Source organism: Lampetra planeri, unplaced genomic scaffold, assembly GCF_965212315.1.
Source record: "Lampetra planeri unplaced genomic scaffold, kcLamPlan1.2.h2 scaffold_231, whole genome shotgun sequence".
Taxonomy (NCBI): Eukaryota; Metazoa; Chordata; class Hyperoartia; order Petromyzontiformes; family Petromyzontidae; genus Lampetra; species Lampetra planeri.
In genome coordinates, this window is record NW_027615063.1 from 46,070 (window position 1) to 110,000 (window position 63,931).

The 63,931-nt window shown below is 51.7% G+C and overlaps 1 long non-coding RNA gene across 1 annotated transcript; it reads left to right on the forward strand.

Annotated features, from left to right (window-relative positions):
- The first annotated feature begins 32,624 nt into the window (after positions 1-32,624).
- On the forward strand, positions 32,625-53,933 carry LOC144740556 (uncharacterized). The gene is made up of 3 exons (XR_013589663.1): positions 32,625-33,754; positions 44,632-44,824; positions 53,641-53,933. It is a non-coding gene; the product is annotated as an uncharacterized LOC144740556 (long non-coding RNA).
- The last annotated feature ends 9,998 nt before the right edge of the window (positions 53,934-63,931 follow it).

Genomic DNA, 63,931 nt, shown 5'->3' on the forward strand with positions numbered 1-63,931 from the left:
TATGGGAGTGAGCCCCAGTGATTAACACGAACCCTATGGGAGTGAGTCCCAGTGATTAACACTGAACCCTATGGGAGTGATCCCCAGTGATTAACACTGAACCCTATGGGAGCGAGCCCCAGTGATTAACACTGAACCCTATGGGAGTGAGCCCCAGTGATTAACACTGAACCCTATGGGAGCGAGCCCCAGTGATTAACACGAACCCTATGGGAGTGAGCCCCAGTGATTAACACTGAACCCTATGGGAGTGAGCCCCAGTGATTAACACTGAACCCTATGGGAGTGAGCCCCAGTGATTAACACTCAACCCTATGGGAGTGAGCCCCAGTGATTAACACTGAACCCTATGGGAGTGAGCCCCAGTGATTAACACGAACCCTATGGGAGTGAGTCCCAGTGATTAACACAGAACCCTATGGGAGTGAGCCCCAGTCATTAACACTGAACCCTATGGGAGTGAGCCTCAGTGATTAACACTGAACCCTATGGGAGAGAGCCACAGTGATTAACCTTGAACCCTATGGGAGTGAATCCCAGTGATTAACACTGAACCCTATGGGAGTGAGCCCCAGTGATTAACACTGAACCCTATGGGAGTGAGCCTCAGTGATTAACAATGAACCCTATGGGAGTGAGCCCCAGTGATTAACACTGAACCCTATGGGAGTGAGCCTCAGTGATTAACACTGAACCCTATTGTAGTGAGCCCCAGTGATTAACACTGAACCCTATGGGAGTGAGCCTCAGTGATTAACACTGAACCCTATTGGAGTGAGCCCCAGTGATTAACACTGAACCCTATTGGAGTGAGCCTCAGTGATTAACACTGAACCCTATGGGAGTGAACCCCAGTGATTAACACTGAACCCTATGGGAGTGAGTCCTAGTGATTAACACTGAACCCTTTGGGAGCGAGACCCAGTGATTAACAATGAACTCTATGGGAGTGAGTCCCAGTGATTAACACTGAAACCTATGGGAGTGAGTCCCAGTGATTAACACTGAACCCTTTGGGAGCGAGACCCAGTGATTAACACTGAACCCTATTGGAGTGAGCCCCAGTGATTAACACTGAACCCTATGGGAGTGAGCCTCAGTGATTAACACTGAACCCTATTGGAGTGAGCCCCAGTGATTAACACTGAACCCTATGGGAGTGAGTCCTAGTGATTAACACTGAACCCTATGGGAGTGAACCCCAGTGATTAACACTGAACCCTTTGGGAGTGAGTCCTAGTGATTAACACTGAACTCTTTGGGAGCGAGACCCAGTGATTAACACTGAACCCTATGGGAGTGAGCCCCAGTGGTTAACACTGAACCCTATGGGAGTGAGTCCCAGTGATTAACACTGAACCCTATGGGAGTGAGAACCAGTGATTAACAATGAACCCTATGGGAGTGAAGCCCAATGATTAACACTGAACCCTATGGGAGTGAGCCCCAGTGATTAACACTGAACCCTATGGGAGTGAGTCACAGTGATTAACATTGAACCCTATGGGAGTTAGCCCCAGTGATTAACATTGAACCCCATGGGAGTGAGTCCCAGTGATTAACACTGAACCCTATGGGAGTGAACCCCAGTGATTAACATTTAACCCTATGGGAGAGAGACCCAGTGATTAACACTGAACCCTATGGGAGTGAGCCCCAGTGATTAACACCGAACCCTATGGGAGTGAACCCCAGTGATTAACACCGAACCCTATGGGAGTGAGCCCCAGTGATTAACACTGAACCCTATGGGAGTGAGTCCCAGTGATTAACACAGAACCCTATGGGAGTGAGTCCCAGTGATTAACACAGAACCCTATGGGAGTGAGCCCCAGTAATTAACACTGAACCCTATGGGAGTGAACCCTATGGGAGTGAGCCCCAGTTATTAACACCGAACCCTATGGGAGTGAGCCCCAGTGATTAACACTGAACCCTATGGGAGTGAACCCTATGGGAGTGAGCCTCAGTGATTAACAATGAACCCTATCGGAGTGAGCCCCAGTGATTAACACTGAACCCTATGGGAGTGAACCCTATGGGAGTGAGCCCCAGTGATTAACACGGACCCTATGGGAGTGAGTCCCAGTGATTAACACTGAACCCTATGGGAGTGAGCCCCAGTGATTAACACTGAACCCTATGGGAGCGAGCCCCAGTGATTAACACTGAACCGTATGGGAGTGAGCCCCAGTGATTAACACTGAACCCTATGGGAGCGAGCCCCAGTGATTAACACGAACCCTATGGGAGTGAGCCCCAGTGATTAACACTGAACCCTATGGGAGTGAGCCCCAGTGATTAACACTGAACCCTATAGGAGTGAGCCCCAGTGATTAACACTCAACCCTATGGGAGTGAGCCCCAGTGATTAACACTGAACCCTATGGGAGTGAGCCCCAGTGATTAACACGAACCCTATGGGAGTGAGTCCCAGTGATTAACACAGAACCCTATGGGAGTGAGCCCCAGTGATTAACACTGAACCCTATGGGAGTGAGCCTCAGTGATTAACACTGAACCCTATGGGAGAGAGCCCCAGTGATTAACCTTGAACCCTATGGGAGTGAGTCCCAGTGATTAACACTGAACCCTATGGGAGTGAGCCCGAGTGATTAACACTGAACCCTATGGGAGTGAGCCTCAGTGATTAACAATGAACCCTATGGGAGTGAGCCCCAGTGATTAACACTGAACCCTATGGGAGTGAGCCTCAGTGATTAACAATGAACCCTATGGGAGTGAGCCTCAGTGATTAACACTGAACCCTATTGGAGTGAGCCCCAGTGATTAACACTGAACCCTATGGGAATAAGCCCCAGTGATTAACACTGAACCCTATGGGAATGAGCCCCAGTGATTAACACTGAACCCTATGGGAATGAGCCCCAGTGATTATAACTGAACCCTATGGGAGTGAGCCTCAGTGATTATAACTGAACCCTATGGGAGTGAGCCCCAGTGATTATAACTGAACCCTATGGGAATGAGCCCCAGTGATTAACACTGAACCCTATGGGAGTTAGCCCCAGTGATTATAACTGAACCCTATGGGAGTGAGCCCCAGTGATTAACACTGAACCCTATGGGAATGAGCCCCAGTGATTATAACTGAACCCTATTGGAGTGAGCCCCAGTGATTAACACTGAACCCTATGGGAGTGAGACCCAGTGATTAACACTGAACCCTATGGGAGTGAGCCCCAGTGATTATAACTGAACCCTATGGGAGTGAGACCCAGTGATTAACACAGAACCCTATGAGAGCGAGCCCCAGTGATTAACACAGAACCCTATGGGAGCGAGCCCCAGTGATTAACACAGAACCCTATGGGAGCGAGCCCCAGTGATTAACACAGAACCCTATGGGAGCGAGCCCCAGTGATTAACACGGAACCCTATGGGAGTGAGACCCAGTGATTAACACTGAACCCTATAGGAGTGAGCACCAGTGATTAACATTGAACCCTATGGGAATTAGCCCCAGTGATTAATATTGAACACTATGGGAGTGAGACCCAGTGATAAACACTGAACCCTATGGGAGTGAGACCCAGTGATTAACTCTGAACCCTATGGGAGTGAGCCCCAGTGATTAACAATGAACCCTTTGGGAACGAACCCTATGGGAGTGAGCCCCAGTGATTAACACTGAACCCTATGGGAGGGAGCCCCAGTGATTAACACTGAACCCTATGGGAGTGAGACCCAGTGATTAACATTGAACCCTATAGGAGTGAGACCAAGTGATTCATATTGAACTCTATGGGAGTGAGTCCCATTGATTAACATTGAACCCTATGGGAGTCAGCCCCAGTGATTAACATTGAACCCTATGGGAGTGAGCCCCATTGATTAACACTGAACCCTATAGGAGCCAGATGCAGTGATTAACACGGAACCCTATGGGAGTGAGCCCCAGTGATTAACACGGAACCCTATGGGAGTGAGCCCCAGTGATTAACACTGAACCCTATGGGAGAGCCCCAGTGATTCACACTGAACCCTATGGGAGTGAGCCCCAGTGGTTAACACCGAACCCTATGGGAGTGAGCCCCAGTGATTAACACTGAATCCTATGGGAGTGAATCCCAGTGATTAACACTGAACCCTATGGGAGTGAGCCTCAGTGATTAACACTGAACCCTATGGGAGTGAACCCCAATGATTAACACATAACCCTATGGGAGTGAGCCCCAGTGATTAACACACGAACGCTATGGGAGTGAGACCCAGTGATTGACACTGTACCCTATGGGAGTGAGTCCCAGTGATTAACACTTAACCCTATTGGAGTGAACCCTATGGGAGTGAACCCTATGGGAGTGAGCCCCAGTGATTAGCATTGAACCCTATGGGAGTTAGCCCCAGTGATTAACACTGTACCCTATGGGAGTGAGTCCCAGTGATTAACAATGAACCCTATGGGAGTGAGCCCCAGTGATTAACACTGAACCCTATGGGAGTGAGCCCCAGTGATTAACACAGAACCCTATGGGAGTGAGCCCCAGTGATTAACACTGAACCCTATGGGAGTGAGCCTCAGTGATTAACAATGAACCCTATGGGAGTGAGCCTCAGTGATTAACAATGAACCCTATGGGAGCGAGCCCCAGTGATTAACACGAACCCTATGGGAGTGAGCCCCAGTGATTAACACTGAACCCTATGGGAGTGAGCCCCAGTGATTAACACTGAACCCTATAGGAGTGAGCCCCAGTGATTAACACTCAACCCTATGGGAGTGAGCCCCAGTGATTAACACTGAACCCTATGGGAGTGAGCCCCAGTGATTAACACGAACCCTATGGGAGTGAGTCCCAGTGATTAACACAGAACCCTATGGGAGTGAGCCCCAGTGATTAACACTGAACCCTATGGGAGTGAGCCTCAGTGATTAACACTGAACCCTATGGGAGAGAGCCCCAGTGATTAACCTTGAACCCTATGGGAGTGAGTCCCAGTGATTAACACTGAACCCTATGGGAGTGAGCCCGAGTGATTAACACTGAACCCTATGGGAGTGAGCCTCAGTGATTAACAATGAACCCTATGGGAGTGAGCCCCAGTGATTAACACTGAACCCTATGGGAGTGAGCCTCAGTGATTAACAATGAACCCTATGGGAGTGAGCCTCAGTGATTAACACTGAACCCTATTGGAGTGAGCCCCAGTGATTAACACTGAACCCTATGGGAATAAGCCCCAGTGATTAACACTGAACCCTATGGGAATGAGCCCCAGTGATTAACACTGAACCCTATGGGAATGAGCCCCAGTGATTATAACTGAACCCTATGGGAGTGAGCCTCAGTGATTATAACTGAACCCTATGGGAGTGAGCCCCAGTGATTATAACTGAACCCTATGGGAATGAGCCCCAGTGATTAACACTGAACCCTATGGGAGTTAGCCCCAGTGATTATAACTGAACCCTATGGGAGTGAGCCCCAGTGATTAACACTGAACCCTATGGGAATGAGCCCCAGTGATTATAACTGAACCCTATTGGAGTGAGCCCCAGTGATTAACACTGAACCCTATGGGAGTGAGACCCAGTGATTAACACTGAACCCTATGGGAGTGAGCCCCAGTGATTATAACTGAACCCTATGGGAGTGAGACCCAGTGATTAACACAGAACCCTATGAGAGCGAGCCCCAGTGATTAACACAGAACCCTATGGGAGCGAGCCCCAGTGATTAACACAGAACCCTATGGGAGCGAGCCCCAGTGATTAACACAGAACCCTATGGGAGCGAGCCCCAGTGATTAACACGGAACCCTATGGGAGTGAGACCCAGTGATTAACACTGAACCCTATAGGAGTGAGCACCAGTGATTAACATTGAACCCTATGGGAATTAGCCCCAGTGATTAATATTGAACCCTATGGGAGTGAGACCCAGTGATAAACACTGAACCCTATGGGAGTGAGACCCAGTGATTAACTCTGAACCCTATGGGAGTGAGCCCCAGTGATTAACAATGAACCCTTTGGGAACGAACCCTATGGGAGTGAGCCCCAGTGATTAACACTGAACCCTATGGGAGGGAGCCCCAGTGATTAACACTGAACCCTATGGGAGTGAGACCCAGTGATTAACATTGAACCCTATAGGAGTGAGACCAAGTGATTCATATTGAACTCTATGGGAGTGAGTCCCATTGATTAACATTGAACCCTATGGGAGTCAGCCCCAGTGATTAACATTGAACCCTATGGGAGTGAGCCCCATTGATTAACACTGAACCCTATGGGAGCCAGATGCAGTGATTAACACGGAACCCTATGGGAGTGAGCCCCAGTGATTAACACGGAACCCTATGGGAGTGAGCCCCAGTGATTAACACTGAACCCTATGGGAGAGCCCCAGTGATTCACACTGAACCCTATGGGAGTGAGCCCCAGTGGTTAACACCGAACCCTATGGGAGTGAGCCCCAGTGATTAACACTGAATCCTATGGGAGTGAATCCCAGTGATTAACACTGAACCCTATGGGAGTGAGCCTCAGTGATTAACACTGAACCCTATGGGAGTGAACCCCAATGATTAACACATAACCCTATGGGAGTGAGCCCCAGTGATTAACACACGAACGCTATGGGAGTGAGACCCAGTGATTGACACTGTACCCTATGGGAGTGAGTCCCAGTGATTAACACTTAACCCTATTGGAGTGAACCCTATGGGAGTGAACCCTATGGGAGTGAGCCCCAGTGATTAGCATTGAACCCTATGGGAGTTAGCCCCAGTGATTAACACTGTACCCTATGGGAGTGAGTCCCAGTGATTAACAATGAACCCTATGGGAGTGAGCCCCAGTGATTAACACTGAACCCTATGGGAGTGAGCCCCAGTGATTAACACAGAACCCTATGGGAGTGAGCCCCAGTGATTAACACTGAACCCTATGGGAGTGAGCCTCAGTGATTAACAATGAACCCTATGGGAGTGAGCCTCAGTGATTAACACTGAACCCTATTGGAGTGAGCCCCAGTGATTAACACTGAACCCTATGGGAATAAGCCCCAGTGATTAACACTGAACCCTATGGGAATGAGCCCCAGTGATTAACACTGAACCCTATGGGAATGAGCCCCAGTGATTATAACTGAACCCTATGGGAGTGAGCCTCAGTGATTATAACTGAACCCTATGGGAGTGAGCCCCAGTGATTATAACTGAACCCTATGGGAATGAGCCCCAGTGATTAACACTGAACCCTATGGGAGTTAGCCCCAGTGATTATAACTGAACCCTATGGGAGTGAGCCCCAGTGATTAACACTGAACCCTATGGGAATGAGCCCCAGTGATTATAACTGAACCCTATTGGAGTGAGCCCCAGTGATTAACACTGAACCCTATGGGAGTGAGACCCAGTGATTAACACTGAACCCTATGGGAGTGAGCCCCAGTGATTATAACTGAACCCTATGGGAGTGAGACCCAGTGATTAACACTGAACCCTATGGGAGTGAGCCCCAGTGATTATAACTGAACCCTATGGGAGCGAGCCCCAGTGATTAACACAGAACCCTATGGGAGCGAGCCCCAGTGATTAACACAGAACCCTATGGGAGTGAGACCCAGTGATTAACACTGAACCCTATGGGAGCGAGCCCCAGTGATTAACACAGAACCCTATGGGAGCGAGCCCCAGTGATTAACACAGAACCCTATGGGAGTGAGCCCCAGTGATTATAACTGAACCCTATGGGAGTGAGACCCAGTGATTAACACTGAACCCTATGGGAGTGAGCCCCAGTGATTATAACTGAACCCTATGGGAGCGAGCCCCAGTGATTAACACAGAACCCTATGGGAGCGAGCCCCAGTGATTAACACAGAACCCTATGGGAGCGAGCCCCAGTGATTAACACGGAACCCTATGGGAGTGAGACCCAGTGATTAACACTGAACCCTATAGGAGAGAGCACCAGTGATTAACATTGAACCCTATGGGAATTAGCCCCAGTGATTAATATTGAACCCTATGGGAGTGAGACCCAGTGATAAACACTGAACCCTATGGGAGTGAGACCCAGTGATTAACTCTGAACCCTATGGGAGTGAGCCCCAGTGATTAACAATGAACCCTTTGGGAACGAACCCTATGGGAGTGAGCCCCAGTGATTAACACTGAACCCTATGGGAGGGAGCCCCAGTGATTAACACTGAACCCTATGGGAGTGAGACCCAGTGATTAACATTGAACCCTATAGGAGTGAGACCAAGTGATTCATATTGAACTCTATGGGAGTGAGTCCCATTGATTAACATTGAACCCTATGGGAGTCAGCCCCAGTGATTAACATTGAACCCTATGGGAGTGAGCCCCATTGATTAACACTGAACCCTATGGGAGCCAGATGCAGTGATTAACACGGAACCCTATGGGAGTGAGCCCCAGTGATTAACACGGAACCCTATGGGAGTGAGACCCAGTGATTAACACTGAACCCTATGGGAGAGCCCCAGTGATTCACACTGAACCCTATGGGAGTGAGCCCCAGTGGTTAACACCGAACCCTATGGGAGTGAGCCCCAGTGATTAACACTGAATCCTATGGGAGTGAGCCTCAGTGATTAACACTGAACCCTATGGGAGTGAGCCCCAGTGATTAACACCGAACCCTATGGGAGTGAATCCCAGTGATTAACACTGAACCCTATGGGAGTGAGCCTCAGTGATTAACACTGAACCCTATGGGAGTGAACCCCAATGATTAACACATAACCCTATGGGAGTGAGCCCCAGTGATTAACACACGAACGCTATGGGAGTGAGACCCAGTGATTGACACTGTACCCTATGGGAGTGAGTCCCAGTGATTAACACTTAACCCTATTGGAGTGAACCCTATGGGAGTGAACCCTATGGGAGTGAGCCCCAGTGATTAGCATTGAACCCTATGGGAGTTAGCCCCAGTGATTAACACTGTACCCTATGGGAGTGAGTCCCAGTGATTAACAATGAACCCTATGGGAGTGAGCCCCAGTGATTAACACTGAACCCTATGGGAGTGAGCCCCAGTGATTAACACAGAACCCTATGGGAGTGAGCCCCAGTGATTAACACTGAACCCTATGGGAGTGAGACCCAGTGATTAACACGAACCCTATGGGAGTGAGCCCCAGTGATTAACACTGAACCCTATGGGAGTGAGACCCAGTGATTAACACGAACCCTATGGGAGTGAGCACCAGTGATTAACATTGAACCCTATGGGAATTAGCCCCAGTGATTAACACTGAACCCTATGGGAGTGATCCCCAGTGATCAACATTGAACCCTATGGGAGTTAGCCTCAGTGATTAACACTGAACCCTATGGGAGTGAGCCCCAGTGATTAACACCGTACCTTATGGGAGTGAGTTCCAGTGATTAACAATGAACCCTATGGGAGTGAGCCCCAGTGATTAACAATGAACCCTTTGGGAATTAACCCTATGGGAGTGAGCCCCAGTGATTAACACTGAACCCTATGGGAGTGAGCCCCAGTGATTAACAATGAACCCTTTGGGAACGAACCCTATGGGAGTGAGCCCCAGTGATTAAAACTGAACCCTATGGGAGGGAGCCCCAGTGATTAACACTGAACCCTATGGGAGTGAGACCCAGTGATTAACACTGAACCCTATGGGAGTGAGCCCCAGTGATTAATATTGAACCCTATGGGAGTGAGACCCAGTGATAAACACTGAACCCTATGGGAGTGAGACCCAGTGATTAACACTGAACCCTATGGGAGTGAGCCCCAGTGATTAACACTGAACCCTATGGGAGGGAGCCCCAGTGATTAACACTGAACCCTATGGGAGCGAGACCCAGTGATTAACATTGAACCCTATGGGAGTGAGACCAAGTGATTAATATTGAACTCTATGGGAGTGAGTCCCATTGATTAACATTGAACCCTATGGGAGTCAGCCCCAGTGATTAACATTGAACCCTATGGGAGTGAGCCTCAGTGATTAACACTGAACCCTATGGGAGCCAGACGCAGTGATTAACACGGAACCCTATGGGAGTGAGCCCCAGTGATTAACACGGAACCCTATGGGAGTGAGTCCCAGTGATTAACACTGAACCCTATGGGAGTGAGTCCCAGTGATTAACACTGAACCCTATAGGAGTGAGACCCAGTGATTAACACTGAACCCTATGGGAAAGCCCCAGTGATTAACACTGAACCCTATGGGAGTGAGCCCCAGTGATTCACACCGAACCCTATGGGAGTGAGACCCAGTGATTAACACTGAACCCTATGGGAGAGCCCCAGTGATTAACACTGAACCCTATGTGAGTGAGACCCAGTGATTAACAATGAACCCTATTGGAGTGTGCCTCAGTGATTAACACTGTACCCTATGGGAGTGAGCCCCAGTGATTAACATTGAACCCTATGGGAGTGAGTCCCAATGATTAACACGGAACCCTATGGGAGTGAGCCCCAGTGATTAACACTGAACCCCATGGGAGTGAGCCCCAGTGATTAACACAACGAACCCTATGGGAGCGAGCCCCAGTGATTAACACAGAACCCTATGGGAGTGAGCCCCAGTGATTAACACTGAACCCTATAGGAGTGAGACCCAGTGATTAACATTTAACCCTATGGGAGAGAGACCCAGTGATTAACACTGAACCCTATGGGAGTGAGCCCCAGTGATTAACACCGAACCCTATGGGAGCGAGCCCCAGTGATTAACACTGAACACTATGGCAGTGAGCCCCAGTGATTAACACTGAACCCTATGGGAGTGAGCCCCAGTGATTAACATTGAACCCTATGGGAGCGAGCCCCAGTGATTAACACAGAACCTTATGGGAGTGAGTCCCAGTGATTAACACTGAACCCTATGGGAGTGAGCCCCAGTGATTAACACAGAACCCTATGGGAGTGAGTCCCAGTGATTAACACTGAACCCTATGGGAGTGAGCCCCAGTGATTAACACTGAACCCTTTGGGAGTGAGATTCAGTGAGTAACACAAAACCCTATGGGAGTGAGTCCCAGTGATTAACACAGAACCCTATGGGAGTGAGCCCCAGTGATTAACACTGAACCCTATGGGAGTGAGTACCAGTGATTAACACTGAACCCTATGGGAGTGAGCCCCAGTGATTAACACTGAACCCTATGGGAGTGAGTCCCAGTGATTAACACTGAACCCTATGGGAGTGAGCCCCAGTGATTAACACTGAACCCTATGGGAGTGAGACCCAGTGATTAACACGAACCCTATGGGAGTGAGTCACAGTGATTAACACTGAACCCTATGGGAGTGATCCCCAGTGATTAACACTGAACCCTATGGGAGCGAGCCCCAGTGATTAACACTGAACCCTATGGGAGTGAGCCCCAGTGATTAACACTGAACCCTATGGGAGCGAGCCCCAGTCATTAACACGAACCCTATGGGAGTGAGCCCCAGTGATTAACACTGAACCCTATGGGAGTGAGCCCCAGTGATTAACACTGAACCCTATGGGAGTGAGCCCCAGTGATTAACACTCAACCCTATGGGAGTGAGCCCCAGTGATTAACACTGAACCCTATGGGAGTGAGCCCCAGTGATTAACACGAACCCTATGGGAGTGAGTCCCAGTGATTAACACAGAACCCTATGGGAGTGAGCCCCAGTCATTAACACTGAACCCTATGGGAGTGAGCCTCAGTGAATAACACTGAACCCTATGGGAGAGAGCCACAGTGATTAACCTTGAACCCTATGGGAGTGAATCCCAGTGATTAACACTGAACCCTATGGGAGTGAGCCCCAGTGATTAACACTGAACCCTATGGGAGTGAGCCTCAGTGATTAACAATGAACCCTATGGGAGTGAGCCCCAGTGATTAACACTGAACCCTATGGGAGTGAGCCTCAGTGATTAACACTGAACCCTATTGTAGTGAGCCCCAGTGATTAACACTGAACCCTATGGGAGTGAGCCTCAGTGATTAACACTGAACCCTATTGGAGTGAGCCCCAGTGATTAACACTGAACCCTATTGGAGTGAGCCTCAGTGATTAACACTGAACCCTATGGGAGTGAACCCCAGTGATTAACACTGAACCCTATGGGAGTGAGTCCTAGTGATTAACACTGAACCCTTTGGGAGCGAGACCCAGTGATTAACAATGAACTCTATGGGAGTGAGTCCCAGTGATTAACACTGAAACCTATGGGAGTGAGTCCCAGTGATTAACACTGAACCCTTTGGGAGCGAGACCCAGTGATTAACACTGAACCCTTTGGGAGCGAGACCCAGTGATTAATACTGAACCCTATTGGAGTGAGCCCCAGTGATTAACACTGAACCCTATGGGAGTGAGTCCTAGTGATTAACACTGAACCCTATGGGAGTGAACCCCAGTGATTAACACTGAACCCTTTGGGAGTGAGTCCTAGTGATTAACACTGAACTCTTTGGGAGCGAGACCCAGTGATTAACACTGAACCCTATGGGAGTGAGCCCCAGTGGTTAACACTGAACCCTATGGGAGTGAGTCCCATTGATTAACACACGAACCCTATGGGAGTGAGTCCCAATGATTAACACTGAACCCTATGGGATTGAGCCCCAGTGATTAACACTGAACCCTATGGAAGTGAGCCCCAGTGATTTACACTGAACCCTATGGGAGTGAGTCCCAGTGATTAACACAGAACCCTATGGGAGTGAGCCCCAGTGATTAACAATGAACCCTATGGGAGGGAGCCCCAGTGATTAACAATGAACCCTATGGGAGTGAGAACCAGTGATTAACAATGAACCCTATGGGAGTGAAGCCCAATGATTAACACTGAACCCTATGGGAGTGAGCCCCAGTGATTAACACTGAACCCTATGGGAGTGAGTCACAGTGATTAACATTGAACCCTATGGGAGTTAGCCCCAGTGATTAACATTGAACCCCATGGGAGTGAGTCCCAGTGATTAACACTGAACCCTATGGGAGTGAACCCCAGTGATTAACATTTAACCCTATGGGAGAGAGACCCAGTGATTAACACTGAACCCTATGGGAGTGAGCCCCAGTGATTAACACCGAACCCTATGGGAGTGAACCCCAGTGATTAACACCGAACCCTATGGGAGTGAGTCCCAGTGATTAACACAGAACCCTATGGGAGTGAGTCCCAGTGATTAACACAGAACCCTATGGGAGTGAGCCCCAGTAATTAACACTGAACCCTATGGGAGTGAACCCTATGGGAGTGAGCCCCAGTTATTAACACCGAACCCTATGGGAGTGAGCCCCAGTGATTAACACTGAACCCTATGGGAGTGAACCCTATGGGAGTGAGCCTCAGTGATTAACACTGAACCCTATCGGAGTGAGCCCCAGTGATTAACACTGAACCCTATGGGAGTGAACCCTATGGGAGTGAGCCCCAGTGATTAACACGAACCCTATGGGAGTGAGTCCCAGTGATTAACACTGAACCCTATGGGAGTGAGCCCCAGTGATTACCACTGAACCCTATGGGAGCGAGCCCCAGTGATTAACACTGAACCCTATGGGAGTGAGCCCCAGTGATTAACACTCAACCCTATGGGAGTGAGCCCCAGTGATTAACACTGAACCCTATGGGAGTGAGCCCCAGTGATTAACACGAACCCTATGGGAGTGAGTCCCAGTGATTAACACAGAACCCTATGGGAGTGAGCCCCAGTCATTAACACTGAACCCTATGGGAGTGAGCCTCAGTGATTAACACTGAACCCTATGGGAGAGAGCCACAGTGATTAACCTTGAACCCTATGGGAGTGAATCCCAGTGATTAACACTGAACCCTATGGGAGTGAGCCCCAGTGATTAACACTGAACCCTATGGGAGTGAGCCTCAGTGATTAACAATGAACCCTATGGGAGTGAATCCCAGTGATTAACACAGAACCCTATGGGAGTGAGCCCCAGTAATTAACACTGAACCCTATGGGAGTGAACCCTATGGGAGTGAGCCCCAGTTATTAACACCGAACCCTATGGGAGTGAGCCCCAGTGATTAACACTGAACCCTATGGGAGTGAACCCTATGGGAGTGAGCCTCAGTGATTAACACTGAACCCTATCGGAGTGAGCCCCAGTGATTAACACTGAACCCTATGGGAGTGAACCCTTTGGGAGCGAGACCCAGTGATTAACAATGAACTCTATGGGAGTGAGTCCCAGTGATTAACACTGAAACCTATGGGAGTGAGTCCCAGTGATTAACACTGAACCCTTTGGGAGCGAGACCCAGTGATTAATACTGAACCCTATTGGAGTGAGCCCCAGTGATTAACACTGAACCCTATGGGAGTGAGCCCCAGTGATTAACACTGAACCCTTTGGGAGCGAGACCCAGTGATTAATACTGAACCCTATTGGAGTGAGCCCCAGTGATTAACACTGAAACCTATGGGAGTGAGCCCCAGTGATTAACACTGAACCCTATGGGAGTGAGCCTCAGTGATTAACACTGAACCCTATTGGAGTGAGCCCCAGTGATTAACACTGAACCCTATGGGAGTGAGTCCTAGTGATTAACACTGAACCCTATGGGAGTGAACCCCAGTGATTAACACTGAACCCTTTGGGAGTGAGTCCTAGTGATTAACACTGAACTCTTTGGGAGCGAGACCCAGTGATTAACACTGAACCCTATGGGAGTGAGCCCCAGTGGTTAACACTGAACCCTATGGGAGTGAGTCCCATTGATTAACACACGAACCCTATGGGAGTGAGTCCCAATGATTAACTCTGAACCCTATGGGATTGAGCCCCAGTGATTAACACTGAACCCTATGGAAGTGAGCCCCAGTGATTTACACTGAACCCTATGGGAGTGAGTCCCAGTGATTAACACAGAACCCTATGGGAGTGAGCCCCAGTGATTAACAATGAACCCTATGGGAGGGAGCCCCAGTGATTAACAATGAACCCTATGGGAGTGAGAACCAGTGATTAACAATGAACCCTATGGGAGTGAAGCCCAATGATTAACACTGAACCCTATGGGAGTGAGCCCCAGTGATTAACACTGAACCCTATGGGAGTGAGTCACAGTGATTAACATTGAACCCTATGGGAGTTAGCCCCAGTGATTAACATTGAACCCCATGGGAGTGAGTCCCAGTGATTAACACTGAACCCTATGGGAGTGAACCCCAGTGATTAACATTTAACCCTATGGGAGAGAGACCCAGTGATTAACACTGAACCCTATGGGAGTGAGCCCCAGTGATTAACACCGAACCCTATGGGAGTGAACCCCAGTGATTAACACCGAACCCTATGGGAGTGAGCCCCAGTGATTAACACTGAACCCTATGGGAGTGAGTCCCAGTGATTAACACAGAACCCTATGGGAGTGAGTCCCAGTGATTAACACAGAACCCTATGGGAGTGAGCCCCAGTAATTAACACTGAACCCTATGGGAGTGAGCCCCAGTTATTAACACCGAACCCTATGGGAGTGAGCCCCAGTGATTAACACTGAACCCTATGGGAGTGAACCCTATGGGAGTGAGCCTCAGTGATTAACACTGAACCCTATCGGAGTGAGCCCCAGTGATTAACACTGAACCCTATGGGAGTGAACCCTATGGGAGTGAGCCCCAGTGATTAACACGAACCCTATGGGAGTGAGTCCCAGTGATTAACACTGAACCCTATGGGAGTGAGCCCCAGTGATTAACACTGAACCCTATGGGAGCGAGCCCCAGTGATTAACACTGAACCCTATGGGAGTGAGCCCCAGTGATTAACACTGAACCCTATGGGAGCGAGCCCCAGTGATTAACACGAACCCTATGGGAGTGAGCCCCAGTGATTAACACTGAACCCTATGGGAGTGAGCCCCAGTGATTAACACTGAACCCTATAGGAGTGAGCCCCAGTGATTAACACTCAACCCTATGGGAGTGAGCCCCAGTGATTAACACTGAACCCTATGGGAGTGAGCCCCAGTGATTAACACGAACCCTATGGGAGTGAGTCCCAGTGATTAACACAGAACCCTATGGGAGTGAGCCCCAGTGATTAACACTGAACCCTATGGGAGTGAGTACCAGTGATTAACACTGAACCCTATGGGAGTGAGCCCCAGTGATTAACACTGAACCCTATGGGAGTGAGTCCCAGTGATTAACACTGAACCCTATGGGAGTGAGCCCCAGTGATTAACACTGAACCCTATGGGAGTGAGCCCCAGTGATTAACACGAACCCTATGGGAGTGAGTCCCAGTGATTAACACTGAACCCTATGGGAGTGATCCCCAGTGATTAACACTGAACCCTATGGGAGCGAGCCCCAGTGATTAACACTGAACCCTATGGGAGTGAGCCCCAGTGATTAACACTGAACCCTATGGGAGCGAGCCCCAGTGATTAACACGAACCCTATGGGAGTGAGCCCCAGTGATTAACACTGAACCCTATGGGAGTGAGCCCCAGTGATTAACACTGAACCCTATGGGAGTGAGCCCCAGTGATTAACACTCAACCCTATGGGAGTGAGCCCCAGTGATTAACACTGAACCCTATGGGAGTGAGCCCCAGTGATTAACACGAACCCTATGGGAGTGAGTCCCAGTGATTAACACAGAACCCTATGGGAGTGAGCCCCAGTCATTAACACTGAACCCTATGGGAGTGAGCCTCAGTGATTAACACTGAACCCTATGGGAGAGAGCCACAGTGATTAACCTTGAACCCTATGGGAGTGAATCCCAGTGATTAACACTGAACCCTATGGGAGTGAGCCCCAGTGATTAACACTGAACCCTATGGGAGTGAGCCTCAGTGATTAACAATGAACCCTATGGGAGTGAGCCCCAGTGATTAACACTGAACCCTATGGGAGTGAGCCTCAGTGATTAACACTGAACCCTATTGTAGTGAGCCCCAGTGATTAACACTGAACCCTATGGGAGTGAGCCTCAGTGATTAACACTGAACCCTATTGGAGTGAGCCCCAGTGATTAACACTGAACCCTATTGGAGTGAGCCTCAGTGATTAACACTGAACCCTTTGGGAGCGAGACCCAGTGATTAACAATGAACTCTATGGGAGTGAGTCCCAGTGATTAACACTGAACCCTATGGGAGTGAGTCCCAGTGATTAACACTGAACCCTTTGGGAGCGAGACCCAGTGATTAACACTGAACCCTATTGGAGTGAGCCCCAGTGATTAACACTGAACCCTATGGGAGTGAGCCTCAGTGATTAACACTGAACCCTATTGGAGTGAGCCCCAGTGATTAACACTGAACCCTATGGGAGTGAGTCCTAGTGATTAACACTGAACCCTATGGGAGTGAACCCCAGTGATTAACACTGAACCCTTTGGGAGTGAGTCCTAGTGATTAACACTGAACTCTTTGGGAGCGAGACCCAGTGATTAACACTGAACCCTATGGGAGTGAGCCCCAGTGGTTAACACTGAACCCTATGGGAGTGAGTCCCATTGATTAACACACGAACCCTATGGGAGTGAGTCCCAATGATTAACACTGAACCCTATGGGATTGAGCCCCAGTGATTAACACTGAACCCTATGGAAGTGAGCCCCAGTGATTTACACTGAACCCTATGGGAGTGAGTCCCAGTGATTAACACAGAACCCTATGGGAGTGAGCCCCAGTGATTAACAATGAACCCTATGGGAGGGAGCCCCAGTGATTAACAATGAACCCTATGGGAGTGAGAACCAGTGATTAACAATGAACCCTATGGGAGTGAAGCCCAATGATTAACACTGAACCCTATGGGAGTGAGCCCCAGTGATTAACACTGAACCCTATGGGAGTGAGTCACAGTGATTAACATTGAACCCTATGGGAGTTAGCCCCAGTGATTAACATTGAACCCCATGGGAGTGAGTCCCAGTGATTAACACTGAACCCTATGGGAGTGAACCCCAGTGATTAACATTTAACCCTATGGGAGAGAGACCCAGTGATTAACACTGAACCCTATGGGAGTGAGCCCCAGTGATTAACACCGAACCCTATGGGAGTGAGCCCCAGTGATTAACACTGAACCCTATGGGAGTGAACCCTATGGGAGTGAGCCCCAGTTATTAACACCGAACCCTATGGGAGTGAGCCCCAGTGATTAACACTGAACCCTATGGGAGTGAACCCTATGGGAGTGAGCCTCAGTGATTAACACTGAACCCTATCGGAGTGAGCCCCAGTGATTAACACTGAACCCTATGGGAGTGAACCCTATGGGAGTGAGCCCCAGTGATTAACACGAACCCTATGGGAGTGAGTCCCAGTGATTAACACTGAACCCTATGGGAGTGAGCCCCAGTGATTAACACTGAACCCTATGGGAGCGAGCCCCAGTGATTAACACTGAACCCTATGGGAGTGAGCCCCAGTGATTAACACTGAACCCTATGGGAGCGAGCCCCAGTGATTAACACGAACCCTATGGGAGTGAGCCCCAGTGATTAACACTGAACCCTATGGGAGTGAGCCCCAGTGATTAACACTGAACCCTATAGGAGTGAGCCCCAGTGATTAACACTCAACCCTATGGGAGTGAGCCCCAGTGATTAACACTGAACATTATGGGAGTGAGCCCCAGTGATTAACACGAACCCTATGGGAGTGAGTCCCAGTGATTAACACAGAACCCTATGGGAGTGAGCCCCAGTGATTAACACTGAACCCTATGGGAGTGAGCCTCAGTGATTAACACTGAACCCTATGGGAGAGAGCCCCAGTGATTAACCTTGAACCCTATGGGAGTGAGTCCCAGTGATTAACACTGAACCCTATGGGAGTGAGCCCGAGTGATTAACACTGAACCCTATGGGAGTGAGCCTCAGTGATTAACAATGAACCCTATGGGAGTGAGCCCCAGTGATTAACACTGAACCCTATGGGAGTGAGCCTCAGTGATTAACAATGAACCCTATGGGAGTGAGCCTCAGTGATTAACACTGAACCCTATTGGAGTGAGCCCCAGTGATTAACACTGAACCCTATGGGAATGAGCCCCAGTGATTAACACTGAACCCTATGGGAATGAGCCCCAGTGATTATAACTGAACCCTATGGGAGTGAGCCTCAGTGATTATAACTGAACCCTATGGGAGTGAGCCCCAGTGATTATAACTGAACCCTATGGGAATGAGCCCCAGTGATTAACACTGAACCCTATGGGAGTTAGCCCCAGTGATTATAACTGAACCCTATGGGAGTGAGCCCCAGTGATTAACACTGAACCCTATGGGAGTGAGACCCAGTGATTAACACTGAACCCTATGGGAATGAGCCCCAGTGATTAACACTGAACCCTATGGGAGTGAGACCCAGTGATTAACACTGAACCCTATGGGAGTGAGCCCCAGTGGTTATAACTGAACCCTATGGGAGTGAGACCCAGTGATTAACACTGAACCCTATGGGAGGGAGCCCCAGTGATTATAACTGAACCCTATGGGAATGAGCCCCAGTGATTAACACTGAACCCTATGGGAGTGAGCCCCAGTGATTATAACTGAACCCTATAGGAGTGAGACCCAGTGATTAACACTGAACCCTATGGGAGTGAGACCCAGTGATTAACATTGAACCCTATGGGAGTGAGCCCCAGTGATTAACACTATTAATCACTATGAGTATGGGTCTCTGTGGGTCTCTATGAGTATGGGTCTCTGTGGGTCTCTGTGGGTCTCTATGAGTATGGGTCTCTGTGGGTTTCTGTGGGTCTCTATGAGTATGGGTCTCTGTGGGTCTCTATGAGTATGGGTCTCTGTGGGTCTCTGTGGGTCTCTATGAGTGTGGGTCTCTGTGGGTCTCTGTGGGTCTCTATGAGTATGGGTCTCTGTGGGTCTCTGTGGGTCTCTATGAGTATGGGTCTCTGTGAGTCTCTGTGGGTCTCTATGAGTTTGGGTCTCTGTGGGTCTCTGTGGGTCTCTATGAGTATGGGTCTCTGTGGGTCTCTGTGGGTCTCTATGAGTATGGGTCTCTGTGAGTCTCTGTGGGTCTCTATGAGTTTGGGTCTCTGTATGTCTGAAACATATTTTAATAGTTCAGTGAGGCATTAGCCGGTTAAATAGAAATAGTTTAGTAGTTGTGTTTGTGTATATCTAAAGTTGTGTATATATAAAGTTGCAAATACAAAGTTAAATATATAAACTTTTATATATATATATAAAAGTTGTATATATAAAGTTGTATAGATGTATAAAGTTGTATATTTATAAAGTTGTGTATAAAGTTGTGTATTTATGAAGTTGAGTATAAAGTTTTCGCGTTTCGACCACCCCCACTGGAGCTTAAAGAGCTTTACGGATCATCGGATTCCACCCCCCACCCCCCTCACCCCCCCACCCCCCACCCCCCCACCCCCACCCCCCCACCCCCACCCACTCACCCCGCCACTCCCATTGGCTCCCGCTCGATTGGACTCCGCGTCCCGCGGTCGTCATGGAGACGCCGGGGGCGTTCCCATGGCGACCACGGGACGCTGAGGTGGGGGCTGGGGAGAAAGTGGGGGGAGAGTGGGGGGAGAGTGGGGGAAAGTGGGGGGGAGAGTAGGGGGGAGAGTGGGGGGGAGAGTGGGGGGGAGAGTGGGGGGGAGAGTGGGGGGGAGAGTGGGGGGAGAGTGGGGGGGAGAGTGGGGGGGAGAGTGGGGGGGAGAGTGGGGGGGAGAGTGGGGGGGAAAGTGGGGGGGAGAGTAGGGGGGAGAGTGGGGGGGAGAGTGGGGGGAGAGTGGGGGGAAAGTGGGGGGAGATTGGGGGGAGAGTGGGGGGAGAGTGGGGGGAGATTTTGGGAGAGTGGGGGGAGAGTGGGGGGAGAGTGGGGGCAGAGTGGGGGAAAGTGGGGGAAAGTGGGTGGAGAGTGGGGGGAGAGTGGGGGGGAGAGTGGGGGGGAGAGTGGGGGGGAGAGTGGGGGGAGAGTGGGGGGAGAGTGGGGGGAGAGTGGGGGGAGAGTGGGGGGAGAGTGGGGGGAGAGTGGGGGGAGATTGGGGGGAGAGTGGGGGGAGATTTTGGGAGAGTGGGGGGAGAGTGGGGGGAGAGTGGGGGCAGAGTGGGGGAAAGTGGGGGAAAGTGGGTGGAGAGTGGGGGGAGAGTGGGGGGGAGAGTGGGGGGGAGAGTGGGGGGGAGAGTGGGGGGGAGAGTGGGGGGGAGAGTGGGGGGGAGAGTGGGGGGAGATTGGGGGGAGAGTGGGGGGAGATTATGGGAGAGTGGGGGGAGAGTGGGGGGAGAGTGGGGGCAGAGTGGGGGCAGAGTGGGGGAAAGTGGGGGAAAGTGGGGGGAGAGTGGGGGGGAGAGTGGGGGGGAGAGTGGGGGGGAGAGTGGGGGGGAGAGTGGGGGGGAGAGTGGGGGGGGAGAGTGGGGGGGAGAGTGGGGGGGAGAGTGGGGGGGAGAGTGGGGGGGAGAGTGGGGGGGAGAGTGGGGGGGAGAGTGGGGGGGAGAGTGGGGGGGAGAGTGGGGGGGAGAGTGGGGGGGAGAGTGGGGGGCAGAGTGGGGGGCAGAGTGGGGGGCAGAGTGGGGGCAGAGTGGGGGCAGAGTGGGGGCAGAGTGGGGGCAGAGTGGGGGCAGAGTGGGGGCAGAGTGGGGGCAGAGTGGGGGCAGAGTGGGGGCAGAGTGGGGGCAGAGTGGGGGCAGAGTGGGGGCAGAGTGGGGGCAGAGTGGGGGAAAGTGGCGGGGAGAGTGGGGGGGAGAGTGGGGGGGAGAGTGGGGGGGAGAGTGGGGGGAGAGTGGGGGTAGAGTGGGGGTAGAGTGGGGGCAGAGTGGGGGCAGAGTGGGGGCAGAGTGGGGGCAGAGTGGGGGCAGAGTGGGGGCAGAGTGGGGGCAGAGTGGGGGAAAGTGGCGGAAAGTGGGGGGAGATTGGGGGGAGAGTGGGGGGAGAGTGGGGGGAGAGTTTGGGAGAGTGGGGGGAGAGTGGGGGGAGAGTGGGGGCAGAGTGGGGGCAGAGTGGGGGAAAGTGGGGGAAAGTGGGGGGAGATTGGGGGGAGAGTGGGGGGAGAGTGGGGGGAGAGTGGGGGGAGAGTGGGGGGAGATTTTGGGAGAGTGGGGGGAGAGTGGGGGGGAGAGTGGGGGGGAGAGTGGGGGGAGAGTGGGGAGGAGAGTGGGGGGGAGAGTGGGGGGGAGAGTGGGGGGAGAGTGGGGGGAGAGTGGGGGCAGAGTGGGGGAAAGTGGGGGAAAGTGGGTGGAGAGTGGGGGGGAGAGTAGGGGGGAGAGTAGGGGGGAGAGTGGGGAGTGGGGAGTGGGGAGAGGGGGGAAAGTGGGGGGGAAAGTGGGGGAGAGTGGGGGGAGAGTGGGGGGAGAGTGGGGGGGAAAGTGGGGGGGGAAAGTGGGGGGGAAAGTGGGGGGGAAAGTGGGGGGGAAAGTGGGGGGGAAAGTGGGGGGGGAAAGTGGGGGGGAAAGTGGGGAGAGTGGGGGGAGAGTGGGGGGAGAGTGGGGGGAGAGTGGGGGGAGAGTGGGGGGAGAGTGGGGGGAGAGTGGGGGGAGAGTGGGGTGGGGGGGGGGAGAGTGGGGGGGGGTAGTGGGGGTGGGGGGTGAGTGGATGTAGAGTGGGAGGGAGAGTGGGGGGGGGGTAGTGGGGGGTGGGGGGTGAGTGGATGTAGAGTGGGAGGGAGAGTGGGGGGGGGTAGTGGGGGTGGGGGGTGAGTGGATGTAGAGTGGGAGGGAGAGTGGGGGGGGGTAGTGGGGGGTGGGGGGTGAGTGGATGTAGAGTGGGAGGGAGAGTGGGGGGAGGGGTAGTGGGGGGTGGTGGCGGGGGGAGTGGCGGGGAGAGAGACAGAGAGAGAGTGGGGAGAGAGAGCAGGCCACTTGGTTAGTGGCTGTGGTGGTTGTGGTGGTTGTGGTTGTTGTGGTGGTTGTGGTGATAGTGGTGGTTGTGGTGACAGACAAGGTATTGGTCAGCTGTCTGTCTGTCCGTGTGTCTCAGAGCACTTGCCCCAACAGCCTGCGTGAGGCTGTACGGGGGAGCTTTGTCTTTGCATCTCAGTGTTTATATCTGAGTGTGTGTGTCACTGTGTGTGTGTGTCACTGTGTGTGTCACTGTGTGTGTGTCACTGTGTGTCACAGTGTGTGTCACTGTGTGTGTGTGTGTGTGTCACAGTGTGTGTCACTGTGTGTGTCACTGTGTGTGTGTCACTGTGTGTCACTGTGTGTGTCACTCTGTGTGTGTCACTGTGTGTCACTGTGTTTGTCACTGTGTGTGTCACTCTGTGTGTGTGTGTCACAGTGTGTGTCACTGTGTGTGTGTCTCCGAGTCTCTGTGCGTGTCATAGTCTCTCTCTCTGTCTGTGTATCTTGTTCACTCACACGCTCACTCAGACACTCACCCACTCACTCACACACTCACTCACACATTCACCCATTCGCTCACTCACACACTCACTCACACGCTCATTCACCCACTCACACACTCACACACTCACTCACACGCTCACTCAAACACTCACACACTCACTCACACATTCACCCACTCGCTCACTCACACACTCACTCACTCACTCACACGCTCATTCACCCACTCACACACTCACTCACTCACACGCTCACTCACCCACTCACTCACTCACACACTCACTCACACGCTCACTCAAACACTCACACACTCACTCACACGCTCACTCAGACACTCACCCACTCACCCACTCACTCACTCACACTCACTCACCCACTCACTCTCACATTCACTCACTCGCTCACACACTCACACACTCACTCACACGCTCACCCACTCACTCTCACACTCACTCACTCACACACTCACCCACTCACATACTTTCTCAGTCACTCACCCACTCACTCACTCACTCACCCAGTCACTCACCCACTCACCCACTCAATCACTCACTCAATCAACCACTCACCCACTCAATCACTCACTCAATCAACCACTCACCCACTCAATCACTCACTCAATCAACCACTCACCCACTCACTCACCCACTCGCTCACACACTCACCCATACAGAGAGAAAGAGAGTGGGAGAGAGAGTGAGTGAGTGGTCGAGTGAGTGAGTGAGTGTCTGAATTCCTTCACTGATGAACACCCAACATCAAACCGAAGAGAAGACACCACAACCACCTTTGCCATCGTCATCTTCTTCAACATCTTCCTCCAACTTGAGACTGGAAACTGTGATTCAGGTGAGAGCCTGGGTCTGGGTGTCTCTTTTTCTCAGAGGGTTCACGATGGCCGTGTCAGAGACACTGAGAGCCTGGGTCTGAGTGTGTCTCTCTCTCAGGGGGTTCACGATGGCCGTGTCGGAGACACTGAGACCCTGGGTCTGGGTGTCCCTCTCTCTCGGGGTTCACGATGGCCGTGTCGGAGACACTGAGAGCCTGGGTCTGGGTGTCTCTCTCTCTCAGGGGGTTCACAATGGCCGTGTCGGGGACACTGAGAGCCTGGGTCTGGGTGTCTCTCTCTTTCTAAGACTCTGGGATTTCACAGTGGCGGACCTCTCCTGCAGATGATGAGAGATGCTCAATGTTGTAACCGATCGAGCGTTAGGCGGTGTTAGTTACGTGACGCTTGTTTTCACAAGTTACCAAGATCGTCAACAAAATCAAAGGTTAGATGGGTCTCTATGTGTGGGAATCATGAGTCTCTATGTGTGTGGGTCTACGGGTGTCTGTGTGTCTGAAAAAAATTATTAAGGAAGCGTGGGAGCGTGGCGGTGAGTTGTGGGAAGCTGTAAGCCCCAGGCTACTTTGGGCTCGCCTTCCCATCAACCGGAGGCGAGGAGTGGTGGTCGTGGTTACTTACGCCCCCACCGAAGACGAACATCCGTGGAGGGATGCAGGCAAAGCCGATGAGTCAGATGCCTTCTATGACCTCCTGTCACAGGTGCTGGCTAAAGTGGCCACTCGGGATAGAGTCATCTTGTTGGGTGACTCCAATGCCCGAGTTGGTCATGATGCTAGGACCTGGTCTGGAGTAATTGGAAGGCATGGGCCAGATCAGCTCAATAACAACGGCAGGAGGCAGCTAGATTTTTGTGCAGCCCATGGGCTTGTAATTACCAACACGCTGTTCCGGCATCGGCGCATCCACACCACATCATGGATGCATGCCGGGTCCAAGACATCTGCTGGACTACATAGTGACGGACCAGCGGATGCGAGCCCATGTCCTTGACACCAGGACCTACCGTGGAGCTGATCTGACCTCTGACCATCGACTAGTCATCTGTAAGATGCGCCTGCCATTCTTCCACTCCGGTGGTGGGTGTACACCCAGGACCCCATTCCAACCTAAAGTGGCCTGGTCTTAGTTAGCTGATGAAAGTTGCAAGCGAGAATTTCATCATCGCTTGCGGCTGGGGTTGGCATCGTCCCCCACTCCTCCTGATGTCGAGGATAAATGGGAGAGATTTAGGACTGTGACTCATGCAGCTGCAATGGCTGCTTTGGGTACGCGGTCCAGACCTCCCCAGAGACCCTGGCTGACAGAGGAGGTGTTCAGGATAGGTGAGAGAAAAAGCGACAGGCCCACTCTCATCGGCTACAGCATCCCACGTCAGAGAATGAGGAGGCTTACCGCAGCCTTCGCTCGGAGGTTCGGAGAGCCGTAAGGCGCTGTAAGGATGGGTGGTGGTCGCGGGTTGCTGAGGAGATGGAGTCTGCCTCAGTGGCCCGCGATCACAAATCACTGTTTAACTCCATCAAAAAAGTAACCTTCAGCGCCACACCGATTACCATCATTAGAGGAAAAACGGTGATCCAATCTCCGACCCCCAGGAATAGGTTTTCAGATTTGCTGAGCATTTCTGTGAGGTCCTGTGGGAGGGGAAATCCCTCAGTCAAGAAAACATCATGGCACAATGTTGGGATGACCCTGCTGAGGCTGCGGTGCCTCAAATATTGGAAGAAGTCACCCCCTGTGAGTGGCTGGCTGAGGTGCCATCTGTTGAGGAAGTACTGAAGGCGATCCGGAGTCTGAGACCAGGAAATGCACAGGGCAGAGAGGATCCCCCAAGCAAAATGCTGAGGGAGGGTGGCGTTTGTGCACAGACTGCCCTATATGACATCATAACAACAGTCTGGACCACTGGACGGGTTCTGCAGCATTGGAAGGATGCCCTGGTGGTCCCCCTCTTTAAGAAGGGGGACCGCACAGACTGTAACAACTACAGGGGCATCTCACTCCTCAGTGTGCCGGGAAAGGTCCTGGCAAGGATTATTCAACATCGCCTTGCTAGGCACGCTGAGGAGAGGCTTGCGGAGCCCCAATGCGGTTTCTGGAAAGGGCGGTCCTGCACAGATGCCATATTTTCTGTCCATCTGCTACAGCAGAGGTGTAGGGAATTCTAACAAGACCTACATCTTTGCTTTATTGACCTGGTCAAGGCCTATGACACCATCAGTAGGCCAGGGCTCTGGGTTGTTCTTCGTGCTTTCGGAGTTCCTGACCCTATGCTCACGATCATTAAGGACCTTCATGATGGTAAGCGGGCCTGGGTAAAACTACGTGGCCGGGAGTCAGAGCCATTCCCTGTACACCTTGGGGTGCGACAGGGATGTCCTCTGGCTCCCACATTATTCAACATCTATTTCGACTGCGTAGTTCGTGAAGCCTTCAATAGCTGTACTGGGGGAATTTCAATTTGGTACAGATATAATGGGAGGCTGATCGATGCCCGGGTGCGATCAAGGTATGGCTCCCTATTGGTAAACCACGTTATGTATGCCGATGATTTGGTAATAGCTGCTCATTCAGAGGAGGAGTTGGAGACGCTGCTGCTGAGACTGGAGCGTGCCACGAAGAGGTGGGGCCTTACCATCAGCCCCACCAAAACTAAGCACCAGCCTGGGTATTTTGTACCATCGGGCACTCCACCCCCACAACTCCCAATTGGTGATGGGGCAGTTGTGGAGAGAGTGGAGAGTTTCCCATACCTGGGCAGTGTGCTTATGACCGGCTCCAGTTTATCAGCAGAGGTCTCACTCCGAATCAGTCGAGCAGCATTATCTTTTCATCGGTTGCGTAACGCTGCTGTGTGGAAGCTACCTGGTCTGTCGCTCCGCACGAAGCTTCAGGTCTTCTCGGCCACAGTCATTCCGTCTCTTCTCTACGCTTGCGAAACGTGGACCCCCCTAATGGAGCATCTTCGCCGGTTAGAAACATTTAGGCTGGCCTGCCTACGATCCATCCTGGGTTTAACCTGCAGGCTGGATTGTGTGAGGAGCTCACAAATCCTTGAAAGATTTGGTCAAAGTCCCATCGGTGAGCTCCTCCGGCAGGCAAGGCTGCGTTGGCTGGGTCATGTAGCCCGCATGCCCAGCCACCGCATGCCTAAACTGCTTTTGTTTGGCCGGATCGAGGGGGGCTAAATGGGCGCGGCACGGGCTAGAGAAGAGATGGAGTGATGTGGTACAGGAGGACGTGGAGCTGAGTGGACTTGCCAATGACTGGTACCAGCGGTGTCAAGATCGGCCTCAGTGGAGGAGGCTCGTGAAGGACGCTGCTGGGCAGTTGGAAGCAGTCACCCTCAAACAAGAACGGAGGGCGGAGGAGCGACGCTCACAACAACGAGTGGAGCGCCGGGTGGCTAAAGCACAGCAAGTTGGCACAGTAGGGGGCACAGGTGGTGCATCAGCCAGTCATCTCGGTCATCTCAGTCAGTCGACCCGTGGCACCTGCTGGGTCTGCCCCGTGACCTCCTGCCAGCGGGCGTTCGACACTTCACGTGGCCTCAGGGTGCACATGGCCTGGCACAAGCGTCGTGGTGACGTCACCGCCACTTAGTGGCGAATGGCGGTTGTTGTTATCTATGTGTGAGTCTATGGGTCTCTGTGTGAGTCTATGGGTCTCTCTGTGGTGAGTCTATGTGTCTCTGTGTGTGAGTCTATGGGTCTCTGTGTGGTGAGTCTGTGGGTTTCTGTGTGTGAGTCTATGGGTTTCTGTGTGTGAGTCTATGGGTCTCTGTGTGTGAGTCTGTGGGTCTCTGTGTGTGGATCTATGGGTCTGTGTGTGTGGGTCTATGGGTCTCTGTGTGGTGTGTCTGTGGGTCTCTGTGTGGTGAGTCTATGGGTCTCTGTGTGGTGAGTCTATGGGTCTCTGTGTGGTGAATCTGTGGGTCTCTGTGTGGTGAGTCTGTGGGTCTCTGTGTGTGTGTCAATGGGTCTCTGTGTGTGGGTCTATGGGTCTCTGTGGTGAGTCTATGGGTTTCTGTGTGTGGATCTATGGGTCTGTGTGTGTGGGTCTATGGGTCTCTGTGTGGTGTGTCTGTGGGTCTCTGTGTGGTGAGTCTATGGGTCTCTGTGTTGTGAGTCTATGGGTCTCTGTGTGGTGAGTCTGTGGGTCTCTGTGTGGTGAGTCTGTGGGTCTCTGTGTGTGTGTCAATGGGTCTCTGTGTGTGGGTCTATGGGTCTCTGTGGTGAGTCTATGGGTCTCTGTGTGTGGATCTATGGGTCTGTGTGTGTGGGTCTATGGGTCTCTGTGTGGTGTGTCTGTGGGTCTCTGTGTGGTGAGTCTATGGGTCTCTGTGTGGTGAGTCTATGGGTCTCTGTGTGGTGAATCTGTCGGTCTCTGTGTGGTGAGTCTGTGGGTCTCTGTGTGTGGGTCAATGGGTCTCTGTGTGTGGGTCTATGGGTCTCTGTGGTGAGTCTATGGGTCTCTGTGTGTGGATCTATGGGTCTGTGTGTGTGGGTCTATGGGTCTCTGTGTGGTGTGTCTGTGGGTCTCTGTGTGGTGAGTCTATGGGTCTCTGTGTGGTGAGTCTATGGGTCTCTGTGTGGTGAGTCTGTGGGTCTCTGTGTGGTGAGTCTGTGGGTCTCTGTGTGGTGAGTCTATGGGTCTCTGTGTGGTGAGTCTGTGGGTCTCTGTGTGGTGAGTCTGTGGGTCTCTGTGTGGTGAGTCTATGGGTCTCTGTGTGGTGAGTCTGTGGGTCTCTGTGTGTGTGTCAATGGGTCTCTGTGTGGTGAGTCTGTGGGTCTCTGTGTGGTGTGTCTGTGGGTCTCTGTGTGTGTGTCTGTGGGTCTCTGTGTGGTGAGTCTGTGGGTCTCTGTGTGGTGAGTCTATGGGTCTCTGTGTGGTGAGTCTATGGGTCTCTGTGTGGTGTGTCTGTGGGTCTCTGTGTGGTGAGTCTGTGGGTCTCTGTGGTGAGTCTGTGGGTCTCTGTGTGTGGGTCTATGGGTCTCTGTGGTGAGTCTATGGGTCTCTTGCCCCTACAGCCTGCTAGAGGCTACACGGGGAACCTTTGTCTGTGTGTAGGTGCTACTGACAGCACTTGCCCCTACAGCCTGCTAGAGGCTACACGGGGGACCTTTGCCTGTGTGGTCGTGTGGACGCTGCTGATATGGCTTTGTAGTCGTGGTGTTTGATTGTCTTATCAGCCCTGAGCCACTCTTTGCTTCTGTGTAAGTGTAGGTGTTTGTGTGTGTGTATGTGTGTGTGTAGGTGTGTGTGTGTAGGTGTGTGTGTAGGTGTGTGTAGGTGTGTGTGTGTAGGTGTGTGTGTGTAGGTGTTTGTGTGTGGCTGTGTGTGTAGGTGTGTGTGTAGGTGTGTGTGTGGCTGTGTGTGTGTAGGGGTGTGTGTAGGTGTTTGTGTGTGGCTGTGTATGTGTGTGTGTAGGTGTGTGTGTAGGTGTTTGTGTGTGGCTGTGTGTGTAGGTGTGTGTGTGTAGGTGTGTGTGTGGGTGTGTGTGTGGTTGTGTGTGTGTAGGTGTGTGTGTAGGTGTTTGTGTGTGGCTGTGTATGTGTGTGTGTGTTTGTATGTGTGTAGGTGTGTGTGTAGGTGTGTGTGTAGGTGTTTGTGTGTGGCTGTATGTGTGTGTAGGTTTTGTGTGTGTGTAGGTGCGTGTGTGTAGGTGTGTGTGTAGGTGTGTGTGTGTGTAGGTGTGTGTGTAGGTGTGTGTGTGTAGGTGTGTGTGTGTGTAGGCGTGTGTGTGTGTAGGTGTGTGTGTAGGTGTGTGTGTGTGTGTGTAGGTGGTGTATGTGGCTGTGTGTGTATGTGTGTAGGTGTGTGTGTGTAGGTGTGTGTGTAGGTGTATGTGTGTGTAGGTGTGTGTGTGTAGGTGTGTGTGTGTAGGTGTCTGTGTGTAGGTGTGTGTGTGTAGGTGTCTTTGTGTAGGTGTGTGTGTGTAGGTGTGTGTGTAGGTGTGTGTAGGTGTGTATAGGTGTGTGTGTAGGTGTGTGTGTGTAGGCGTGTGTGTGTGTAGGTGTGTATAGGTGTGTGTGTAGGTGTGTGTGTGTGTAGGCGTGTGTGTGTGTGTGTGTAGGCGTGTGTGTGTGTGTGTAGGTGTGTGTGTAGGTGTTTGTGTGTGGCTGTGTATGTGTGTGTGTTTGTGTGTGTGTAGGTGTGTGTGTAGGTGTGTGTGTAGGTGTTTGTGTGTGGCTGTGTGTAGGTGTGTGTGTGTGTAGGTGCGTGTGTGTGTAGGCGTGTGTGTGTGTGTGTGTAGGCGTGTGTGTGTGTGTGTCACTGTGTGTGTGTAGGTGCGTGTGTGTGTGTGTCACTGTGTGTGTGTGTTTGTGAGTGGGGAGCGGTGGGTGTAGTGGTTAGCGCTACGCTGCGCTATGAACCCGGCGACCCGGGTTCGATTCCCGCTCACGGCTAACACCACCGGTGACGATTATCTGAACCGGTCCCGGGCCTCCCCTAGGTCGACTCAGCCTCAAATGAGCACCTGGTGCGGTGTGTAAACATCGTCACTGGGGAGACAAAGGCGGCCGGGCGTGGTGCTGGCCACCCACCCCCTCGTGTGCCGTGCCGGCCTTCATAGGTGCTCGCTAACAGCACTTGCCCCTACAGTCTGTTAAGGCTACACGGGGGATCTTTGTCTTTGTCTTTGTATAGGTGTGTGTAGGTGTGTGTGGCTGGGTGGTGAAAAAAAAGGAATTCTCAGAATGGTTAAATAAAGGTTCGGATCATCTCTGAATGGTTAAATAAAGGTTGTGGTCATCTCTGAATGGTTAAATAAAGGTTGTGGTCATCTCTGAATGGTTAAATAAAGGTTGTGGTCATCTCTGAATGGTTAAATAAAGGTTGTGGTCATCTCTGAATGGTTAAATAAAGGTTGTGGTCATCTCTGAATGGTTAAATAAAGGTTGTGGTCATCTCTGAATGGTTAAATAAAGGTTGTTGTCATCTCTTAAAGGTTAAATAAAGGTTGTGGTCATCTCAGAATGGTTAAATAAAGGTTGGGATGATCTCAGAATGGTTAAATAAAGGTTGGGATCATCTCAGCATGGTTAAATAAAGTTTGTGGTCACCTCAGAATGGTTAAAAAAAATTTGTGGTCACCTCAGAATGGTTAAATAAAGGTTGGGGTCACCCCTGAATGGTTAAATAAAGGTTGTGGATCATCTCTGAATGGTTAAATAAAGGTTTGGGGGTCATAACAGAATGGTTAAATAAAGGTTGTGGTCATCTCTGAATGGTTAAATAAAGGTTAGGGTCATCTCAGCAATGGTTAAATAAAGGTTTGGGGGTCATCTCGGCAATGGTTAAATAAAGGTTTGGGGGTCATCTCGGCAATGGTTAAATAAAGGTTTGGGGGTCATCTCGGCAATGGTTAAATAAAGGTTTGGGGGTCATCTCGGCAATGGTTAAATAAAGGTTTGGGGGTCATCTCGGCAATGGTTAAATAAAGGTTTGGGGGTCATCTCGGCAATGGTTAAATAAAGGTTTGGGGGTCATCTCGGCAATGGTTAAATAAAGGTTTGGGGGTCATCTCGGCAATAGTTAAATAAAGGTTTGGGGGTCATCTCGGCAATGGTTAAATAAAGGTTTGGGGGTCATCTCGGCAATGGTTAAATAAAGGGTTGGGGGTCATCTCGGCAATGCGTTGCTATGGGCACCACGAGGGGTGGTGGTCTTGGTCGTGGGTGAGTGAATGAGTGAGTGAGTGGGCGAGTGAGTGACTGATGACTGAGTGAGTGAGTGGGTGAGTGGGTGACTGACCGAGTGAGTGGGTGAGTGAGTGAGTGGGCGAGTGAGTGACTGATGACTGAGTGAGTGAGTGGGTGAGTGGGTGACTGACCGAGTGAGTGGGTGAGTGAGTGAGTGGGCGAGTGAGTGACTGATGACTGAGTGAGTGAGTGGGTGAGTGAGTGGGTGAGTGGGTGACTGACCGAGTGAGTGGGTGGGTGAGTGAGTGGGTGAGTGACTGAGTGAGTGACTGAGTGAGTGAGTGGGTGAGTGACTGAGTGACTGAGTGAGTGACTGAGTGAGTGGGTGAGTGACTGAGTGACTGAGTGAATGACTGGATGAGTGAGTGAGTGGGTGAGTGAGTGACTGAGTGACTGACTGAGTGAGCGAGTGACTGCGTGACTGAGTGACTGAGTGACTGACTGAGTGAGCGAGTGACTGAGTGAGATTTAAGAGTGAGTGAGTGAAGATTTAAGATTCCAATTAAATTATTAAATCACTGGCCAGTGCGTTAAAGTAACGACGCGTAGGTGAACACAAAGGAGGGAGGAGAAGAGGAAGGGAAAACCAAATCTCCTCACGCGCCAAACCCACCCCTAAAATAAATAAACTTTAAAAAAAAAATACAAATATTGAAAGAAAAAAAAGCCTAACTAAGGCCCAAGCCAAGCCGTTTCCCCGGCAACCGCCAGCCAATGGCGAGGCGCGTTGCTCGCGCCGACCAATGGGAGCGCCGCTTGTTGCGAGGTGCCGTTGCCGCGGTGATTATGCAAATGAGGGCTTTTGAATCCGTTTGCTGGCTGAGGTAGTCAGTGTCTCTCTGTGTGTCTCTCTCTGTCTCTGTGTCTCTCTCTGTGTCTATCTCTGTCTGTCTCTGTGTCTCTGTCTGTGTGTGTCTCTCTCCGTGTCTCTATGTGAGTCTGTGTGTCTCTCTCTGTGTGTCTCTGTGTCTCTCTGTGTGAGTCTGTGTCTCTCTGTGTGTCTCTGTGTGTGTGTCTCTCTCTCTGTGTCTCTGTGTGAGTCTGTGTCTCTCTCTGTGTCTCTCTCTGTGTCTCTCTCTGTGTCTCTGTCTGTGTCTCTGTCAGTCTGTGTGTCTCTCTGTGTTTCTCTCTGTGTCTCTCTCTGTGTGTGTCTCTCTGTGTCTCTCTCTGTGTCTTTCTGTGTCTCTGTGTGAGTCTGTGTCTCTCTGTGTGTCTCTGTCAGTCTGTGTCTCTCTGTGTGTGTCTCTCTCTGTGTCTATCTGTGTCTCTATGTGAGTCTCTGTGTCTCTCTCTGTGTGTCTCTGTGTCTCTCTGTGTGAGTCTGTGTCTCTCTGTGCGTCTCTGTGTGTCTCTCTCTCTGTGTCTATCTGTGTCTCTCTGTGTCTTTGTATCGCTGAGTCCCTCTCTGTATGTCTCTGTGTCTTTGTAGATGAGTCTCTGTCTGTCTCTGTGTCTCTCTGTGTGAGTCTCTGTGTGTGTCTCTGTCAGTCTCTCTGTGTGTCTCTCTATGTGAGTCTCTGTGTCTCTCTGTGTCTCTGTGTCTCTCTGTGTCTCTCTGTGTCTCTGTGTGTCTCTGTGTCTCTCTGTGTCTCTCTGTCTCTCTGTGTCTCTGTGTGTCTGTGTCTCTCTGTGTCTCTCTGTGTCTCTGTGTGTCTCTGTGTCTCTCTGTGTCTCTCTGTGTCTCTGTGTCTCTGTGTGTCTGTGTCTCTCTGTGTCTCTCTGTGTCTCTGTGTCTCTCTGTGTCTCTCTCTGTCTCTCTGTGTCTCTCTCTGTCTCTCTGTGTCTCTGTGTGTCTGTGTCTCTCTGTGTCTCTGTGTCTCTCTGTGTCTCTCTGTGTCTCTCTCTGTCTCTCTGTGTCTCTCTCTGTCTCTCTGTGTCTCTGTGTGTCTCTGTGTGTCTTGGGAAAACCTCGTGGTGAGTATTTTTCTTTAGTTTCATGCTGTTTACGAGTGGTGGCGCAGTGGTTAGCGCACTGTGTGTGTGTGTGGGGAGTGGTGGCGCAGTGGTTAGCGCACTGTGTGTGTGTGTGGGGAGTGGTGGCGCAGTGGTTAGCGCACTGTGTGTGTGGGGAGTGGTGGCGCAGTGGTTAGCGCACTGTGTGTGTGGGGAGTGGTGGCGCAGTGGTTAGCGCACTGTGTGTGTGTGTGTGGGGAGTGGTGGCGCAGTGGTTAGCGCACTGTGTGTGTGGGGAGTGGTGGCGCAGTGGTTAGCGCACTGTGTGTGTGGGGAGTGGTGGTGCAGTGGTTAGCGCACTGTGTGTGTGTGTGTGGGGAGCGGTGGCGCAGTGGTTAGCGCACTGTGTGTGTGGGGAGTGGTGGCGCAGTGGTTAGCGCACTGTGTGTGTGGGGAGTGGTGGCGCAGTGGTTAGCGCACTGTGTGTGTGGGGAGTGGTGGTGCAGTGGTTAGCGCACTGTGTGTGTGTGTGTGGGGAGCGGTGGTGCAGTGGTTAGCGCACTGTGTGTGTGTGTGTGTGGGGAGTGGTGGTGCAGTGGTTAGCGCACTGTGTGTGTGTGTGTGGGGAGTGGTGGCGCAGTGGTTAGCGCACTGTGTGTGTGTGTGTGGGGAGTGGTGGCGCAGTGGTTAGCGCACTGTGTGTGTGTGTGTGGGGAGTGGTGGCGCAGTGGTTAGCGCACTGTGTGTGTGTGTGTGGGGAGTGGTGGCGCAGTGGTTAGCGCACTGTGTGTGTGTGTGTGGGGAGTGGTGGCGCAGTGGTTAGCGCACTGTGTGTGGGAGCGGTGGTGCAGTGGTTAGCGCACTGTGTGTGTGTGTGTGGGGAGTGGTGGTGCAGTGGTTAGCGCACTGTGTGTGTGTGTGTGGGGAGTGGTGGCGCAGTGGTTAGCGCACTGTGTGTGTGGGGAGTGGTGGCGCAGTGGTTAGCGCACTGTGTGTGTGGGGAGTGGTGGCGCAGTGGTTAGCGCACTGTGTGTGTGTGGGGAGTGGTGGTGCAGTGGTTAGCGCACTGTGTGTGTGGGGAGTGGTGGTGCAGTGGTTAGCGCACTGTGTGTGTGTGGGGAGTGGTGGCGCAGTGGTTAGCGCACTGTGTGTGTGTGTGTGGGGAGTGGTGGTGCAGTGGTTAGCGCACTGTGTGTGTGTGTGTGGGGAGTGGTGGTGCAGTGGTTAGCGCACTGTGTGTGTGTGTGTGGGGAGCGGTGGTGCAGTGGTTAGCGCACTGTGTGTGTGGGGGGAGTGGTGGCGCAGTGGTTAGCGCACTGTGTGTGTGTGTGGGGGGAGTGGTGGCGCAGTGGTTAGCGCACTGTGTGTGTGTGGGGGGAGTGGTGGCGCAGTGGTTAGCGCACTGTGTGTGTGTGTGTGTGGGGAGTGGTGGTGCAGTGGTTAGCGCACTGTGTGTGTGGGGGGAGTGGTGGCGCAGTGGTTAGCGCACTGTGTGTGTGTGTGTGTGGGGAGTGGTGGTGCAGTGGTTAGCGCACTGTGTGTGTGGGGGGAGTGGTGGCGCAGTGGTTAGCGCACTGTGTGTGTGTGTGTGTGGGGAGTGGTGGTGCAGTGGTTAGCGCACTGTGTGTGTGTGTGTGTGGGGAGTGGTGGTGCAGTGGTTAGCGCACTGTGTGTGTGTGTGTGTGGGGAGTGGTGGTGCAGTGGTTAGCGCACTGTGTGTGTGTGTGTGGGGAGTGGTGGTGCAGTGGTTAGCGCACTGTGTGTGTGTGTGTGGGGAGTGGTGGTGCAGTGGTTAGCGCACTGTGTGTGTGTGGGGGGGGAGTGGTGGTGCAGTGGTTAGCGCACTGTGTGTGTGTGTGTGTGGGGAGTGGTGGTGCAGTGGTTAGCGCACTGTGTGTGTGTGTGTGGGGAGTGGTGGTGCAGTGGTTAGCGCACTGTGTGTGTGTGTGGGGGGAGTGGTGGTGCAGTGGTTAGCGCACTGTGTGTGTGTGGGGAGTGGTGGTGCAGTGGTTAGCGCACTGTGTGTGTGTGGGGAGTGGTGGTGCAGTGGTTAGCGCACTGTGTGTGTGTGTGGGGGGAGTGGTGGTGCAGTGGTTAGCGCACTGTGTGTGTGTGGGGGGAGTGGTGGTGCAGTGGTTAGCGCACTGTGTGTGTGTGTGGGGGGAGTGGTGGTGCAGTGGTTAGCGCACTGTGTGTGTGTGGGGGGAGTGGTGGCGCAGTGGTTAGCGCACTGTGTGTGTGTGTGTGGGGAGTGGTGGTGCAGTGGTTAGCGCACTGTGTGTGTGTGTGGGGAGTGGTGGTGCAGTGGTTAGCGCACTGTGTGTGTGTGTGGGGGGAGTGGTGGTGCAGTGGTTAGCGCACTGTGTGTGTGTGGGGGGAGTGGTGGTGCAGTGGTTAGCGCACTGTGTGTGTGTGTGTGGGGAGTGGTGGTGCAGTGGTTAGCGCACTGTGTGTGTGTGTGTGGGGGGAGCGGTGGTGCAGTGGTTAGCGCACTGTGTGTGTGGGAGCGGTGGTGCAGTGGTTAGCGCACTGTGTGTGTGTGTGTGTGGGGGGAGCGGTGGCGCAGTGGTTAGCACACTGTGTGTGTGTGTGTGGGGAGTGGTGGTGCAGTGGTTAGCGCACTGTGTGTGTGTGTGTGGGGGGGGAGTGGTGGTGCAGTGGTTAGCGCACTGTGTGTGTGTGTGTGGGGAGTGGTGGTGCAGTGGTTAGCGCACTGTGTGTGTGTGTGTGTGGGGGGAGTGGTGGTGCAGTGGTTAGCGCACTGTGTGTGTGGGAGCGGTGGCGCAGTGGTTAGCACACTGTGTGTGTGTGTGTGGGGAGTGGTGGTGCAGTGGTTAGCGCACTGTGTGTGTGTGTGTGGGGGGAGTGGTGGTGCAGTGGTTAGCGCACTGTGTGTGTGTGTGTGGGGGGAGTGGTGGTGCAGTGGTTAGCGCACTGTGTGTGTGTGTGTGGGGAGTGGTGGTGCAGTGGTTAGCGCACTGTGTGTGTGTGTGTGTGGGGAGTGGTGGTGCAGTGGTTAGCGCACTGTGTGTGTGTGGGGGGGGAGTGGTGGTGCAGTGGTTAGCGCACTGTGTGTGTGTGTGTGTGGGGGGGTGGTGGTGCAGTGGTTAGCGCACTGTGTGTGTGTGTGTGGGGGGAGTGGTGGTGCAGTGGTTAGCGCACTGTGTGTGTGTGTGTGGGGGGAGTGGTGGTGCAGTGGTTAGCGCACTGTGTGTGTGTGTGTGGGGAGTGGTGGTGCAGTGGTTAGCGCACTGTGTGTGTGTGGGGAGTGGTGGTGCAGTGGTTAGCGCACTGTGTGTGTGTGTGGGGGGAGTGGTGGTGCAGTGGTTAGCGCACTGTGTGTGTGGGGGGAGTGGTGGTGCAGTGGTTAGCGCACTGTGTGTGTGTGTGTGGGGAGTGGTGGTGCAGTGGTTAGCGCACTGTGTGTGTGTGTGTGGGGGGAGTGGTGGTGCAGTGGTTAGCGCACTGTGTGTGTGTGTGTGTGGGGGGGAGTGGTGGTGCAGTGGTTAGCGCACTGTGTGTGTGTGTGTGGGGAGTGGTGGTGCAGTGGTTAGCGCACTGTGTGTGTGTGTGTGTGGGGAGTGGTGGTGCAGTGGTTAGCGCACTGTGTGTGTGTGTGTGTGGGGAGTGGTGGTGCAGTGGTTAGCGCACTGTGTGTGTGTGTGTGGGGAGTGGTGGTGCAGTGGTTAGCGCACTGTGTGTGTGTGTGTGTGGGAGTGGTGGTGCAGTGGTTAGCGCACTGTGTGTGTGTGTGTGTGGGGAGTGGTGGTGCAGTGGTTAGCGCACTGTGTGTGTGTGTGTGTGGGGAGTGGTGGTGCAGTGGTTAGCGCACTGTGTGTGTGTGTGTGGGGAGTGGTGGTGCAGTGGTTAGCGCACTGTGTGTGTGTGTGTGTGGGGAGTGGTGGTGCAGTGGTTAGCGCACTGTGTGTGTGTGTGTGTGGGGAGTGGTGGTGCAGTGGTTAGCGCACTGTGTGTGTGGGGAGTGGTGGTGCAGTGGTTAGCGCACTGTGTGTGTGTGTGTGGGGAGTGGTGGTGCAGTGGTTAGCGCACTGTGTGTGTGTGTGTGGGGAGTGGTGGTGCAGTGGTTAGCGCACTGTGTGTGTGTGTGTGTGGGAGTGGTGGTGCAGTGGTTAGCGCACTGTGTGTGTGTGTGTGGGGAGTGGTGGTGCAGTGGTTAGCGCACTGTGTGTGTGTGTGGGGGGAGTGGTGGTGCAGTGGTTAGCGCACTGTGTGTGTGTGTGTGTGGGGAGTGGTGGTGCAGTGGTTAGCGCACTGTGTGTGTGTGTGTGGGGAGTGGTGGTGCAGTGGTTAGCGCACTGTGTGTGTGTGTGTGGGGAGTGGTGGTGCAGTGGTTAGCGCACTGTGTGTGTGTGTGGGGGGAGTGGTGGTGCAGTGGTTAGCGCACTGTGTGTGTGTGGGGGGAGTGGTGGTGCAGTGGTTAGCGCACTGTGTGTGTGTGTGGTGAGTGGTGGTGCAGTGGTTAGCGCACTGTGTGTGTGGGGAGTGGTGGTGCAGTGGTTAGCGCACTGTGTGTGTGTGTGTGGGGAGCGATGGTGCAGTGGTTAGCGCACTGTGTGTGTGGGAGCGGTGGCGCAGTGGTTAGCGCACTGTGTGTGTGGGAGCGGTGGCGCAGTGGTTAGCGTACTGTGTGTGTGAATGGGGAGCGGTGGTGCAGTGGTTAGCGCACTGTGTGTGTGGGGGGAGCGGTGGTGCAGTGGTTAGCGCACTGTATGTGTGGGAGCGGTGGCGCAGTGGTTGGCGCACTGTGTGTGTGGGAGCGGTGGCGCAGTGGTTAGCGTACTGTGTGTGTGAATGGGGAGCTGTGGTGCAGTGGTTAGCGCACTGTGTGTATGGGGGGAGCGGTGGTGCAGTGGTTAGCGCACTGTGTGTGTGTGTGGAGTGGTGGTGCAGTGGTTAGCGCACTGTGTGTGTGTGGGGGGAGCGGTGGTGCAGTTGTTAGCGCACTGTGTGTGTGTGCGGGGAGTGGTTGTGCAGTGGTTAGCGCACTGTGTGTGGGGGGAGCGGTGGTGCACTGATGATGATGACACTGACGATGACATTGATGATGACACTGATGATGATGATGATGACACTGACGATGATGATGATGACACTGACGATGACATTGATGATGACACTGATGATGATGATGACACTGACGATGATGATGATGATGACACTGATGATGATGATGACACTGATGATGATGATGATGACACTGACGATGATGATGATGATGACACTGACGATGACATTGATGATGACACTGATGATGATGATGATGACACTGATGATGATGATGATGACACTGACGATGATGATGATGATGACACTGATGATGACACTGATGATGATGATGATGACACTGACGATGACACTGACGATGACACTGATGATGACACTGATGACAATGACACTAATGATGATGACACTGATGATGACACTGATGATGATGATGATGATGACACTGATGATGACACTGATGATGACACTGATGATGATGATGACACTGATGATGACACTGATGATGACACTGATGATGACGACGATGACACTGATGATGATGATGACACTGACGATGACACTGATGATGACACTGATGATGACGACGATGACACTGATGATGATGATGATGACGATGATGTCACTGACGATGACACTGATGATGACACTGATGATGACACTGATGACAATGCCACTGACGATGACACTGATGATGACACTGATGATGACGACGATGACACTGATGATGATGATGACACTGACGATGACACTGATGATGATGACACTGACGATGACACTGATGATGATGATGATGATGTCACTGATGATGATGACGATGACACTGATGATGACACTGATGATGACACTGATGATGACACTGATGATGACGACGATGACACTGATGATGATGATGACACTGACGATGACACTGATGATGACACTGATGATGATGATGACACTGATGATGACACTGATGATGTCACTGATGATGACACTGATGATGACGACGATGACACTGATGATGATGATGACACTGACGATGACACTGATGATGACACTGATGATGATGATGATGATGACACTGATGATGACACTGATGATGACACTGATGATGACACTGATGATGACGACGATGACACTGATGATGATGATGACACTGACGATGACACTGATGATGACACTGATGATGATGATGACACTGACGATGACACTGATGATGTCACTGATGATGATGACGATGACACTGATGATGACACTGATGATGATGACGATGACACTGATGATGATGATGACACTGACGATGACACTGATGATGACACTGATGATGATGATAATGACGATGATGTCACTGATGATGATGACGATGACACTGATGATGACACTGATGATGACACTGATGATGACACTGATGATGACGATGACACTGATGATGACACTGATGATGACACTGATGATGACACTGATGATGACGATGACACTGATGATGATGATGACACTGACGATGACACTGATGATGACACTGATGATGATGATGATGACGATGATGTCACTGATGATGATGATGATGATGACACTGATGATGACACTGATGATGACACTGATGATGACACTGATGATGATGATGATGACACTGATGATGATGATGACACTGATGATGACACTGATGATGACACTGATGATGACACTGATGATGATGATGATGACACTGATGATGACACTGATGATGACACTGATGATGACACTGATGATGATGATGACACTGATGATGACACTGATGATGACACTGATGATGACACTGATGATGATGATGATGACACTGATGATGATGACACTGATGATGATGATGACACTGATGATGACACTGATGATGACACTGATGATGATGATGACACTGATGATGATGATGATGACACTGATGATGACACTGATGATGACACTGATGATGACACTGATGATGATGATGACACTGATGATGATGATGATGACACTGATGATGACACTGATGATGACATTGATGATGACACTGATGATGATGATGACACTGATGATGATACTGATGATGACACTGATGATGACACTGATGATGACACTGATGATGATGATGATGACACTGATGATGACACTGATGATGACACTGATGATGATACTGATGATGACACTGATGATGATACTGATGATGACACTGATGATGATACTGATGATGACACTGATGATGATGATGACACTGATGATGACACTGATGATGACACTGATGATGACACTGATGACGACACTGACGATGACACTGACGATGACACTGACGATGACACTGATGATGATGACACTGATGATGACACTGACGATGACACTGACGATGACACTGATGATGACACTGATGATGACACTGACGATGACACTGATGATGACACTGATGATGACACTGATGATGACACTTACGATGACACTGATGATGACACTGACGATAACACTGACGATGACACTGACGATGACACTGACGATGACACTGATGACGACACTGACGATGACACTGATGATGACACTGACGATGACACTGATGATGACACTGATGATGACACTGATGATGACACTGACGATGACACTGACGATGACACTGATGATGACAATGACGATGACACTGATGATGACACTGACGATGACACTGATGATGACACTGATGATGACACTGACGATGACACTGACGATGACACTGAAGATGACACTGATGATGACACTGACGATGACACTGACGATGACACTGATGATGACACTGACGATGACACTGACGATGACACTGATGATGACACTGACGATGACACTGACGATGACACTGACGATGACACTGATGATGACACTGACGATGACACTGACGATGACACTGACGATTACACTGACGATGGCACTGACGATGACACTGACGATGACACTGATGATGACACTGACGATGACACTGACGATGACACTGATGATGACGATGATGATGATGACACTGACGATGACACTGACGATGACACTGACGATGACACTGACGATGACACTGATGATGACACTGACGATGACACTGACGATGACACTGATGATGACACTGATGATGACACTGACGATGACACTGATGATGACACTGATGATGACACTGACGATGACACTGACGATGACACTGACGATGACACTGATGATGACACTGACGATGACACTGACGATGACACTGACGATGACACTGAAGATGACACTGACGATGACACTGACGATGACACTGACGATGACACTGACGATGACACTGACACTGATGATGACACTGATGATGACACTGACGATGACACTGACGATGACACTGATGATGACACTGATGATGATGATGACACTGACGATGACACTGACGATGACACTGATGATGACACTGACGATGACACTGATGATGACACTGATGATGATGACACTGATGATGACACTGATGACGACACTGACGATGACACTGACGATGACACTGACGATGACACTGATGATGACACTGATGATGACACTGATGACGATGATGATGACACTGACGATGACACTGACGATGACACTGATGATGACACTGACGATGACACTGATGATGACACTGATGATGATGACACTGATGATGACACTGATGACGACACTGACGATGACACTGATGATGACACTGATGATGACACTGATGATGACACTGACGATGACACTGACGATGACACTGACGATGACACTGACGATGACACTGATGATGACACTGACGATGACACTGATGATGACACTGATGATGACACTGACCATGACACTGACGATGACACTGACGATGACACTGACGATGACACTGATTATGACACTGATGATGACACTGACGATGACACTGATGATGACACTGATGATGACACTGACGATGACACTGACGATGACACTGACGATGACACTGATGATGACACTGATGATGATGACACTGATGATGACACTGATGACGACACTGACGATGACACTGACGATGACACTGACGATGACACTGATGATGACACTGATGATGACACTGACGATGACACTGACGATGACACTGATGATGATGACACTGATGATGACACTGACGATGACACTGATGATGACACTGATGATGACACTGATGATGATGACACTGATGATGACACTGATGACGACACTGATGACGACACTGACGACGACACTGACGATGACACTGAAGATGACACTGATGATGACACTGATGATGATGACACTGACGATGACACTGAAGATGACACTGATGATGACACTGATGATGATGACACTGATGATGACACTGATGACGACACTGACGACGACACTGACGATGACACTGAAGATGACACTGATGATGACACTGATGACGACACTGACGACGACACTGACGATGACACTGAAGATGACACTGATGATGACACTGATGATGATGACACTGATGATGACACTGATGACGACACTGACGACGACACTGACGATGACACTGAAGATGACACTGATGATGACACTGATGATGATGACACTGATGATGACACTGATGACGACACTGACGATGACACTGACGATGACACTGATGATGACACTGATGATGACACTGATGACGACACTGACGACGACACTGACGATGACACTGATGATGACACTGATGATGATGACACTGATGATGACACTGATGACGACACTGACGATGACACTGATGATGACACTGATGATGACACTGATGACGACACTGACGATGACACTGACGATGACACTGATGATTACACTGATGATGACACTGATGACGACACTGATGATGACACTGACGATGACACTGATGATGACACTGACGATGACACTGACGATGACACTGATGATGATGACACTGATGATGACACTGATGATGACACTGATGATGATGACACTGATGATGACACTGACGATGACACTGACGATGACACTGATGATGATACTGACGATGACACTGACGATGACACTGACGATGACACTGATGATGACACTGATGATGATGACACTGATGATGACACTGATGATGATGACACTGATGATGACACTGATGATGACACTGATGATGACACTGACGATGACACTGATGATGACACTGATGATGACACTGATGATGACACTGATGATGATGACACTGATGATGACACTGATGATGACACTGATGATGACACTGATGATGACACTGACGATGACACTGATGATGAAACTGACGATGACACTGATGACGATGACACTGATGATGATGACACTGATGATGACACTGATGACGACACTGACGATGACACTGACGATGACACTGACGATGACACTGACGATGACACTGATGATGACACTGATGATGATGACACTGATGATGACACTGATGATGACACTGATGATGATGACACTGATGATGATGGCACTGACGATGACACTGACGATGACACTGACGATGACACTGACGATGACACTGACGATGACACTGATGATGACACTGATGATGACACTGATGACGACACTGACGACGACACTGACGATGACACTGACGATGACACTGATGATGACACTGACGATGACACTGACGATGACACTGATGATGACACTGATGATGACACTGATGATGATGACACTGATGATGACACTGATGACGACACTGATGATGACACTGACGATGACACTGACGATGACACTGATGATGACACTGATGATGACACTGATGACGACACTGACGATGACACTGATGACGACACTGGCGATGACACTGATGATGACACTGACGATGACACTGACGATGACACTGATGATGACACTGATGATGACACTGATGATGACACTGATGATGACACTGATGATGACACTGACGATGATGATGATGACACTGCCGACGATGACACCGCTGCTGTTTTCAGCGGCTGGAGGACACGGTGTTGAACCCGGAACTCGACGACGAGGCAAAGTCCCTGCGGATTGGCACCATCACCGGCACCAGCGTCACCGGGACCAGCGCCGACATCACCGGCACCGGCAACGGCAACACCTCCCTCATCCCGGCGCGGATTCGGGAGATCGTGACCCGGCATCTCCAGCAGGAGGTTGCAGACGGTAAACGCCCGACATACACTCAGTCACGCAGTCTGTCACTCACTCAGTCACTCATACACTCACTCAGTCACTCACTCAGTCATACACTTACTCAGTCACTCACTCACTCAGTCACTTAGTCACTCACTCATACACTCACTCATACACTCACTCATACACTCACTCATACACTCACTCAGTCACTCAGTCACTCATTCACTCACTCACTCACTCAGTCACTCATACACTCACTCAGTCATACACTCACTCACTCACTCACTTATACACTCACTCACTCATACACTCACTCATACACTCACTCAGTCACTCATACACTCACTCACTCAGTCATACATTCACTCACTCATACACTCACTCACTCATACACTCACTCACTCACACACTCAGTCACTCACTCAGTCATACACTTACTCACTCATACACTCACTCACTCACTCATACACTCACTCAGTCACTCACTCAGTCACTCACTCACTCAGTCATACACTCACTCATACACTCACTCACTCATACACTCACTCATACACTCACTCACTCAGTCATACACTCATACACTCACTCATATACTCAGTCACTCATACACTCACTCACTCAGTCATACACTCACTCACTCATACACTCACTCACTCATACACTCACTCACTCATACGCTCACTCACTCATACACTCACTCACTCACTCATACACTCACTCACTCATACGCTCACTCATACACTCACTCACTCATACACTCACTCACTCATACACTCACTCACTCACTCATACACTCACTCACTCATACGCTCACTCATACACTCACTCACTCATACACTCACACACTCATACACTCACTCATACACACACTCACTCATACACTCAGTCATACACTCACTCACTCATACACTCACACACTCATACACTCACACACTCATACACTCACTCATACACTCACTCATACACTCACTCACTCATACACTCATACACTCACTCACACATACACTCACTCACTCATACACTCACTCATACACTCAGTCATACACTCATACACTCACTCACACATACACTCACTCACTCATACACTCACTCATACACTCACTCATACACTCACTCACTCACTCATACACACACTCAGTCACTCACTCATACACTCACTCATATACTCACTCATACACTCACTCATACACTCACTCACTCATACACTCACTCACTCATACACTCACTCATACACTCACTCACTCAGTCATAAACTCACTCATACACTCACTTATACACACACTCACTCATACACACACTCAGTCACTCACTCAGTCATTCACTTACTCACTCATACACTCACTCACTCATACACTCACTCATACACTCACTCAGTCACTCACTCACTCACTCATACACTCACTCACTCACTCATACACTCACTCACTCAGTCATACACTCACTCAGTCACTCATAAACTCACTCACTCACTCATACACTCACTCACTCATACACTCACTCACTCACTCATACACTCACTCACTCATACACTCACTCATACACTCACTCACTCACTCATACACTCACTCACTCACTCATACACTCACTCACTCATACACTCACTCATACACTCACTCACTCACTCATACACTCACTCACTCATACACTCACTCATACACTCACTCACTCATACACTCACACACTCATACACTCACTCATACACACACTCACTCATACACTCAGTCATACACTCATACACTCACTCATACACTCACTCACTCACTCATACACACACTCACTCATACACTCACTCACTCACTTACACACTCACTCATACACTCACTCACTCATACACTCACTCACTCATACACTCACTCAGTCATACACTCACTCATACACTCACTCACTCATACACTCACTCATACACTCACTCACTCACTCATACACACACTCACTCATACACTCACTCACTCATACACTCATTCAGTCATACACTCACTCACTTACACACTCACTCATACACTCACTCACTCATACACTCACTCACTCATACACTCACTCAGTCATACACTCACTCACTCACTCATACACACACTCACTCATACTCACTCACTCATACACTCACACACTCATACACTCACTCATACACACACTCACTCATACACTCTGTCATACACTTATACACTCACTCATACACTCACTCACTCATACACTCACTCAGTCATACACTCACTCACTCATACACACACTCCCTCATACACTCACTCACTCATACACTCACTCAGTCATACACTCACTCACTCACTCATACACACACTCACTCATACACTCACTCACTCATACACTCACACACTCATACACTCACTCATACACACACTCACTCATACACTCTGTCATACACTTATACACTCACTCATACACTCACTCACTCATACACTCACTCACTCACTCATACACTCACTCACTCATACACTCACTCATACACTCACTCACTCATACACTCACACACTCATACACTCACTCATACACTCACTCACTCACTCATACACTCACTCACTCATACACTCACTCATACACTCACTCACTCATACACTCACACACTCATACACTCACTCATACACACACTCACTCATACACTCAGTCATACACTCACTCACTCACTCATACACACACTCAGTCATACACTCACTCATACACTCACTCACTCATACACTCACTCATACACTCACTCACTCACTCATACACACACTCACTCATACACTCACTCACTCATACACTCATTCAGTCATACACTCACTCACTCACTTACACACTCACTCATACACTCACTCACTCATACACTCACTCACTCATACACTCACTCAGTCATACACTCACTCACTCACTCATACACACACTCACTCATACACTCACTCACTCATACACTCACACACTCATACACTCACTCATACACACACTCACTCATACACTCTGTCATACACTTATACACTCACTCATACACTCACTCACTCATACACTCACTCAGTCATACACTCACTCACTCATACACACACTCACTCATACACTCACTCACTCATACACTCACTCATACACTCACTCACTCATACACTCACTCAGTCATACACTCACTCACTCACTCATACACACACACTCATACACTCACTCACTCATACACTCACACACTCATACACTCACTCATACACACACTCACTCATACACTCACACACTCATACACTCACTCATACACACACTCACTCATACACTCTGTCATACACTTATACACTCATTCATACACTCACTCACTCATACACTCACTCACTCATACACTCACACACTCATACACTCACTCACTCATACACTCACTCACTCATACACTCTGTCATACACTTATACACTCACTCATACGCTCACTCACTCATACACTCACTCACTCATACACTCACTCATACACTCACTCACTCATACACTCACACACTCATACACTCACTCATACACTCACTCACTCACTCATACACTCACTCATACACTCACTCATACACTCACTCACTCATACACTCACACACTCATACACTCACTCATACACACACTCACTCATACACTCAGTCATACACTCATACACTCACTCATACACTCACTCACTCACTCATACTCACACTCACTCATACACTCACTCACTCACTTACACACTCACTCATACACTCACTCACTCATACACTCACTCACTCATACACTCACTCAGTCATACACTCACTCATACACTCACTCACTCATACACTCACTCATACACTCACTCACTCACTCATACACACACTCACTCATACACTCACTCACTCATACACTCATTCAGTCATACACTCACTCACTCACTTACACACTCACTCATACACTCACTCACTCATACACTCACTCACTCATACACTCACTCACTCATACACTCACTCAGTCATACACTCACTCACTCACTCATACACACACTCACTCATACACTCACTCACTCATACACACACTCACTCATACACTCTGTCATACACTTATACACTCACTCATACACTCACTCACTCATACACTCACTCAGTCATACACTCACTCACTCATACACACACTCACTCATACACTCACTCACTCATACACTCACTCAGTCATACACTCACTCACTCACTCATACACTCACTCACTCATACACTCACTCAGTCATACACTCACTCACTCACTCATACACACACTCACTCATACACTCACTCACTCATACACACACTCACTCATACACTCTGTCATACACTTATACACTCATTCATACACTCACTCACTCACTCATACACACACTCACTCATACACTCACTCATACACACACTCACTCATACACTCTGTCATACACTTATACACTCATACATACACTCACTCACTCATACACTCACTCACTCATACACTCACTCATACACTCACTCATACACTCTGTCATACACTTATACACTCATACATACACTCACTCACTCATACACTCTGTCATACACTTATACACTCATACATACACTCACTCACTCATACACTCACTCACTCATACACTCACTCATACACTCACTCATACACTCTGTCATACACTTATACACTCATACATACACTCACTCACTCATACACTCTGTCATACACTTATACACTCATACATACACTCACTCACTCATACACTCACTCACTCATACACTCACTCATACACTCACTCATACACTCTGTCATACACTTATACACTCATACATACACTCACTCACTCATACACTCTGTCATACACTTATACACTCATACATACACTCACTCACTCATACACTCACTCACTCATACACACACTCACTCATACACTCTGTCATACACTTATACACTCATACATACACTCACTCACCCATACACTCACTCACTCATACACTCACTCATTCCACGACCCTTGACCCCAGTTCCCATCACTTCCCCGACCCTTGACCCCAGTTCCCATCCCTCCCATGACCCTTGACCCCAGTTCCCATCCCTCCCATGACCCTTGACCCCAGTTCCCATCCCTCCCATGACCCTTGACCCCAGTTCCCATCCCTCCCATGACCCCAGTTCCCATCCCTTCCATGACCCTCGACCCCAGTTCCCATCCCTCCCACGACCCTTGACCCAATTCTCATCCCTCCCATGACCCTTGACCCCAGTTCCCATGCCTTCCACGACCCTTGACCCCAGTTCCCATCCCTCCCATGACCCCAGTTCCCATCCCTTCCACGACCCTCGACCCCAGTTCCCATCCCTCCCACGACCCTTGACCCAATTCTCATCCCTCCCATGACCCTTGACCCCAGTTCCCATGCCTTCCACGACCCTTGACCCTGTTCTTCCCCTTGGGTGGGTACACCCGCTATTGCTACGCCTGGCAGCCAGTAGGCGCAGCTACACTACAATAGTAACAGTGAAAGAAACACGCTAACAACACACTAACAACACACTAACAACACGCTAACAGCACACTTATGTGAACCCCACCCACCCACACAGCCGTCTTGAACCCCACCCACCCACACGGCCATATTGAACCCCACCCACACGGCCATCTTGAACCCCACCCACCCACACGGCCATATTGAACCCCACCCACCCACACGGCCGTCTTGAACCCCACCCACCCACACGGCCATCGTGAACCCCACCCACCCACACGGCCGTCTTGAACCCCACCCACCCACACGGCCATCTTGAACCCCACCCACCCACACGGCCATCTTGAACCCCACCCACCCACACGGCCATCTTGAACCCCACCAACTCACCCACACGGCCGTCGTGAACCCCACCCACACGGCCATCTTGAACCCCACCCACCCACACGGCCACCGTGAACCCCACCCACCCACACGGCCATCTTGAACCCCACCCACCCACACGGCCATCGTGAACCCCACCCACCCACACGGCCATCTTGAACCCCACCCACCCACACGGCCATCTTGAACCCCACCCACCCACACGGCCATCGTGAACCCCACCCACCCACACAGCCGTCTTGAACCCCACCCACCCACACGGCCATCTTGAACCCCACCCACCCACACGGCCATCTTGAACCCCACCCACCCACACGGCCATCTTGAACCCCACCCACCCACACGGCCATCTTGAACCCCACCCACCCACACAGCCGTCTTGAACCCCACCCACCCACACGGCCATCTTGAACCCCACCCACCCACACGGCCATCTTGAACCCCACCCACACGGCCATCTTGAACCCCACCCACCCACACAGCCGTCTTGAACTCCACCCACCCACACGGCCATCTTGAACCCCACCCACACGGCCATCTTGAACCCCACCCACCCACACGGCCGCCGTGAACCCCACCCACCCACACGGCCATCTTGAACCCCACCCACCCACACGGCCGTCTTGAACCCCACCCACCCACACGGCCATCTTGAACCCCACCCACCCACACGGCCATCTTGAACCCCACCCACCCACACGGCCACCGTGAACCCCACCCACCCACACGGCCATCTTGAACCCCACCCACCCACACGGCCATCGTGAACCCCACCCACCCACACGGCCATCTTGAACCACACCCACACGGCCATCGTGAACCCCACCCACCCACACGGCCATCGTGAACCCCACCCACCCACACGGCCATCGTGAACCCCACCCACCCACACGGCCATCGTGAACCCCACCCACCCACACGGCCATCGTGAACCCCACCCACCCACACGGCCATCGTGAACCCCACCCACCCACACGGCCGTCGTGAACCCCACCCACCCACACGGCCGTCGTGAACCCCACCCACCCACACGGCCATCGTGAACCCCACCCACCCACACGGCCGTCGTGAACCCCACCCACCCACACGGCCATCTTGAACCCCACCCACCCACACGGCCATCTTGAACCCCACCCACCCACACGGCCATCTTGAACCCCACCCACCCACACGGCCATCTTGAACCCCACCCACCCACACGGCCATCTTGAACCCCACCCACCCACACGGCCATCTTGAACCCCACCCACCCACACGGCCGCCGTGAACCCCACCCACCCACACGGCCATCTTGAACCTCACTGACCCGGCCATCTTGAACCCCACCCACCCACACGGCCATCTTGAACCCCACCCACCCACACGGCCATCTTGAACCTCACTGACCCGGCCATCTTGAACCCCACCCACCCACACGGCCATCTTGAACCCCACCCACTCACACGGCCATCTTGAACCCCACCCACCCACACGACCATTGTGAACCCCACCCACCCATACGGCCACCGTGAACCCCACCCACCCACACGGCCATCTTGAACCCCACCCACCCACACGGCCATCGTGAACCCCACCCACCCACACGGCCATCTAGAACCCCACTCACCCACACGGCCATCTTGAACTCCACCCACCCACACGGCCATCGTGAACCCCACCCACCCACACGGCCATCATGAACCCCACCCACCCACACGGCCATCGTGAACCCCACCCACATGGCCATCTTGAACCCCACCCACACGGCCGTCGTGAACCCCACCCACACGGCCATCTTGAACCCCACCCACACGGCCATCGTGAACCCCACCCACCCACACGGCCATCTTGAACCCCACCCACCCACACGGCCATCGTGAACCCCACCCACACGGCCATCTTGAACCCCACCCACACGGCCATCTTGAACCCCACCCACCCACACGGCCGTCGTGAACCCCACCCACACGGCCATCTTGAACCCCACCCACACGGCCATCTTGAACCCCACCCACCCACACGGCTACCGTGAACCCCACCCACCCACACGGCCATCTTGAACCCCACCCACCCGGCCGTCGTGAACCCCACCCAGACGGCCATCTTGAACCCCACCCACCCACACGGCCACCGTGAACCCCACCCACCCACACGGCCATCTTGAACCCCACCCACCCACCCACACGGCCATCTTGAACCCCACCAACTCACCCACACGGCCAACTTGAACCCCACCCACACGGCCATCTTGAACCCCACCCACACGGCCATCTTGAACACCACCCAACCACACGGCCATCTTGAACCCCACCCACACAGCCATCGTGAACCCCACCCACCCACACGGTCATCGTGAACCCCACCCACCCACACGGCCATCGTGAACCCCACCCACCCACACGGCCATCGTGAACCCCACCCACCCACACGGCCATCTTGAACCTCACCCACCAACACCACCATCTTGGACCCCACCCACCCACACGGCCATCTTGGACCCCACCCACCCACACGGCCATCTTGAACCTCACCCAACCACACGGCCATCTTGGACCTCACCCACCCACACGGCCATCTTGGACCCCACCCACCCACACGGCCATCTTGGACCCCACCCACCCACACGGTCATCGTGAACCCCACCCACCCACACGGCCATCGTGAACCCCACCCACCCACACGGCCATCGTGAACCCCACCCACCCACACGGCCATCTTGAACCTCACCCACCAACACCACCATCTTGGACCCCACCCACCCACACGGCCATCTTGGACCCCACCCACCCACACGGCCATCTTGAACCTCACCCAACCACACGGCCATCTTGGACCTCACCCACCCACACGGCCATCTTGAACCCCACCCACCAACACGGCCATCTTGGACCCCACCCACCCACACGGCCATCTTGGACCCCACCCACCCACGCGGCCATCTTGAACCTCACCCAACCACACGGCCATCTTGGACCTCACCCACCCACACGGCCACCGTGAACCCCACCCACCCACACGGCCATCTTGGACCCCACCCACCCACACGGCCATCTTGAACCTCACTGACCCGGCCATCGTGAATCTTTGTCCGCGCAGCTCCGGCCAGCATGGCGTCTCTGCTGTCCGTCCAAGAGGAGAATCGGCTCCTGCAGAAGGAGCTGTCCCGCATGGAGGACCAACTGTCGCAGTGCCACGCTGACCGTGACACGCTGGCCATCAAGTACAATGCACTGAGCGAGCGGGTGAGTCTACTACTACCACTACCACTGCTGCTGCTGCCGCTACTACTGCTGCTACTACTACACTACTACCACTACTACCACCCACTACTACACTACTGCTACCGCTACTACTACTACACCACTACTACTACTACACTACTACTATTACTACCACTACTACACTACTACTACCACTACTACCACTGCTGCTGCTACAACTGCTACACTACTACTGCTACCACTACTGCTACTACGACTACTACTACTACTACCACTACTACTACCACTACTACCACTACTACCACTACTACTACCACTACTGCTACTACCACTACTACTACTACACTACTACTACTACCACTACTACCACTACTACTACTACCACTACTACCACTACTACCACTACTACTACTACCACTACTACCACTACTACCACTACTACTACACTACTACACTACCACACTACCACTACTGCTACTACACCAGTACTATTACTACCACTACTACTACACGACTACCACTACCACTGCTGCTGCTACTACTGCTACACTACTACTGCTACCACTACTGCTACTACCACTACTACTACCACTACTACTACTACCACTACTACTACCACCACTACTACACTACTACTACTACCACTACTACACTACTACCACTACTACCACTACTACTACCACTACTACTACTACACTACTACTACTACCACCACTACTACTACCACTACTACTACCACTACTACTACCACTACTACTACCACTACTACTACCACTACTACTACCACTACTACTACCACTACTACTACCACTACTACTACTACCACTACTACTACCACTACTACTACCACTACTACTACTACCACTACTACTACCACTACTACTACCACTACTACTACTACCACTACTACTACCACTACTACTACTACCACTACTACTACCACTACTACTACTACCACTACTACTACCACTACTACTACCACTACTACTACTACCACTACTACCACTACTACTACCACTACTACTACTACCACTACTACTACCACTACTACTACCACTACTACTACTACCACTACTACTACCACTACTACTACCACTACTACTACTACTACCACTACTACTACCACTACTACTACTACCACTACTACTACCACCACTACTACCACTACTACCACTACTACCACTACTACCACTACTACCACTACTACCACTACTACCACTACTACTACTACACTACCACTACTACCACTACTACCACTACTACTACCACTACTACCACTACCACTACTACCACTACTACCACTACTACTACACTACTACACTACTACTATCCACTACCACCCACCACTACCATCCAGTCTCACACACACAAAGACAAAGATCCCCCGTGTAGCCAGCAACAGACTACAGGGGAAAGTGCTGTTAGTAGCTTAGTAGCAGCGCTGCCTATGAAGGCTACCGGCACTGTGGCACACAGAGAGGGGGTGGGTGGCCAGCACCACCACGCCCGGCCGCCTTTGTCTCCCCAGTGGCGATGTTTACTACACACCGCACCACCAGATACTCATTTGAGGCTGAGCCGACCTAGGGGAGGATGCCCAGGACCGGTTCAGGTGGCCGTGAGCGGGAATCGAACTTGGGTTGCTGCTGGGTTTGTAGCGCTCCCCACACACACAGACAGATACACACTCATACGCACACACACTCACTCACACACTCACACACTCATACACACACTCATACACTCACTCACTCATGCACTCACTCACTCATACACTCACTCACTCATACAGACAGTCACTCATACACTCACTCACTCATACACTCACGCACTCATACACTCACTCACACACACACTCACTCATACACTCACTCATACACTCACTCACTCATACAGACAGTCACTCATACACTCACTCACACACTCACTCATACACTCACTCACTCATACAGACAGTCACTCATACACTCACTCATACACTCACTCACTCATACACTCACTCACTCATACACTCACTCATACACACACACACTCACTCATACACACACTCACTCATACAGACAGTCACTCATACACTCACTCACTCATACACTCACTCACTCATACACTCACTCACTCATACACTCACTCATACACACACTCACTCATACACTCACTCACTCATACACTCACTCATACACTCACTCACACTCACTCACTCATACACTCACTCACTCATACACTCACTCATACACTCACTCACACTCACTCACTCATACACTCACTCACTCATACACTCACTCATACACTCACTCACACTCACTCACTCATACACTCACTCACTCATACACTCACTCACTCATACACTCACTCATGCACTCACTCATACACACACTCACTCATACACTCACTCACTCATACACTCACTCACTCATACACTCACTCATACACTCACTCACACTCACTCACTCATACACTCACTCACACTCACTCACTCACACTCACTCACTCATACACTCACTCATACACACACTCATACACACACTCATACACACACACACTCACACACACACTCACTCATACAGACAGTCACTCATACACTCACTCACTCATACACTCACTCACTCATACACTCACTCATGCACTCACTCATACACACACTCACTCATACACTCACTCACTCATACACTCACTCACTCACTCACTCACTCACACTCACTCACTCACACTCACTCACTCATACACTCACTCATACACTCACTCATACACACACACACACATACACACACACATACACATATACACACAACAACAACAACAACCGCCATTCGCCACTAAGTGGCGGTGACGTCACCACGACGCTTGTGCCAGGCCATGTGCACCTTGAGGCCACGTGAAGTGTCGAACGCCCGCTGGCAGGAGGTCACGGGGCAGACCCAGGTGCCATGGGTCGACTGACCGAGATGACCGAGATGACTGGCTGATGCACCACCTGTGCCCCCTACTGTACCAACTTGCTGTGCTTTAGCCACCCGGCGCTCCGCTCGTTGTTGTGAGCGTCGCTCCTCCGCCCTCCGTTGTTGTTGGAGGGCGACTGCCTCCAACTGCCCAGTAGCGTCCTTCACGAGCCTCCTCCACTGAGGCCGATCTTGACACCGCTGGTACCAGTCATCGGCAAGTCCACTCAGCTCCACGTCCTCCTGTACCACATCACTCCATCTCTTCTCTAGCCCGTGCCGCGCCCGTTTAGCCCCCTCGATCCGGCCGAACAAAAGCTGTTTAGGCATGCGGTGGCTGGGCATGCGGGCTACATGACCCAGCCATCGCAGCCTTGCCTGCCGGAGGAGCTCACTGATGGGACTTTGCCCAGATCTTTCAAGGACTTGTGAGCTCCTCACACAATCCAGCCTGGTTAAACCCAGGATGGATCGTAGGCAAGCCAGCCTAAATGTTTTCAACTGGCGAAGATGCTCCACTAGGGGGGTCCACGTTTCGCAAGCGTAGAGAAGGGAGGGAATGACCGTGGCCGAGAAGACCTGAAGCTTCGTGCGGAGCGACAGACCAGGTAGCTTCCACACAGCGTTACGCAACCGATGAAAAGATATTGCCGCTCGACTGATTCGGAGTGAGACCTCTGATGTTAAACTGGAGCCGGTCATAAGCACACTGCCCAGGTATGGGAAACTCTCCACTCTCTCCACAACTGCCCCATCACCAATTGGGAGTTGTGGGGGTGGAGTGTCCGATGGTACAAAATACCTAGGCAGGTGCTTAGTTTTGGTGGGGCTGATGGTAAGGCCCCACCTCTTAGTGGCACGCTCCAGTCTCAGCAGCAGCGTCTCCAACTCCTCTTCTGAATGAGCAGCTATTACCAAATCATCGGCATACATAACGTGGTTGACCAATAGGGAGCCATCCCTTGATCGCACCCGGGCGTCGATCAGCCTCCCATTATATCTGTACCAAATGGAAATTCCCCCGGTACAGCTATTGAAGGCTTCACGAACTACGCAGTCGAAATAGATGTTAAATAATGTGGGAGCCAGAGGACATCCCTGTCGCACCCCAAGGTGTACAGGGAATGGCTCTGACTCCCGGCCACGTAGTTTTACCCGGGCCCGCTCACCATCATGAAGGTCCTTAATGATCGTGAGCAGAGGGTCAGGGACTTGATCGTGAGCAGAGGGTCAGGGACTCCGAAAGCACGAAGAACAACCCAGAGCCCAGTCCTACTGATGGTATCATAGGCCTTGACCAGGTCAATAAAGCAGAGATGTAGGTCTTTTTGGAATTCCCTACACCTCTGCTGTAGCAGACGGACAGAAAATATGGCATCTGTGCAGGACCGCCCTTTCCTGAAACCGCATTGGGGCTCCGCAAGCCTCTCCTCAGCGTGCCTAGCAAGGCGATGTTGAATAATCCTTGCCAGGACCTTACCCGGCACACTGAGGAGTGAGATGCCCCTGTAGTTGTTACAGTCTGTGCGGTCCCCTTCTTAAAGAGGGGGACCACCAGGGCATCCTTCCAATCCTGCGGAACCCGTCCAGTGGTCCAGACTGTTGTTATGATGTCATATAGGGCAGTCTGTGCACAAACGCCACCCTCCCTCAGCATTTCGCTTGGGAGATCATCTCTGCCCGGTGCCTTCCCTGGTCTCAGACTCCGGATCGCCTTCAGTACTTCCTCAACAGCTGGCACCTCAGCCAGCCACTCACAGGGGGTGACCTCTTCCAATATTTGAGGCACCGCAGCCTCAGCAGGGTCATCCCCACTTTGTGGCTTCAATTAACCACCACTAAACTACGGATATACACACACACATACACACACACACATACACACACACACATACACACACACACATACACACACTCATACACACACTCACACGTAAACTCATACACACACACTCAAACACACACACACTCACTCACACACACTCATCCACACACTCACACACTCACACACACACATGCACACACACACTCACACACACACACACTCATACACAGACTCACACACACATCCTACATACACACACATCCTATACACGAACACACTCACTCACATGTAAACTCATACACACACACTCACACACACACTCACACACACTCACACACACACACTCACACACACATCCTACATACACACACACACACATCCTACACACACTCACTCACACGCACATACACACACATCCTACACACACTCATACACACCCTCGTACACACAAACACATCCTACATACACACACATCCTACACACACACACACACTCACTCACACGCATGCCCCACTCCTGTCTGTCCCGTTGAGAATGAAGCGCTTGAGACAGCGTCCCCCGTTGCCAAGAGCTTGGTCTGAACAGCTGGAACTATCCAGAGCTGTGGCTGGGTGGTCTAGCATCATTCCCACACTCACACACACTCACAGTCATACACACACTCATACACACACTTACACACTCATACACACACTCACACACTCACACACACTCACAGTCATACACACACTCATACACACACTTACACACTCATACACACACTCACACTCACACACTCACACACACTCACAGTCATACACACACTCATACACACACTTACACACTCATACTCACACTCACACACTCACACACACTCACAGTCATACACACACTCACTCATACACTCATACACTCACTCACACACTCATACACATACACTCACTCACAGTCATACACACACTCACTCACTCATACACTCATACACTCACTCACTCACTCATACACTCATACACTCACTCACTCACTCATACACACCACTCACACTCATACACACACTCACACTCATACACACACTCATACACTCACTCACTCACTCATACACTCACTCACTCATACACTCACTCACACACTCATACACATACACTCACTCACAGTCATACACACACTCACTCACTCATACACTCATACACTCACTCACTCATACACTCACTCACTCATACACACCACTCACACTCATACACACACTCACACTCATACACACACTCATACACTCACTCACTCACTCATACACTCACTCACTCATACACTCACTCACTCATACACTCACTCACTCATACACACACACTCACACACACTCATACACACACTCATACTCATACACTCATACACACACTCATACACTCACTCACTCATACACACACACTCATACACACAGACACACACACATACACACACTCACACACTCACACACACACACTCATACACACACACACAGACACACACTCATACACACACTCACACTCATACACACACTCATACACACACACTCATTCATACACACACAGACACACACACTCATACACACACTCACACACACTCACTCACACTCATACTCACACACTCACACACACTCACAGTCATACACACACACACTCATACACACACTCATACACACACACTCATTCATACACACACAGACACACTCATTCATACACACACTCACACACACACTCACTCACACTCATACTCACACACTCACACACACTCACAGTCATACACACACACACTCATACACACACTCATACACACACACTCATTCATACACACACAGACACACTCATTCATACACACACTCACACACACACTCACTCACACTCATACTCACACACAACAACAACCGCCATTCGCCACTAAGTGGCGGTGACGTCACCACGACGCTTGTGCCAGGCCAAGTGCACCTTGAGGCCACGGGAAGTGTCGAACGCCCGCTGGCAGGAGGAGGTCACGGGGCAGACCCAGCAGGTGCCACGGGTCGACTGACCGAGATGACCGAGATGACTGGCTGATGCACCACCTGTGCCCCCTACTGTGCCAACTTGCTGTGCTTTAGCCACCCGGCGCTCCGCTCGTTGTTGTGAGCGTCGCTCCTCCGCCCTCCGTTGTTGTTGGAGGGCGACTGCCTCCAACTGCCCAGTAGCGTCCTTCACGTGCACCTAGCCTGGTACAAAACCTGGTAGCGCCCTTCCTCCTCCACAGAGGCCGACCATTGGCAAGTCCACTCAGCTCCACATCCTCCTGTACCACATCCCTCAATATCCTCTCTAGCCCGTACCACTCACCCACCCACTCACCCACCCACTCACCCACCCACTCACCCACGCACTCACCCACCCACTCACCCACCCACTCACCCACCCACTCACTCACCCACTCACCCACCCACTCACCCACCCACTCACCCACCCACTCACCCACCCACTCACCCACCCACTCACCCACCCACCCACTCACCCACCCACTCACCCACCCACTCACCCACCCACTCACCCACCCATTCACCCACCCACTCACCCACCCACCCACTCACCCACCCACTCACCCACCCACTCACCCACCCACTCACCCACCCACTCACCCACCCACTCACCCACCCACTCACCCACCCACTCACCCACCCACTCACCCACCCACTCACCCACCCACTCACCCACCCACTCACCCACCCACTCACCCACCCACTCACCCACCCACTCACCCACCCACTCACCCACCCACTCACCCACCCACCCACTCACCCACCCACTCACCCACCACTCCATCTCTTCTCCAGCCCGTGCCGCGCCCGTTTAGCCCCATGGATCCGGCCGAACGAAAGCTGTTTAGGCATGCGGTGGCCGGGCTACAATATACACGCACACACTCGCACACACACACACTCGCACACGCTCACACACACACACTCGCACACGCTCACACACACACACTCGCACACGCTCAGATGTGCACACTCACGCACACTCACACGCAAAGACAAAGATGCCGCGCTTAGCCTGTGACGGACTGCAGGGGCAAGTGCTGTTAGTAGCAGCGCTGCCTATGAAGGCTACCGGCACTGTGGCACACACAGAGGGGGTGGGTGGCCAGCACCACGCCCGGCCGCCTTTGTCTCTCCCCTCACACCCACCCACTCACTCGCCCACTCACTCGCCCGCTCACTCGCCCGTCCACTCACTCGTCCACTCGCTCACTCGCCCACTCGCCCGCTCACTCGCCCGCTCGCTCGCTCACTCGCTCGCTCGCTCACTCACTCGCCCACTCGCTCGCCCACCCACCCACTCACTCACTCGCCCACTCGCTCGCCCACCCACTCGCTCACTCACTCGTCCACTCGCTCACTCACTCGCCCACTCGCTCGCTCGCCCACCCACTCACTCGCCCACTCACTCACTCACTCACTCACTCACTCGCCCACCCACCCACTCGCTCACCACTCACTCACCCACCCACCCACTCATTCACTGACACCCTCACTCACTCGCCCACTTACTTACCCACCCACCCACTCACCCACTCAACCACTCACTCACCCACTCACTCACCCACTCACCCACTCACTCACTCACTCACCCACTCACTCACTCACCCACTCACTCACTCACCCACTCACTCACTCACCCACTCACTCACTCACCCACTCACTCACCCACTCACTCGCCCACTCACTTACCCACTCACTCACTCAACCACCCACTCAATCACTGACTCACCCACCCACTCAACCAGTCACCCACTCACTCACTCACTCACTCGCCCACTCACCCACTCACTCACTCACCCACTCACTCAACCACCCACTCACTCACTCACTCACTGACTCACCCACTCACTCACTCAACCACCCACTCACCCACCCACTCACTCACCCACTCACTCACTCACTCACTCGCTCGCTCGCTCACCCACCCACCCACACACTCACCCACCCACCCACTCACCCACCCACCCACCCACTCACCCACCCAACCACCCACTCACTTACCCACCCACCCACCCACTCACCCACCCACCCACTCACTTACCCACCCACTCACCCACACAAAACAAACACATTTCCCCCATGTATGCCTAACAGGCATTTAGGTCATGTGTTCCCACCACCACTTACCACCAGCTAAGATGCCTTTGTCCTGTTTTTATCGCTAGAGGGCAGTGAAATGCTGGACTCAAATGGCAATCGACACAGAGAGCCTGGGTCTGGGTGTCTCTCTCTCTCAGGGGGTTCACATTGGCACACACACGCACGCACATACACACACATACACACACATACACACATACACACACACGCACGCACATACACACACATACACACACATACACACACACACATACACACACACGCACACACGCACACACATACACACACATACACACACATACACACACACACATACGCACACACGCACACACGCACACACATACACACACATACACACACATACACACACATACACACACACATACACACACACATACACACACACATACGCACACACGCACACACGCACACACATACACACACATACACACACATACACACACATACACACACATACGCACACACGCACACACGCACACACGCACACACATACACACACACGCACACGCACACACGCGCACACATACACACACACATACACACACATACACACATACATACACACACACATACGCACACACGCACACACGCACACACATACACACACATACACACACATACACACACATACACGCACACACGCACACACGCACGCACATACACACACATACACACACATACACACACACACATACGCACACACGCACGCACATACACACACATACACACACATACACACACACACACACGCACACACGCACACACGCACACACATACACACACATACACACACATACACACACATACACACACACATACACACACACATACACACACACATACGCACACACGCACACACGCACACACATACACACACATACACACACATACACACACATACGCACACACGCACACACGCACACACATACACACACACGCACACGCACACACGCGCACACATACACACACACATACACACACATACACACACATACGCACACACGCACACACGCACACACATACACACACATACACACACATACACACACATACACACACACACGCACACACGCACACACATACACACACACGCACACGCACACACGCGCACACATACACACACACATACACACACATACACACACACACACACGCACACACGCACACACGCACACACATACACGCACACATGCACACACACGCACACACACACACCACACATACCACAGAAGAACACGCGGTGAGCATCAACATCGCTTGGTAGGGG